The 72,089-nt window shown below is 43.9% G+C and overlaps 2 protein-coding genes across 3 annotated transcripts; one reads left to right on the top strand and one right to left on the bottom strand.

The window, feature by feature from the left end:
• Nucleotides 1-18,839: 18,839 nt before the first annotated feature.
• Nucleotides 18,840-40,560, bottom strand: LOC119387040 (threonine--tRNA ligase 1, cytoplasmic). Of its 2 annotated transcripts, none has more exons than XM_037654342.2 (17): nt 40,457-40,560; nt 40,044-40,082; nt 39,225-39,406; nt 35,289-35,404; nt 34,859-35,106; nt 33,389-33,532; nt 31,385-31,531; nt 31,189-31,287; nt 30,930-31,025; nt 30,777-30,847; nt 29,231-29,393; nt 26,186-26,323; nt 26,009-26,086; nt 25,782-25,882; nt 24,968-25,069; nt 19,802-19,989; nt 18,840-19,049 (listed from the first exon to the last, which is right to left on the bottom strand). In XM_037654342.2, the coding sequence occupies exons 1-17, from the start codon at nt 40,511-40,513 to the stop codon at nt 18,907-18,909; spliced, it is 2,112 nt and encodes a 703-aa protein (XP_037510270.1). In that variant the 5' UTR covers nt 40,514-40,560; the 3' UTR covers nt 18,840-18,906. The 2 variants fall into 2 exon arrangements, with proteins under 2 accessions (XP_037510270.1, XP_037510269.1); XM_037654341.2 differs by having other exon boundaries at nt 40,335-40,540.
• Nucleotides 40,561-40,803: 243 nt separating this feature from the next.
• LOC119387039 (cytosolic carboxypeptidase 1) lies at nt 40,804-71,243 on the top strand. The gene is made up of 19 exons (XM_049414112.1): nt 40,804-40,859; nt 42,498-42,559; nt 43,323-43,441; nt 46,771-46,838; nt 48,317-48,386; nt 50,317-50,454; nt 50,898-51,029; nt 52,580-52,708; nt 53,055-53,228; nt 53,962-54,174; nt 58,233-58,336; nt 59,037-59,144; nt 59,217-59,302; nt 59,520-59,654; nt 63,517-63,736; nt 64,287-64,443; nt 67,335-67,543; nt 70,029-70,155; nt 71,161-71,243. Exons 2-19 carry the CDS (start codon nt 42,546-42,548, stop codon nt 71,241-71,243), a joined length of 2,286 nt encoding a protein of 761 aa, XP_049270069.1. The 5' UTR covers nt 40,804-40,859; nt 42,498-42,545.
• The last annotated feature ends 846 nt before the right edge of the window (nt 71,244-72,089 follow it).

Here is a 72,089-nt window from a genome sequence, read left to right as displayed (position 1 = left end):
CGTAGTACACAGAACACAAGCTAAACACGTACAGAGAAAACAACAAAAAACGTCATATAGTGCGTAAGCGCAGACTGTCATCCAGGGCGAGCATCCCTTTCATCGGCAGATTACGCTTCTCTCACTAGCAATAGGAACGTTGGATGATCTTCGTGCATCGATTCAGCAATGAGGATTATATTACCAGTAAGCAGCAATCAACGCATTTTATTCGCCGACAATCGGCTGAAACTGCTGACAACGAAGCGCCGCTGTGTGCATTTGTATACGCGCCTCCGACCGCCTCTCCACACTAACGTGGCGACGCTGCTGCCACCTATAGGTCGATCTCGCGGCCAATAGAGCACAGTATAATTTTATGCTAGCGAAAGTATATTCAATAAAAGTTTTTGCTTGCACGGACACATTACTTATTAAATGCGAAGCATTTCTTAGCGAACCTCTGCGACTTTGAGCGTATCTATCTATCTATCTATCTATCTATCTATCTATCTATCTATCTATCTATCTATCTATCTATCTATCTATCTATCTATCTATCTATCTATCTATCTATCTATCTATCTATCTATCTATCTATCTATCTATCTAATCTATCTATCTATCTATCTATCTATCTATCTATCTATCTATCTATCTATCTATCTATCTATCTATCTATCTATCTATCTATCTATCTATCTATCTATCTATCTATCTATCTATCTATCTATCTATCTATCTATCTATCTATCTATCTATCTATCTATCTATCTATCTATCTATCTACGAGGGCGGTCCGACAAGTACTTAGCCTAAAAAAGAAAAACGAAAATTTTGGAATGGTGTCAATTTATTTCTCAACATAGTCCCCTTTCAACTCTATACACATGACCCAGTGATCCTTCAACGTCTTGATCCCGTCAGAAAAATACGTTTTCCCCTGAGCTGCAAAGTAGGCTTCTGTGGCGGAGATAACTTCTTCATTCGACTCAATTTTTTGTCCGGCGAGTGACTCTTTCAAGTTGCGAAACAAGAAGACATCACTCGGGGCCAAATCTGGAGAATACGCTGGATGGGGCACCACTTCGTAGCCCAGTTTGACCAACTTGGCCGTGACGACGGCGCAGGTGTGAGCTGGCGCGTTGTCATGCTGGAAGAGCACCTTTTTCTTCACCAAATGTCGCCGTTTTTTTCGCAATTCGGCGTCGAATCGGCCCAGTAATTTGGCGTAGTAGGGTCCTGTCACCGTTTTGCCCTTCTCAAGGTAGTCGACGAAGATCACACTTGAGAATCCCAGAAAATGGTGGCCATCACCTTTCCGGCCGATTGGACAGTCTTCGCCTTCTCCGGAGCACGTTCTCCAGATGCAGTCCACTGTTTCGACTGTTCTTTGGTCTCTGGTGTGTTCCAGTGGATCGATGTTTCGTCGACGGTCACAAAATGACGCAGGAACTCCTTCGGATTACGCTTAAACAGCTTCAAACACTGCTCTGAAGTGGTCTCACGGACGCGCTTGTTGTCCGGAGTGAGCAAACGCGGCACCCATCGCGCCGACAGCTTTCTCATGCCCAAAATTTTATGCAGGATATGACCCACGCGGTCTTTTGAGATGCCTACTGTCTCAGCTATCTCACGCACCTTCAGTCGGCGGTCTGCCAATACGAGGTCATGGATTTTTGCCACGTTATCGGTCGTGGTAGCCTTTTGCGGGGCCTCTGGGCGAGGCTCATCAAAAACTGACGTGCGACCACGTTTAAACTCGTTGAACCAATTTTTGACGGTTGCCATCGAAGGAGAAGGCTCACCGTAGCCGGCATCCAGTCGCTCTTTGATTTCGCTGCGCGATTTCCCTTCCAAAAACAAGAATCGAATCACCGACCGATATTGCTCTTTTTCCATTTTTAACGGACTCACGAAAATCACCTGCTTCCTCAAGCGGCCAAAACAAAACCGCGAGCCCGATTCGACTGGACCTTTGCATGTGTCCCTCTAAGAGAGCGTACTCAACGTCAGTATATGTCTCATGCGATAGCGTCGCGCTCTCGCGGTGAGGCTAAGTACTTATCGGACCGCCCTCGTATCTATCTATCTATCTATCTATCTATCTATCTATCTATCTATCTATCTATCTATCTATCTATCTATCTATCTATCTATCTATCTATCTATCTATCTATCTATCTATCTATCTATCTATCTATCTATCTATCTATCTATCTATCTATCTATCTATCTAGCCGCCTACGACTTTGTGCTCTCCTGGTCGCTTGGTTAATCGAATGTACACCAAAATTGGTATGGCGTAACATGACTGTATGACGAAGATAAATGACAAGTCATAACATGAAAATCATGACACGCATGTCATGTACGGCATGATTTACATGCCACGCTCATGATGCGCTGGCGGCCGTTTCGCTAGCTTGATCTACCCCGAAATTGGTATTGCGTGACGTGACTGTGTGACGAACATAAATAACACACGAGTTAACATGAAAATCATGACACGCATGTCATGTGCAGCATGACTTACGTGCCACGCTCATGTGGCGCTGGCGGCCGTTTCGCTAGCTTGATCTACCCCGCAATTGGTATTGCGCGACGTGAATGTGTGACGAACATAAAAACACGAGTTAACATGAAAATGATGACACGCATGTCATGTACAGCATGACTTACGTGCCACGCTCATGGTGCGCTGGCGCGGCCGTTTCGCTAGCTTGATCTACCCCGAAATTGGTATTGCGCGACTTGACTGTGTGACGAACATAAAAACACGAGTTAACATGAAAATCATGACACGCATGTCATGTACAGCATGACTTACGCGCCACGCTCATGGTGCGCTGGAGGCCGTTTCGCTAGCTTGACACTTCGAAATTGGTATTGGGCGACGTTACTGTGTGACGAACATAAATAATAGGAGTTAACATGAAAACCATGACACGCACTTCCTCAATGACATACGATGTATGCAGCTCTTTGCTCGCTGCTTCGCATTACATCGATTCCCACAGTGCGTGGAATCTGCCGGCTTTTTTTTGTTAGTTTGACAGTCGTCTCAGATAACACCGGGAACCGAGTTTTTAAGTTTTCGGTGTATTTTGAATTGTTTTAGATTGTTGTATGCAACGAAATAAAGAAAAAAAAGGGCACGTATCTGTTGACCGAGCTTGAGCAGTTATCTATAGAAAAGATAGCAAAATTTATCACTGCTTTTCCTGGAACACGACGAACATCAGTAGATTATTCCGAAGCTTCGCCAGCGAATCCTTAAATTTCAACAGAGTAACGAGACATCAGGCGACAGCTCGTAAAAAAAGATCACGGTTTACGTGACGCCAGCTGGCAAAAAGAAAGAAAAAACTGCTTCGCACTTGCCGTCATGGCTACGAGCAGCGCTAACACTCCCAGGCTTACATGCGCAGAAATACGCGACAACGTGACATCGGACGCGTTATCCGAAGGCTGCAGGTTCGGTCCCTGCCGGCGGCAAGTTGTCTTTTCGTCCACTTTAGTTTCTTCACATTTATATCATAGTTGCTACGTAACAGTTAAAAGACCCCAAATAACGTCACCTATATTGTGTCACCCACCATGCAGTGGTGAAAACTTAAACATGGTGTGTTCGCCATGTTCACTCCCCGTAGTCATTCACTGCCCAGTCATGTTTGTATGCCATGGCCAGTGATTGAGGTTCCTTATCATTTTTGATAAGGAGCCACACAAACACATCATCATTGCAGCGTCTTAGCGAGGAATTTTACGCAAACACGCCGCGCCATCTTGTGCAGAACAATTCCGACGCGATGCATACAACGTAAACCTCGCCCTGTACACGTGTTTTGTTTTGGCCTACGACGTGCATGTATAGGCGCCACGAATTTTAGAATCTATGCGCTTCACACTGCCCTACAGCAGAAGCCCAGTAGTGCTGCTGAGTGATAGCTCCGTGAGTGGAGCGATCTGCACCCAAATGCACATCGTCCCAAAAGCATAGGTTCAAACCCCAGAGGAGCCGTGGAGAAAGTCTATTCCTTCGTCCACTTTAATTTCTTCACATTTATGTCATAATTACAACATTACAGTTAAAAGACGACAAATAACGTCTCCTATGCCCTCCTTGGCTTCATTATCTGTTGGCTTTCATTAAGACGTACTGATAAATCAGCAGCTGTAACAACACTGCTCAAGTTATCGTCCTGCAGACGCCGACAAACCAAAGCCAGCGGCAGCATCCAATGCAGGGACGTCGCCATCGGGAGGTCCTGCAGCTGCGCCACCACCCGCCGCGCCACCACCGCCGCCACCGATGCCCGAGATCGTGGAATCCCCAGGTGAAGTGCGCGCGCGCGGCACGTTTGCTTATGCGGCGTCTCGTCGAGAGTAGGCGGTACAATACGTGGCCTCCGCGATCGTACGGCGAGCCGGCATAAGCGGATGATATCGGAGGACACGCACAGAGGCTTTCACGAAAGAACTTACACGGCGCATTTCCCTAAAGGCAGCTAGCTGTCTGCTAATCATTCAGGGGACTGAGGCAGAGGCACAGTAGTATACATGTATTTTAGGGGCGAAGCTCCTTATAGCATCACCTGGTCGGTCGTCGCTCCGTGCGGCGTCCCCCAGCCGTCGCGTCTCCCGTATCATTCAATAGATGGCGCTGTCCCATAGAGATACATGAAGCCTTGGGTTTTAGGGACAACAATGGAAAGCTGAACACGCCCGCGATAGAAATAAGTAAGAGACGGTTAGAGCATTGGTGGCAGAAAAGTAGAGATAAAGTACAAAAATAAATAATTGGGGGGAAAAAAAAGGTCATTCTGCCTTAAGAGGCAGAGAGATGGACCGTGAATTTATATTTTTGGTATAATAACATAGATTTAATCAATGTAGATAAGGCATTAGGACAACATGAAACAAGGAAGTTTTTTTTTTCCTTTTTTTTTCTCCTTCGAGCCTGGTGGCAGACATGTCACCGCCCCGTTATAAAGGGGACGCTCATAGCATTCATCCATCCATCCACATGCAAACTGCAGTTGGGTGACGATATACTAGATGGCGCTGTCCCATAGAGATGTGTGCAATATGTGTGCAAAAAAAAAAAAAAAAGAAAAAGAAAAGAAAGAAAAAGGGAAAGAAAAAAGAAAAAAAGGAAAAAAGAAAAAAAAAAGCTGCGGCACCCTGCACGCTAGATGGCGTGCAGTAATCAAAGCGCCGTATCGCTTTGATTACTGCTGGGCGAAACAACTGAACATTTCACGGTGTAACTATGATTGCTTCAGGAGCTTCGCCCAAGCTCTTCATGATTCACCCGTGGATATGCTGTAATTTTTTTGATAAGCGCGGATAGCAAACAATATCTATCACATTGGCCATCAGTCAGCCAACATTAGTGAGCGCTGCTGTTATGCGAGTAAATTCGATAGGCTACAAACTGCACACTGCTTTTTTTTTTTAATATTAGCGTATGTAGCGCATTGATTACAGTTCTATCTGTCAGTTAGTATGCCCTATTTTAAATGCACTAGTAGATTTCTTGCCCGATTTTTAGCTTTTTACATTTAGATTTTGATTTTTGCATACTGAGCGCTCACAGCATGCTGGGTTCGTGGCAGCTAGCCTTTGCAAAAACACACAAAAAAATCGAGAATCTTCAAGGACTTTCAAGACCATGACAAAGTATTTTCGAGGACTGAAGCATACCGTGATGCTTGGCAGCTCGAAAACAAAACAGTCTTGAACAGCGTTCATTGAACCAATGGTTGTAGTTCAGCAAACCAATTAATTAAACTACACACGAAAATTTCACTTCTTTGTGTTCTATAAGCGCGCTCCTCATGGCCAGATAAATGGGCCAGCAAGCTGTTCCAAGTTTTTCTTCATCTGAGATCGTGTTTTAGCGTTACAGGGTTGTAACAAAGTACCGGCACACCTTGTGTCCTTGTGTTATCAGCTATTGCCTTACAGCCTGCATAGTAATAAGGCGTTGTCGTCTACAGTAAAGAAGCAGCCGTCGCGCGCTGCGTCTCACCGCCGATGCAGAGGTCTTCGGCTCGCGAGTTCCTCCGCCTCCTGGGGGAGGTTCGACTTGGGACCCGACCAAACAACCACGACGGCCCAGCATCGCCGTCAACAAGCCCGACGCCGTCGACGACGCCCTCCAAGGATTCAGTGAGCGTGCCCCTCTGCGAAATTAGCACTATTCGGTTCGACCCGGGAAGGTTTATATACATACGAAGTATGTCTACAAAAGCTCGAGCAGGTACAATAACTCACAGGGTCCCTTATGCACTCGCCTAAAACGACTCGAAGGAGAAAGCCATCTTCTTTTTATTCTCAGTCGAACCGGACTCAGGCTCACCAAAATATTACTCGGCCGGACTCGCTCAGACTCAAGACTCACGGTCCGATCTGAGTCTGAGTGAGTCGACTCAGGAGTCTGTTAGGGTATAATGAGCTTTTTCGACCATAGTGTCATTGCTCTTTAACGCCAATGTCTCGCATATTCGGTACTCTACGCGGCGCCTTTTCATATGGTAATCTCAAATACGAGTTATCAGTGGTTGCTATTCAGTAAGGACACATTTATTGGTCAAGCCTCAAGGTACCCCCCCCCCCCCTCTTTTCTGTTACTCACGCCTCTGATAAAAAAAGTATTGATCTGACGTACGAACGCTAGCGTGTTGAAGTATGTGTGAGCAGATGTGAGTATAAACGTGAACCGACATAAGGCTGATATTAATGATATTCATTAATGATATTCAGTAGATAGGTCGGCAAAAAATGTGGAGCTCACTCAGACTCGGTCAAGAAATATACTGAGCGCTGAGCGCTCACTCGGACTCAAACTCACCAAAATTTTCCTCAACTGGACTCACTCGAGCTCAGACTCACTGAAACTTTTTTCTCAACCGGACTCACTTAATTAGACTCAGGCTCACAGCTAGATCTGAGTGAGTCAACTCACGAGTGCGTATGCCGGCTTATGCCTGTTGTACGTAAGAAACACCGTTGTTTCGAAAGTACAAAAATGCCACGATGTTCGTTACTTATGCAAGCGGTCTCGTTAAACAACCGTTCACGTCATTCTGCCATGTCGGCGAAATCATACACATTTTATGCCTACATTTACGCCATGTTCATTTTTTTCGACGCAAGAACGCTGGATTAGTCGAGTTAATTGGTTGGCCGAAAATTGTTGTTCTACGCGTCTTTTTTCCGCGGACGCGATCCGCCAGAACTGGGCCATATCCAGTTTCGCGGTAAAAGAAGACGTTCATTTCACGAGCTTTTAGATCCCTCAAAGTGCTGAACATTAAGTGCAGTACACTGGTTGCACCACCTCTATTGTTACTGTGGGACAAAAGTATCTCCTTTCTGCTATATGTCCGACTACATCATCGCTATCCGTTTAGTTGAAATTGTTGTCACCGCCGCTGGACGCTGCTATAATTAACTGGTATCTCTCTCGATGCATCAGCGTCGTAATCATGACAAATATTGTTCCTGAATTTCAGAGGCGAAAAAGCAGCAAAGACGTGTGTAAGTTGGAATTTTTAAATACATATTTCCTACTAACTCTATGTAGCGCATGCAATGACTGGTTTTCAAGATTAAAAAAAAAAGCCAGACAATTCGAAAAAGCATTTGCCAAAGACGACTTGAAGGAGAAAGCCATCTCTTTCTTCTCAGTCATCCCGTCCCCGTAAGCTTTCAGCCCCCAACGTGGTTTTCCATGGCCTCCCAGATCCTTTGAGCAAGCATGTCGTGTGATGACGTCGCAAATTTTGGCGACATATGTGACTTCCTGATGAAGTCATCATGCGATGATTTTTTTCATCGTATATATATATATATATATATATATATATATATATATATATATATATATATATATATATATATATATATATATATATATATATATATATATATATATATATATATATATAAGCGCCACGCATGAAACCAACACATAACACAGTGATAGAGCAGAGCACGCGTGAGAAAGGCAGCGTGGTGCTGTAGGCTGATCATCCGTCCTCAATATTTGTCTCAGTGTAGCGTTGTAACTTGTAACATTAAAAAAAAGGCGACTATTTAGGGTACTATGTAGTCTGCTATGGTAGAGCATTTTGTATACTGAAGTTATTTGTGCCGCCGATGTTCTTCGCAGCCACTTCGATGTGACGCCCGGCGAGTTGGGCATGAACCCGCCGTCCATCGCGTGGTTCGTCTGCCTCACCTTCACCATGTTCTCGCTCACGCTAGCCGTGCTCTTCATCGCCTACTACGTCAACAGGCCAGGTAAGATTTGCCACCATATTATTCAATCTGCGCGTTTGAGTAACTCCTTTACCCACTGCGGTGGCTCAGTTGACTCAGTAGTTGTGGTGTTGCGACGGTTGTGCTGTTGTTGCCGTTGTGCTGCTGGGCAGGGCAGAGTGAGGTGCTGAAGAACACCGCTGTGTGCAGTGCCACATCCTCCGAGATCAGGTGGCGCGCGGTGCACACAAGCCGCTCCGAAGCTCGGAGGCCATGATATAACTAAACAAATAAGCTTGCGAGACAAGGGTTGCAATACGGGATTGTTGGTGAATCACCTGAACAGCTTTGATGCTGTGCGAAACGACACACGTACGGACACGAGAATGCACGTGGTGATGTCTTTATGTGCCTTCTTGTGTACGCGTGTCATTTCGCGCTTCATAAAAGCTGTTCTCGTGTGGGCGTCACTGCACGAGCTGGCCCAGATACGCATTACTTCGCGAACAGCCACGTAAAGCTATTCATACGAAAAGGTTCTTGTGTGTGGTAAGATAATAAGCCTGTTGTAATGCACTTCATCCATTTCACATCTTTGTGATCCTGTTTACGCCGCTCTTGAATAAAATGTCTTAAAACTTATAGTCTTCTGCGCGGAAACGAACCCGCATGCATCACACGGGTTTCTCAAGCGTGTGAGCACGATGCCTTAGCAGACAGGGAGGGACCTCTCAGCGTCAGCACATACCCGTGCTCTAGCGCTTCACGAATATCAAATCAAAGGCTTCTTGGGCTAGGGCACATTATCTACGGACCATACAGTCGCGCTCAATATGACCGGCAACCAGTGCTGGGCAGTATCGAAGATACATGTATCTTAGATACTATCTTAGATACTCTATGGGTATCTTGTATCTGTATCGCGATACGTCTCGAAAAACCAGTATCTGTATCTGTATTTCCGATACATTCGATAATGTATCGTGTATCTTAAGATACAAGATACTTCTATCGCTACACAACCGTGCGAAATAATAATCGCTGGCCAAGCTCCGCTTCTCAAGCTGGTACTGGTGCCACTAGGCCATCTGAATAAGTCTAAGGGCAGTGACGTTATTTTATTTTTACGCCAGAGTCATCCAGTGAGGGCAGAATATGAAGAAGACAAGCGCGCGGACGTGTACGCCGAGCCCACGTACCTTTTGTTTTGTCGATTTTTTTTTCTTCTTCGTTGCGCCGATGCCGCGACACTTGCTCTTAGTCACTGTCCTGCGCCGCGTACTCCACAGCGTGCGGCGTCTACAGCGCAAATTCTGATGTCGCTACAGTGTCGTTATTGAAGATTCCCTTGCGTCTTCATTCGTAACGAAATGTGATGCGTGTGAGAATTGGGTTGCTTTGCGTTTCGTGGATTTTACATATCAGCGATTTGAAGAATCTCGTGGATGTAAGTTTGACTGCATGCAATGAATTAACTTATATGCAAATAAGATTCTAACAACTTTAGCACCACTGGTACTGATACTAGATCTAGATATACTAGATAGAGGAAAGCAAGCGTTTACCTAAGAGAAAATGTCATGGAGTATCGTGTTTTTCAATTCCTGATACATTTATTCAAAGAATTTATGAAATCGTAATTTGATTATTTGCACAAATGCTTTCTTGGCTGTCATTTCGCATCCCATACATTACCTAGGTCTCTGTACTGTTTTTCGGTCAGGTCACTGAAGTATGTCTTTTGTAACGCGCTACCAAAATAAGATCTCTGCTTTATTCTTCTGTCTGCTTTATTTGTACTACTGCTTACGCATTTACACGTTGCCAAGCCGATTTTGAAAACAAATATATAGTTATGTGGGCGTGCCTTGAGTATACAGTACAAAATATTCTGCTTACCGCTTAGAAAAATAGCGAAATTGAGTTTGCATTATAACGATGGAAAGTATTAGCAGCCAGCTTAGAAATGTTAGGAATGGTATTCAAGAAACCTTATTTTACTGAATGCTCCGTTTTACTCGTGAGCGTCCCAACGAGCCGTTTCAGGCAATTTTCCATAGGCACTGAATTTTCTATTGTCTCAACAGGTAAGTTGACGATACTTCATGCTCATAGCTATTAAGGGCGCCCTCTGTATTGTGTTTCTGCACTCGTTCAATGTGAATGTTTGATACAGAACCACCTCTCTATTTTACTTATATTTGTTTTCCTGTTTTAGGCCTTGTTAAATATTTTTGTATCACTAAGCGCCACGTAATGGGAGCTGTAAGCGGCAATAGCGCGAATAGCAGCGGTGTCCTACGACGTTTTGTGCAACTATACAAAGACTTTTGAGACGTTTCTGTGTCGCACATGTTCTCTCGTTGAAGAAAAATTGCTAAAAAATTGCACGTTAGTGAGTATATCAACAAAGAATCCTTTACGCCAGCAGATATGTAGAATATGAAAATTCATTGCAGTTTTACGTCATCTACGTATGCATCAGGGGTCTCAAACTCAGCTTATAGCCAGTGGGCCGCTGTCGCGAAATTTAGTTCCAATGGCCGGGACAGTGAAGACGGTGGGATCGGGGGTCGGAGAGAGCTTGAACAAAATGACGTCGCCATTTGAAAGGAAGTCTTTCCCATATCTCGTATATAGGTCATTTCTGAAGGGAATTCGGAGTCAACATTTGGGAAACATCGACACCGATGTACACAATAATGAAATCTGGACGTGGATTTTAAAATATGGAGTTTTTGTTCCACGGTTGTTTCAGCACATGATGACCACCGCTCCTCACGAAAGGAATGCTTAAGACCTGTCTTGTCTGTGTAGCTCACGAACATACTTATTAAGAAAATAAAAACAAATGGGACGAAGACGGTGATGTGTGTGGGACGGGCCGCTAGCGAAAGGTCTCAAACCCCTAGAATACACCATGCCCCCCCCCCCCCCCTAAAAAAAAATGTTGCTACCAGCGTTGTTGCAGTTGTACACCTGTCCGGATATACCGTATTGCGCAAACTGTCTTTTACGGAGAAGGTAAAAGTCCACACTGGTATTTGCGCCGTCGTGCGAAGGCTTGTTATTGAATTTATTGTGATTTTATGGCAACCCGCTAGTTGGTCGGCAAGCTGAGCAGCGACTCCCACCAATTGCAAAAATGACAAGCAAGAACCACTGTCAGCGAAGTGTATAAAGAGTTGTCCTGTGAAGAAGCTAAAACAAACCGCGATAACTTGTTTTGGAGAAGGAAACTAATGTACTTTGAGCAAGAAGGGCAAAACTTTTGAGATACTAACAGACATTTCATTCAAATGAAACAAAATAGGTCACAGTTAAGAAATTTTCACGCAGACATTTCGTACATAGGCGTTTGCTGCTACAATATATGGATCTATAACAACAAATTTGAGAATGTATCGAAGTATCTTAAGATACAATTCCCGAGTATCGTATCGGATACTATTATTGCAGCAGTATCTTGTATCTGTATCTCCAATACTTCTTGCCTGAGTATCTTGTATCGTATCGCGATACAATTTTAAAGTATCTTTGCCCAGCCCTGCCGGCAACATAGGAGCGCGTGGTCTCATGAGTTCAAAGATTGCGCATATCTTCAACCTGTTTTCATTTCAGCAACTAAATGATATTTTCTTACTTGGAATCATCCCAGAGTGCGAGATTAGCGTTTAGTTATGGAAATAAGGGCTAGTGGAAACCATGGGCAGTCCTTGAACTCGTGAGGCCACGTGCTCCCGTGGTGCAAGTCATATTGAGCGCGACTGCACATTATCTTATTGCAGAGCTAGGGTGAACTATAACCTTCGAGTACACTGTAGCAGAGCTCAGCCACAGAACACCATCATGCGTTACTTCGGCTGTAGAGCTGTCTGGAGTTGTCGTAACCAACGCTAAGAGCGTGGGAACTTGATCGTAACCGTCCGTCCGTTTCAAATCATCAAGCGCGAGAGAGGAGCCTGGTTCCAGAACACGGCAGATACAAGACGCGTCGCTCGACTGCTGTGACACGAGATTGATGCTGCCGATTCCCCCCCCCCCCCCCCCCGAGCTTTTCTTCTTTCTTGTAGAAACATGCTGTTTGGGCGCCCATCCGTGCTGCGGTCGGCGTGTTGTTTCCACTTGACACTGCTAGCCCTTGTATCATACAGTTTGTACGTTAGTTCTTTATAACAAGACTTTCGGATAACAAACCCTTATAGATGTACAAAGATATTTACAGTCAACTGCCGATTTCAACTGCCGAGTCAACTACCGAACCCTAGATATACAGTAAAGGCTCATTCACACCGAAGGCGGGGCGGCCAAAGCGGCAAAGCGGTGAGGCGGAAAGCAGGAAAACCTCCTCTCCAGGCGGCGAAAGCGGGGCGGAAAACGAGGCGGCAGGTCCGATCGCTCTCGGACCAATTTTTTGCCGCTCGCCGCTACTCGCCGCTTTGCCGCACCCAATCAGAACGCGCTGCGGCGGTGGCGCGGCGGTGGTGCGAGTGTCTCTTTGGGAGAAGCCGTACCACGTGATAGCGACACGTGCGCTAACGCGCGAGAGGCCCCGCCTCCTCGGCCGCGCGGGCAGCCAAGAGAGCCATGCGGTCTGAACAGGTACGCGCGCTCGCCGCCTCGCCGCCTTGAAAAGCCCGCTTGGCCGCTTTGCCGCCCCGCCATTCATGCTGCCTCTTTGTGCGAGACCATCAAGTGCGCCGCACAGTCTCGTTGCCTTCACGAACTAAGCCAGCTCGCTAGTGCCGCGCCCGTGTGCGGTCAATAACAAAGTGGGCATCACGAACCCTTTCATGACAAATGCGTGCGTGCGATACAGCAACAATACAGTGACGGTGTCAGCTTAGTTGGCGATGTGCTGCACACAACTAGAAACGATCGGCTTCACACGGCAGCAAATGCTGCGTATTGGCATCGGCGGAGATTCGGCGATGTGTGTGCGCGCATCGTTTACATGCGCACACGCATCAGGGAAAGCCGGGCGAGTCCGCTCTTCCGCCACAGTCTTTGTGTTCCGCGTCATCGTTTCCAAACGCTCCATGCGAGAGAGCCGTAATCTGTTCCGCGATTTGCTGGTATCAGCGGCGCTCATCACGAGATGCAAACATGCAAGTGGCGGTTGGCACGTAGCTAAGCGGGGTTTGCTGCAGGTGCCGAAGGTACTTGCGAGGGCATGGGCGCGCACCAAAATGCCTGATAGTGTACTGGGAGGAATTAAAGCTATTTCGGACGTGGTTGTGTCGATTTGATCGCTTGAGCGGAATAAAAAAGCATGAATTCGTTTTTTCGGACTGCCAGATTTTGCGGACGATTTCGCGGTCCCTAGGGAGTCCGTAAAATCGGACGTTGAAAGGGAAGGTGCTCTGTATGCTCTAGTAATAATAAATTGGTCTTGGCAGGTTCCTACGTGCCGCCTGTCACAAACATCACGAAGAAGCCCGTACAAGGTGCGTACAAGATGTCGTGCACGCTGGAAACATCAACGTTCAATACCTGCATTATACTTTCTTGAACTTTTTAGTTTTACTAGAACGCTCTAGCCATTATATAAACTGTTCCTTCCACCTAATGTTGTATAACGATAAGGCCCACATCAGTATAAGAACACAAATAACCGAAGTAGCCGTACGTTATCCAACTGGCCTTTCAAGTTTCAATGAAGAGTCTATAAAAAGAATCTGCTTTCAATGACCAAAACAAGACATTTTGATCATATTGCAACAGTTAAAGGCAATGATAACCACAGCCTAATCTATTTGTAGAGCTTTTAATGAGCTTTAATGAACATACGTAGCAAAGAATTGTTCTCAATGTGATTCATTTCACTGGAGGCGTTAACTGAAGGCACTGACAGAAGCATGACTTCCGCAACAGCTCACATGAAAGTGGCCATTTGGCGCAATCGATGAAATAAGTTAACAAGCCACAAGTAAAAATTACTTCACAATTAAGCCCAAGGCTGATTGAAAGAGAGCAAAAAGAATATGGGATAATTTGCATATAATTTGCAGTACCTCATGCAGCTTCTAAATGCAAAACAAAAAGAAGCAAGACACAATTTAAACGTCTATTTTGAAGCACATATTTTAAAGGGACACTAAAGGCAAATATTAAGTCGACGTTGATTGTTGAAATAGCGGTCCAGAAACCTCGTAGTGCTACTTTTGTGCCAACAAAGTGCTTATTTTGAAGTAAAATCACATTTTAGAGGTTATCATCGCGTTATATAGCGCACTTCAAATCACCCGCCTGAAAGCGGTCTTTTTGTTGTCACTGTTGCCGTGCCCAATGTTGCCTGCCTTTACTGCGCGGGGTCGTGCACCATTTGGGCATCCGGCAACATCACATGCATGCAGCATTTTGTCGAACTTTCTGTCAGAGCGACTTTCACGAGCGTGCGCCAGTACGCGATACCGAAACTACCAGTGAGACGCGACCGCGTGAGCGAAGCCGGGCGAAGCGCAGTTCGGCGAAAACGGAACCTTTGAACCACGCGCGCCGCTCCCCATGGCAACGCCAAAGAGGTTCTTTTTTCCATGAATCAAACAGAAACGAACAAGCAGCATTTTATTACGTCTCTTGATGCACGGAAGGTTCTTTCTTTATTGCAGCTAGTTTGATCACTAGTGATTAATTGTAGTCGGATGCTCTCACTTCATCGGGATCATTTCCAAAATGTCCCACTCGTGGCGCACGTCGTGTGATACATTTAGCCTAATTTCTCGGTTAAGTAGGGTACTGCTGTTGATAATATTGCCGTTTTAGACATTGTCATACATTGAGCTTTCACTCTGACATAAATTGTTATTTGCCTTTAGTGTCCCTTTAAGATAGCCTACTCTGTTAATATGCCGCACATCTCATCTGGTTTCAAACAGTGGCAATGGCAAGAACACACTAATAAAAAATATATGTAAAGCAAAGCAGCATATGCTGAGACTTTTTTCATTTAGTTTGCTTCTTGCATAACCTGCCAACATGTGAATTATGCCTGTAAAAATCCCATGAACATGACACCAGGAAGAGTATGGAGGAGAAGCAGGCATTTTTTTTGTTCTTGACCTCACGCATTTTCTAGTATACACATGCATTTTAATAATGATTATTTACCTTCAGATGCAGCAAAAGCAACAGGAAACCTGGATCAGCATAGTGACAAGCAACAGATTATTTCTAGATCATAGTTATTCTTTCAGTGATTTTTACGCTTTCAAATAATGCCTACGATAAGAAATTGACTGAGTAAACTTGCTTGAAGCAAATACCCATCTGGCTCTATCAAATCAGAAGAATTTCCAGGCATGGTCATGGGATCAATGAGCAAAACTTTTTTCATGAACAGAACTTTCTATAAAGTTTACACAACATTTGCAAAATTACAAAACAAGCTCAAATTCGTAAACTTTACATAAAATTTGGGAAAGTTGGCATGTGTATTTTTACCTCTTAGGTGACGCTGGTTTACAGCACTGTTATAATTTTACAGACCTGTTAACAATGACACAGCTCTGTCCCTGTGGCCAATCCCCGTGTGTGTACTTTTTTCAGAACCACTGTTTCCAAGTAGTGTATTTATTTGACTCTTTCCTTTTATAGCACCAAAAAATGAAACTGTAAAGCATCAGGTAAGTCCACATGCAGTAATTACTTATCTCAAATTATGTTTAACAGCTTCTACATCTGATATTACTGTAAAGAAGGAGCAGTGATGCCTTTCAGCCCAGGTACCTCACATTTCTGACAAAGCTCTTTTGTATGCAGGCCCGGATTGAAGCTGGTCTTCCCGAAGATTACAGGACAGATGAAACAGTTGACATTGATGTCCTTTACAAATTAAAGTAAAACTCATCACTCCATCTTCATCAACAACTGGTATTCATCTACCTTCTTGCTCTCATTGCAAATGTGACTTTAGGAACCATTTCTAATGACTGCACAAAGGTGATAGTGAAAGAAAGGAAGGAGAACAACATTAACCATGGCCAAAAAGTGCACGACCACATGCTCAAGCTGAATAGGATACATTGCTTTCAGGACATCCACGTTTCATATTCTTTGATGGCTACATTTATGAATGACAGCCATGATATATATATATATATATATATATATATATATATATATATAGCTTATGTGGTCCTGTTAGAAGAGGGCAAGAGAAAAATCAATGCATAGTTGAAAAGAAAGTGTGTGTTACGTGTATGTTTACTTATTCTTGCTTCGAGGAAAAGCAATACAGGGGATGTGGATGGCAGCTGCATAAGTATATAGTAACCTGCACATGGCAACCTTTTCACAATTTCACCACAAGGTTTTAAACATCTTTAAGAGGGCATGACTGTTCTAGCCAAAGGATAGAAAAAAAAGAAAGCCACTGTGCAACAATGAAAAGTATTTTCAAATACAGTGAAACTTCGGTGATACGATCACAGCTCATACGAATTTCGGGGTGATACGATTTTTTCGTTGGTCCCGCCCAAGGCCCATTGGCCTGCAATGTAATGGAGTACGGTTGTTGCGAACAGATTTTCACCCAGTGACGTTTGATACGAACGTACGCTACCACCCAGATTCGAAGAGGTGCTGTACGCCCTGTCGCGGAAACGCGCCAAGCACGTGTGAGCGCGGGAACGCAAGCGTGGGTACGCGCGCCACACCGCCATATCGTCAGAATCACGGTGTAAAAAAAAAAAAAAAAACACTTTTCTTACGCTCAGAATAAACATTGAAAGACGCGTCACGGCCTCCGAGATTGGATGCGCGAATCTTTGAGGCTCCTATGTGCCTCCGTGTGCCTTGGCGTTGAGATTACAGAGGACATTAGCGCCATGCTTTATTTTCTAACGCGTCGACGCGGGCTGCTGTCGTTGTACTGTGTACACGTGCCTACCTCGTTCATCAGACATCCTATGAAAGGTGGACGAGGACCGAAAGAAGGCGAGGACGGTCGTGGCGAAGGAGTCAGGCCTCACAACGTCGACATGCGCGGCCATTAAGGTCGCACTTGTGCGGGAACGGCCGTAAATCTCCCAAAAAACATTCCCAACACCTCCGCGATAACAAAATCATAACACAGGACCGTGGTTCTGTAATTTTGCGGCCTTAATCCATCGCGTCAAAGCACTTCTTTTGTTACTTTCGCTGCAGTACTAAAGTGTCATGCAAAAAAGCATATACTAAAATTTGGAAAAGGCTACTGCTGTCGCGGGTCACAACGCACCTGGTTCATTAATTAAATACGCTCGGACGGGCCGTACATTTACGAGTGCTGGTATGACTGCTGACATCTAAAAACTTAACTGACAATCATTCAGGGTTCTTCCTGACGTTGCTGCGGCCCTGAAAAACAATAAATGAAAATGTACGCCAGCGTTCTTTTGCCGCATGCTAATTTTCCATGCTTTCTGGTGATACGAATTTCGGATGATACGAATATTTTTGGTGGTCCCGTGAGATTCGTATCACCGAGGTTTCACTGTAGTTCATCATAGCAATCAACTGTTTTGTCCCCTCCAGTAGAAATCAGCGGCACTAGATCATGCCATCCGCACTGCTGATCATGCCATCAGCACTGCTGCTCATGTCTACATCTTCAGCATTTCGTGAGCATTTCTACGTGCACTGAGGGGGTAAAACAAACTCAGATCTTCAGGGTGTGAACACCTTTAACATTTTATTAAAAACGTCAAGTCATTGCGTGCCTTTACTCAGTTATAATCCGACAGCACAGAATCAGCGTACTATGGCGCTGTAGTCTATGCTTTTCTTCGCCCTTTCGTTTTGAGCCGACCAGAACAACAGAAGTTGCTTTTCGTGCACTGTATTTATTACAGTGCAGTGAAGGGGCTTTATAAAAGCTCTAACCTTATAAGTACTAAGCAGGTGCTTTTGCTAAAAGCATGTGGTAGCATGCATAAAGCAGTACTTTTATCTGACATAATTTGTTTTTTTGTGGCACCAGTTTTTTCTTTCCAACAATATGTGAACTGCACAATAAAAGGATTTAAATGCCACTTCTTTGTTTCTGCAAATGAACAGTGCATGCTGCTCTGAGACTGCTGCTAGTCTGCAACCTTTTAGGTTTATGAATGGCTGTCATTGCTTGAAAAGTCAAGAAGTCTGCAAGAATCTGCTGCTTTGTTCACAGCAAAATACGCATTTAATGCCACTGATAAGAGTTATTCAAAACTTGTCATCAGGGAGAAATTCCGCGTACTATGGCGCTGTAGTCTATGCTTTTCTTCGCCCTTTCGTTTTGAGCCGACCAGAACAACAGAAGTTGCTTTTCGTGCACTGTATTATTACAGTGCAGTGAAGGGGCTTTATAAAAGCTCTAACCTTATAAGTACTAAGCAGGTGCTTTTGCTAAAAGCATGTGGTAGCATGCATAAAGCAGTACTTTTATCTGACATAATTTGTTTTTTTGTGGCACCAGTTTTTTCTTTCCAACAATATGTGAACTGCACAATAAAAGGATTTAAATGCCACTTCTTTGTTTCTGCAAATGAACAGTGCATGCTGCTCTGAGACTGCTGCTAGTCTGCAACCTTTTAGGTTTATGAATGGCTGTCATTGCTTGAAAAGTCAAGAAGTCTGCAAGGATCTGCTGCTTTGTTCACAGCAAAATACGCATTTAATGCCACTGATAAGAGTTATTCAAAACTTGTCATCAGGGAGAAATTCCCTCTTGAGACGGTTCAGGCGTTCCACAAGGTTGTCCAAGGAGAATTCCCCGTGCACCTTGTTATCACGTGTGCGGACATTCACAGTTCCAGATGTCTTCTCTTTTTCACCAACAACTGTGAATATGACAGGTACGTTACATAAGCTCCAACAGGTGAAAGCTTTCCAGTTAGCTCGCGTCAACCAAGAGCACAAGGCAAAGGTAGGTACAAAGAAAAAAAGGCGGGGTAGGGACAATCTCTGCAAGAGTTTCTACATTGTACTACATCAGAGAAGCATATCTAGAAGTAAATAAGAAAGCATGAATTTGAAGAATTTCAATCCAAGTGCAGCTGAAATATGACATCCCACTGCGTGTTTAAAAAGCCCTTGAAGTTTAACTGATACTAATGCAGTAGAGCTCTAATATAATGAAAAGGCCAGGATCAAGTTCTTCATTGAACCATTCTGTTAAATTTTGTTCTCACACAAGGTACAGCTACATATCTCTATACAGTACACAATTCTTATCCCACTAGTATTATGTAACGTGTGTAATCTGTCAAAGTTATCTAGAACTGAAGTAGCATTAGAATGGAGTTTACCGGTCAACTTTTAGACAAGCCAGAATATCTGATTACCTAAGATGTACTGCAAAACTTTCATTTTCTGCACAGATCCTTTTCTGCAGACAAGTGTTTGCTTTAGGTAGAAAAAAAAATTAAACTAGAAAGTGAAAAAAAGGCATTTGAAATGTAATTCCTGCTGTTAAGGGTGAAGCAATAGTTGAATGTGGCAAAAGTAGGCACTGAAACAATTTAATGTCCCTTTTCTCTCATTCTCACAACATGCAAGCACCGAGACCATGAACCGCACAACTAAAGCTTACCTAGGATGAAGTTGTATTGATCAAGTTGGGCATTGCGTATCTTCTTGTTGAGTGTACAGCCAGGATCAAGGTCAGCGTCACAACGGAAACCAGCCTCGCGCAGCTGGTCTCTGACTTTAAGTGCGTAGTCGTCGTAAGTCGAGCCTACTGGCACCAAGTTGACCTGGCGTGGTGAGAGCCAGAAAGGCCTGTGCACAGGGCGTAAAATTTCGTATGAACACAGTTCTCTTCTTCCTCCTACTGTTGCTTGCTTCACATCAATCGCATGAATGCAATTGTAATAGAGTGACTACCTATTATTTGGCACACCAAAACATGTCTAACCTTCACATGCTCATTTCCTTCCAGCATAGTTGCTTATAACAGTAGAATGTGCCAGTGTAGAACTTGAATGATACTAAATGATGCAACACCAAGAGCTGCATTTTACAACACATATACGTACAAGATGTTTTTGACATAGTTGTTTCTTTCACATCAGCTCTGCCCATTGTCATTTTCTAAAAGAAGTGTCTCAATTACTCAACTTATGCTATATAAGAGAATTTTAGAACCATAGGCCAAAACCACAGAAAAGAAGCACACAGAAGCTGCAAGTTTCAAAGGCCACTAGCAGCCGTAATTGCAAGAAATGCATTTTGCTTGAATGCACAGCTTTGCTCACACTTATCCAAAGGTGCAGTTATAAAAATTCGTCATTTAAAAATCCAATAATTTAAGTTGCTGCATTTGCTTTTATTTACATTTTCTCATTGCCATCTGCTTCGTTACCAAAGCGGAGTATGTTTAGTTGCATGGTTAACGCCTTTATCAGACACATGTGCTGTAGCTAGAGGCCTCTAGAATACGCATAACTGCAAATGCAAGTTATTTGATGAACTTATCCATACAAATTTTTAACAACTTTACTACACTCTTAATACAAGCTACATAAGTAAAGATCAGAACACAATTTGCAACCTCTTATTTACATTGTCAGCTGCAATTCTGTTAATTGAGAAAAAGGCACATGTACTAGTGCTAACGGGCATGCTTCTCAGGAGGTGTGATGCTTTTCCTTATCTTACAAACCCCAATAGATGTATAAATTATCATTTCAATTTCAAACACTTCTCTTTCCACTGAAGCCCCTTCTGGCCTTTCGTCCTTGGCACCATGTTTTACTGCTTCATGCCATACACCCTTGCAGCAAAATTCGCTCCAAACAGAATACCAACTAACCCAATCTATCACGCTTCTTTAGTTGTACAGTAAAAGCTCGTTAAGTCGACTCTCGTTAATTCGGACACGTCATATGGTCCCTGTAAATATATGCATCACTCTATGAGACTGGGCGCTCGTTATTTCGGACAGATTTGACCACAAATCGGATAATTCGGCGACTTTCGGGCCGCTGGCAAGGCTCGAAAACGAAAAAACGACAATTCGGAACAAAAGTGAAGCTCAAACGCAGCATCGCCATGGACATCAATTATCGACTTGGCTTGACTTGAGACTGTTTGAACGCCTTTTCTTCGCGTGTGGGTTTGGCGGTGCCATGTAGTTGCTTTGTTCCCGTTGGTGTGCTGCATCTTTGAGCGCCGTTTTATCGACGAACGATTCAGTACGGCTCCTTTAGCTTGATCGTTGCTGGTGCTCTTGCGCTGACTTCTCGTCTGAACGCACTCTCTGCCGATGGCAACGCCGGCGAAGCGGCCCAAGTACGAGGCCAAGGACTTCACCACCAAAGTAGAAATTTTGCGTGCCCTGAAAAATGGGCTCTCCTGACAAGAAGTTGCTCCTGTGCCATGACGTCGGCAAATACAACGTGAGTCTCCTGAGCGCAGTTAGCATTCTTGCGTATGTGTGGTAAAACACGCCTGCGCACGCCATTGCCAACTGTTTCAGGCACAGTGGCTTTGTTGCACTTGACTCCAGAGATGCCGCAGTGGCCGAAGTGTCGCCGGACGACGGTGCCGATGACAGGAAGGATTTCGGAAGTGTCATGCCTGATGCAGTGACACTCTACGATTATATTGGCACTGATGATGGCGTTGCCACTGCCGGCTCTCTCACTGATGAGCAAATCATCAAGGAAGTGATGCATGGCAACGAATCCGAGAACGAAGAGCCTGAAGAGGAGCAGCCACACCATGAGCCACACAGGCCCCCTCGTACTGTGAAGGAAGCCGCGGAGGCCCTCGTCGTCCTTGAAAAATTTTATTTTGGCACTGCAGACAGCATGCGAGTTGCTGAGCACCTTGAAGGGCTCAGAAAAATTGTGTCCGCGCGAATTTCTGCTCGAAAACAGACACGCATCCGCGATTAATTTGTAAAGTAAAGGTATGTTGAAAAAACTCTTGCATTTATTGTGTTTATTTCGACCATTTGATAATTTGGACATTCGGTTAATTCGGACATTTTTCCCTGTCCCTAGAAATCCGAATTAACGAGCTTTTACTGTAGTACGTTATCAGTAGTCGGTAAAACGTGCTTTGGATGTCCCGACCACTACAGTCAAACCCGCTTATAACGAACTCGAAAGTGTCGCGAAAAGTGGTCGCTATATCAGTAGTTCGTTGTATATGGACTTGCCTTTAAAAACGTGCGTTTAGTGGCCAAGCCATTTTTTTTTTCTGTGCACGTTTATTAAAGCGCACTCAACCCCTCCGGTGACAAGCTAAGCCTTTTCGCGTCGTGAAGCGACGCCCGCTACGTGCTCACGAGTGAATTACCCGCCTTTGCTGTCACTTGACACCGTTTCACCGAAGCGCGGTACTGCCACGTGGAGCCGATCATCCCTGGCTAGTTGCGTGCAGCGCGTCCCCTACTCGGCTCGCGGAGTCACTGCCGGGCCGCTTGCTGTATGCCATATGCGCGCGCTTGTAAGTTCTTCGTGCCTGCTTCACTCCGGACCGTGCACGGGTGCGGCGAGTAGCCTGTTCGTTCAACACGGCGAAAACAAGCATTTTGCAAGCAACGCGCATTCTACGTCTCCGCGATGCTCTCGCGGCCCTGCACGACGATGCGCGGCGCACTTGAGTTCTCACCTAGTCAAACACGCAGTATACGCTCGCTGTCAGTGCATCGACGTTTCTCGGTGCCCGCGCCGCTCAACAGCTAGCTACTTTCGTTTCTACAAAGCGAGGCGCACTTTAAAGCGGTTTCGCACGACACGGCGGCGGCGAACTTGCGAACGGCAGCATGGCGCGCTCGTACCGCCGTCAATCCGTGCAGTGTACGGCGTACTACGCCACACTCGCAGCCGAGCAGATATCTAGAGATGACTGTGATATAAGGTTGTCGGCTGTAAGTCATAACTGCACGTTCACCGACGGCCGCCACCTCGCCTTCGCTCTTTTCTGGTGCTTATCCGCGAAGGCATCACCGCAATCACGCGGAAATCGTTATCACCGATCGATCGACCGGTCTCTGCCGTTATCGAAAAGACGCACGACCTTTTGCGGCACATTGTGGCGTCGACGAGTTTAGGGACGCCGTGAACCTTTATGCGATGAAAGCTATCGCGGTTATCACATCTTGCATTTATGCCTTCTTGCGTTCCAAGGCATTGTTTGGTTCATCGTAGGCGGTCGTAGCTGCAGAGAACGGCGTCAGGAAAGGTTACCGTGCGAAAGCTGACCGCAAGGCTTCATGCTGCCTCCTTTTTTTTTTTCCCCTCACTGCCATCCTGCCACTGAATAAAAGGCTCGAAAGTGAGCGACCTCGCTCGCAGCGTCCGAAATCTGCGTGCGGTGCTCGCCGATCAGGGATATCGCGAGTAAAGTGGAGCGGGGCACGCGCGCCCCTCTCACGCTTTAGAAGGCCTGTTTTAACTTTTTTTCGCTTCGTATGCGCCATATTTTTACCGCGACCGTGTCTGAAGTGTTCGTTGTAAAAGTAGGAGGCTTTGAATAATGTTCCCTATATGTGGACGCAGCTTCAATGTTTAGCATTGGAAAATCATAAGTGCACCCAAATATGGTCGTTATAACCGATAGATCGTTATACGTGGGATCGTTATAAGTGGGTTCGACTGTATTCACAATGCAGAGCAACATCACCACTGCAATTGTTATATAGTGAAGTACCACCTTTCAGACATGTTTGTCAGGCTGAAACTGTGACATTATGCATCTTTGTTGTACTGAAGTAAATGAACATTCTAAATGGGCAACGAGCTTTTGCTCACTGAAGGTATGAGACCACTGAATACAGTTAACGCTGTTACAAAAGACAACAACTTAATGAGAAATGTTCATTATGTCTTAACCCTTTGCGGTCCGTTGTCGGGCAGCGCCCGACAACGCAACACGGCCGTAGCGGTCCGCTGTCGGGCCCTGCCCGACAAGGGTGTTCGTGGTTTAAATTTTGCTGTTTTCTCACCGCGAGTCGCGCGCATTTTTTGTATACATGAAGGGCCATCTCTTGAGGAATAAGTGAGCTTTGTTTGTTGAGGTTTTACTTTTTTGACACTAGGGTGCAGCACTATGATCAGCACGGGGCCTAGAGCGTACCCACTCGCGCGCGCGGTTCGCTGAGAAGCATGGCCACGTTTTCACCGCGTGCGTTTTACGGCGGTGCTTTTAGCGAAAGCGAGGATGACTTTAGTGAGGAAGAGAATTACGTGCCTCCATCAGACAGTGATGACAGTGATTCGACAGAAGTGAGTGACGAAGACGACGACGGCGGCGGTGGAAACCTGCAGTAATAACCCTGGCCTGCACACAGGGGAATGCTTTGAGCGGTATCATACGTTGCCCAAATATCACTAAAAGAGTTGCCTGCAGAATGCAGGAGCAAAAATAAATATCCTGTGCGTTTCTCTTCCACAGCTTGTGTTTTTATTCGCGGCGCCAGAAACTGGCGAAATAGTTTCGGACCGCTAGAGCCGGAAAGTGGGTAAAGGTTTTGGACCGCAAAGGGTTAAGTCCACTCTATCCAAATTTAAGGTAGCCCAATGCCGTGCAAAAACAGTACATGCAATACCCTTCCAGGAATGCACTAACATGGGGTAATGCACTAGCCATTGGGCTGTGCAGTATATTCTATACTAAAACGGGTTCTCTTTACTTTGAACTCAGTTTTATTACAACAAATTTCTGGTTCACCCCTAGAATTAGAATTAATGATGCTCCAATATGCTGGCATTTTAACGGCTAACAACTGACAGACAAGATAACTCACCATTTTCCAGCAAAGTTCTCAGTGAGTATAGCGATCATGCGCTCTACGGAGCCCAGGATGGCCCGATGAATGATGACTGGGCGCATCTTCTCTCCACTTTCACTGCAGGGTTGGCAAACAACAAAGCACCAGTTAGCTTATCTTCAATCATTCAGATAGCCCAGCCATGCCAGCATGGTTAAAAAGTACAGCAATGTAATGCCCTCATGCATTACATCAGAGTTTGACACACAAATATGTATACTTCCTGTGTATGACATAGCTTAATGCACATAAAACAGTGGCTCATATGTTTGAATGACAATTCACATTAACATAAACTGCATGTAAAACCAGCTTATACTCAACAGACACTGCAACACCATGAAGCATTAACTTATAAAGTGCTTCACACAAAAATTCCCCTGCTGCAGTCGCTAGCCTTTGGGACATTAGACCACATACTATATCTGAAATTGATTTGTGTATGTTGAGCTTATATTAATAAATTAAACTGACACTGAAAAGACAATACCGCTGAATCACACCGTGTTCCTAGTGCTGCTGCTGTAGTGCACTAAGAAAACTCATGACAAACACTTTATACCTTTCTTTGTCTGAGCCTTCCCGCTCCCTCCTTATTTTCTCAGTTATGCCAACGACAGAAGCTCAAAGATCAAACCAGTGAACTGTGGTCAACATCTAACCACTGTTACTTAAAGCCCATGTGAGCTTACCATGCAGTGCAATGAAGCTCTAAGGCTACAAAAGTTGCCAATGTAATGCTAGCCACTACGCAGAGATTACAGCTGGAGGCAATTCGATGATGTCCTACCTAATGTAGCTCAGGTTAAACCGGATGGGCAACTGGAAATCAAGCTGGATGGTGGCACACTGGTGCTGCCGTCGCAAAGCATCCATGATCGTGATGTCAATCTACAGAGAAATAAAAAGCACCAATTTGGTAGGACTCAGAATAAAGCAGCTTCCAGAAAAAAAAAAGATGTAATCGGCAACTTAACATTTCGTACAGAAGAAGGAATTCTGTATCGCGTGGCCTACCTTGGGACCATAAAATGCTCCATCGCCAGGGTTTAGCGTCCAAGGATAACCAAACTCATCGAGGGACTGCTCTAGTTGCTGTAACACAAGATGAAAAAAAAAGGCATGTAAATATGAGCAAATTAGCTACACACAGAGCAGTAACAAAATACATTCACAGCAATGCCAGAAACCTGCCTTTTCAGCATCGTTCCACACTTCGATGTCTCCCAAGTACTTCTCTGGCCTTGTGGAGAGCTTGAGCTCAAAAGTGAAGCCAAAGATAGAGTAAATGTGCTTGAGGAAGTCCAGTGCCCCCTTCATCTCTGTAACAATCTGCATGACAAAGAAACAATAAAATGTTATTGCATATTGCTGCCATGTTTTATGTTGCTGAAAAAGTGTATTATGAAACACGCTTGTGGATCATTTGGTGCACACTATAAATACCAAGTACGTACAACAAATATGCACACTAGGAGGGTAATTACATCTCTTGCAGTAATCTTGCACGAACATAACACAATTAACAAATAGAAATGTCCTAATTATTCTTTATGACTGGTACAATTGAAATGCCAAATTTTCATCTTGATGCACATGATTGTTCTGCATTTGTTAAATAATACTACAGCATGTTAATTTATTACACTTGTCCTCTGTTGAATCCTTTTATATACAGTTAAACCTAGATATAACGAAATTGACAAATTCCTGAAAAAATTTGTTACAAACACGTTTTCGTTATATGCAGCTTCAGCACGAAAATTAGGAAAAGAAAACTGAATTATTTTACTGTACTGTTTGTTCGTGAGGGATGGCAATACTGAATGTTTGTAGGACATTCAATACAACGCTGCTCAATACAATACAGTTCGTAGGACATCAATACAACGCTGCATAAGTGCAGTTCAGAGACTACTGCAGCAACTGAAGAGTTGCACTGCCAACACAAAAGCAGATTTTATTATTTCTTTTTATGTAAGAAAGCTGGCGCGGTTAGCGTGATGGCACCCGCGAGCGGCTGGATGAGGTTTGAAGGGAGGGGGAGAAGGGCATGCCCACGCATGCACCCGCGCCAAGAACGCCGGCTTGAGGGGTGTAGGCCCGCCTAAAGTCTATAGATTTTTTCCTTCTACATAAGTACCGACAACTGCCTCCTTTCCCGGCCCTCTCTCATGCGCAGCCGGCGTCTTCCGCCATTTCCTTCCTAACTTGGAAGATTTACAGAGCCAGGTACGTCTAAGTACATTAGCCACGCATCTTTCAGCGGACAATATGCTAGCGTGACGCGCCTTCCTCCTCCCGTCAACCCCCCGTCATTAGTGAGCGGGGAACTCGTTTCACCGATGCTTGAAAAGAGTTAGGAAGAACATGGCTACCGAAAAGGAGCGCTAGCCAATGAGATTTGTCTTAGAAACCATCTTCAGCGCTAGCAGACAAGGACGAAGGAGAGACGACACCACAATGTCCTTGTCTGCTAGCGCTGAAGATGGTTTCTAATTCAGTATACCAACAAGCCCAAAAGATGGCAATCCTGAGATTTGTCTGCGGCGCTTCAATGGTTGTCGGTACTTAAGAGAGAACAGGGAAAAATCTAGGGACTTTAGGCCCGCTTGCCCGCCTCATGCACACCCGCACGCACAAATTGTGGGGATTGAGGCTTGCCCATCGCCATTGCGCGGGTTTTCGCCTATTTCTGCCATCCCCACGTCCGATCATATGACGCTCCCCTCCTCCGCCGTCTTACGGCGCTGGGCGAGCGGGGGAGTGACATTAACCTCCCTCTCCCGGCGTCGGACCTCGACGGGGGCGCTGCGCTCGAGTTTCGCGTCTCGTGAGACGTTTCGCGCGGCAGAAGGGGGAGACTCTCTCTGGACCTCATAGGGTAAGCACGTATTTTCTCTCCCGTCCATCGGCTCCTCTTTTGGGCTCGCTCGGACGGAACTCGCTAACGGTGCCTTGCGCCAGCGGCGAGCGCTTACCTTACGTTGTCCTTTTCCGAACGCTAGGCTGAAGAGCGGTGCGGTGCATTCGCGCGTGGTCATGCTGCGCCGAAACCGTACTTATCGAAGCCAACGCGAGCGGAGTTTGCCCTCACTCGAGCGATCGGGCCTTGTGGTTGCGGATCGTAAGAGTACGCAGCATAGTCGCGAGGGACCCGTTTTCCCTCAGCGGCGTGTCGCCGTGAGCCCTTTGCCCGCGGAGACGTGCTAGCGGCACCCTTTGTGTTGTGTTTTCGCCCATGGCGTGGTGAAGCCTGTCTTGCTTCTCCCGCCGCCTATGGGAGCGGGCGTTGTACTGCGTTTTGTGGTGTTGCCGCAGGCAATAAACTGTTGCGGATCTCGAGAGCAGTACTGTGTACTTGCCCATGTTGCGCTCGGCGCCTTTACGCTCGAACGTACGTGTGCAGCGGCGCGCTAGTTCACGAGAGGCGACGGCAAACGCGGCCCTGTGGCTCGCTAAGTCCAAACCCACGCTAGTGGCCGTACTCCTGTGAGGTACGTGTACACTAAAAAATGAACGCTTGCTCTTGCCTCACAGTCGCCGTCGCTTTGGGCTCCGTCGTCGGCAGGGCAGTTGCAGAAGATGCATGCAGCTCCTGCTCGTGCCAAAATGACAAAATTCGGGGCAAAATCCCTAGGTTGCTGGTGGCAAAAATTCGTTATATCAAGGGTGTCTCCCACTGCCACTCTGTTACATAGAGGTTGCAAATACATGTGCTTCTATGGAGTAACGGCGGGGAATAGAAAAACTTCGTAATATGAAGAAATTGGTTGTATGGAGGTTCGTTATAGGCAGGTTTAACTGTACTTAGATGTTTCACCTACAGCATCATTTCTTGGCAAGTGCATTGCGATTAAATAATCAATTGAATGTTTTCTGAATTTTGCAACAAAAGTGACAGAATTATCGAGGTAGACAGAAGGACGTACTGACGCCCACCTTACTTGATGTTAGTTTAGCCTACACAAACTTGATCCATACTCTCAAATCTGGTTTCTTTCAGGCTCACAAAACAACTGTATATGGATGTCATTTGACATACATGACACTTGTACCCTGGGAAAGTACCTAGAATAAGTGGGGCAAACTTGATGCCTATTTTTATCTGCCCATAAAATTTAAACTAGCTTCATTGTTTTCTGCTCATTTCTTATGACAGAACAACAAACAGCATTAATGAGGGAGGAGCAGTTTTGACTACATCACATGGCGATGCCAGATGCCGCTGGAACGCACCTGCTGGGGTGCACAGAATATGTGCGCATCGTCTTGTTGAAAACGCCGCACTCTTATGAGACCTGTCAGGGCACCTGAAAGTTCGTTGCGATGCAGCACACCAAAGTCGGCCATTCGCAGTGGCAACTCCCGCCACGAACGAGGACGTACATCGAACATAAGGCTAAAAGAAAGAGAGATAAAAAAATTCTAGAATGAAGAGTCACTGTTATGTTTCAATGCATGTGAGAATGTGAAAATGGACAAATTTCTGCAAGCATGAAAATTTTCAGATAATGAACATTACTTATGTGCAGCAGAGGGAACTCTGTTGTGTGCTTGTAGTTTAACAATTCAATTTAGTGATACAATACAAATTGCACGCATTTTCTTTTGAAAGGAAAGAGTGAATTGAGATGTGTTTTATGCTGTGCAGATTGCTTGAAGCATGAGCATGTGCAAGAGCTTTCAGCACCATTTAAGAATAACAAAGTCAGGTAGGACAGCAGTAAGAATGATGGCGTGCGTATGTGGACTGTGCCATATTTATAACCGAAACTTTTGGATAATCCAACCGCGTAAGACGCATACCATTACAAGCTGCAGGTACCGGTTGCAAACATACATTTTTGACACTATACACGATCAGAGCCCAATACTTGTAGGAAAGCCTCACACATTTCCTTCAGGCTTGTGCAAATATTCGAGCACTTCGAATATTCGGACGAATAATACAGTATTCGAATTCGCTTCGATCGAATTTAGATTCTTGAAGATTTCGAAGTATTCGAAATGAACGAATAGGCATGCATTAGTCCGCGTGTAACCCCCCCCCCTGTAAAGGTGGTTTCACTGCAGTGGACCGATGCTATACCGTGAATACACCTTGCCAGGGAAAATCCGCACTGCCGTGAAGCCCCACTTTAAGGTTAAAAGAACATATTACATTGATTCATCATTTTTTTAGTTTAAAAGCTTGTTATACCGGCTTATATGTTCCAAGTATAGTAAATTTTAAAACGTAACATATTTTACAGGTTATCACTTGCATTCTACCAAAAGCCAAATCCTGCTACTATTCAAAGTTGCTTCCACTTCCTTTGAACCAGTAAGGATGACATTTACAGAAAAGACATTTTGCAGGTTGGTTGGGTCATGACAAATATACTCATTTTTCTTTACAATATGTGATATATACTATTTGAATTCGATTTGAAATTATTCGACTAAAATCACTATTTGCTTCGAACCTAAAATTTACTATTCGCACAAGCCCGATTTCCTTGTAAATGTTCACACCCTGACCTACAGTCTTTGATGGACGCCAAAAATTATCAGTCATTTCATGGCCTCGAAAGAACGCCACGACATCCTGTGCTCCCAACTCCTGTATAACAACATCAGAGCCTGCCCTATCACACCATTATTAACATCTGCTAACTAACTGGCCCTATTCCGTCATTTGATAAAAGAAGCTTGCACAGTTCTAATTCTTTCATTACGATAACATAGAAGTAAACTTTTTTAAAACTACAATTACATAAAAATGGAAAGCAAGGATTCTTACCAGTGTCCTGGGCAGTTCATTGGTTTCAGGGCAAATTTCTCCTTCTCAACGTCAAAAGAGAACATGTTGTCCTAAACAAAAATATGACACCATAATTAACAAGAGGCACACGAGAGACAAGCGTCACAGGCACCAGCAGTGCAACAACATTACCTGATAGTGCTGCCAGTGTCCAGACGTCTGCCAGAGCTTGCTGTTATAGATATTTGGACTGACAACTTCTTGAAATCCTCGCTTTCGGTACTCGCACTGCAAGGCAGAAGTTGAAATGTATTTAATTGTCAAAGCATTCATTGTCCAGTTCATCATAAGCGGCCATTTAGGCTGGTGCAGAGTGATAAACTGCGGCAATGCTTTTGTAGATAAATTTACACGCACATATTCAAGATTTACAGGAAGGCACTGGACTTACCTTGATCAGATCAACGAGGGTATTGTAGATGTGTGCGCCATTGGGCAAGAAGAAGCAACTACCAGGGCTTAGCTCATGGAAAAAGAAGAGCTCTTGTTCCTACGTGGGAAAACAATGGGCACACAATTAAGGCCACCAAGCACCACAGAAAAACATCAATGTAGACCCAATCGGGCTTTCTGAAACGTCCACGAACCCGGCCAATCTTGCGATGGTCCCGCTTGGCAGCCTCCTCCTGGAAACGCTGCCACTCCTTGAGCTGCTTGGTGTCGGGAAACGAAATGCCATACACTCGCTGTAGGCATTCCGCGTCTGCCTTGCCTTCCCAGTACGCTGAAGAATTCTGGGCAAAATAAGAGAGCATCTTCTTTCACTACATGCAACCACAAAGTCACACTAACGTGGCAGACATTATAGAAATCATACTGCGCACGACAAGCAAGATCTAACATTTGAAGAGTCACCAGGATGTATGAATGATGTAACAATTCGGCTATGCTTATGAGGTGCCAGTTACGATGTTAATGGTAGCGTACAGAAAAAAATGTTCTTTGATACATCAACAGTATGTAATACTTTTGCTCCAGCTTTACAATTATTGCACACTGCTGACAATATGAAATATCTGAAAAATATTTTTAATTAAGTCTTATGAATGGCCACTAGCTGATTTGAAGATTGGATTAAATATGACTAATAGAGTCAATTCATTTGATCAGTTGTTTTAATTAATCGATAGATTACTTGCACACCTCTACCTGCGACAGATGAAAACTGAGCATTTGCATTAATTAAAGTTGCAATTGTTAATAACAAAACAAGTGACAATGCTTGTTTTGATAATTAACAAAGTTTAGTTACTTAAAATTATTGCTTTACAGTATACGTTGCATTTGGTGAAATAAAGCTGGATCATAGGTGAGTTATATATGCTAAGCAAAAGCCTTGATACCATGAGACTGACATGAGAAAAATTTGGCAGATTTCGGGGATTAATAAATCAACAGACATGCTCCCCCAAAATGCACCACATTTTGCATTGTCATCCTAGCAGTTTTTTTCTCACAGCGAGTCAAGGATACTTTAAAAAAACTATTTACTAGAACTTCAATGTACCATTTCACGGCACATTCTGAACAAAATACAGTGCAGACCACTTATAACGTAACCGCTTTTAGCGCGGGACCGGTTATAACGTGGGTTTTTTTTGACCACCAATATGTCACCCATAGAATTCAATGTATAGGCCAACCGTTTATTGCGTAGGCGCGCAAAGAAGAATACCGGTTATAGCGCGGACTTTTTAGGCGGACGATCATAAAATCGGCGAACGGAGCACGGCTTCCGGCGCGCCGGCACGTTGGGAGAGGGAGCGGGAGTGCGCACATGGAGTGGGGAGCTATTTCGTAAGCGTTCTGTCAAAGAACGGAGGCTATCCGTTCTATCGAGCCGCACGCGATTGGTGGAGGTTCGTTTGACGGTCAAGACGTGAGAATAGCCACAGAATGGCCATAGAACGAACGGAGGCCCCGCTCTGTCAATAGAACAGATACAAAACGGTCTCCAAACGACTTAGACTGGATCGAAACATAAGTGCTGGGGCCCGAGAATCAAATTTCGATCTAATCCAAGTCGTCCGGAGACCGTTTTGTATCCGTTCTATCGACAGAGCGGGGCCTCTGTTCGTTCTGTGGCCGTTCTGTGGCTATTTTCACGTCTTAACCGTCAAACGAGCCTCCACCGTTTGTACTGTGGCTTTTCTCACGTCTTGACCATCAAACGAGCTGATGATCCCGGACTTGAGAACTTTGTTTCCGTGCTGTGTTGTGATTGTGTTGAATGTGTCTGCGAGTGCAAAGTGTAATAAATTGCCTTTGAAAGGTGGGTTGCCCTTTTGGCATAGGCAAAGGCCGAAAAAAGGATGCTTTGGTTATAACGTGGCACCACTTATATCGCGGATTTTTACAACTCCCGTGACTTATGTTATAAGCGGTTTACACTGTATCTCGCAGCTGGTGACACTACCTAAATTTATGCAAGGTGGAGATATATACATACAAACCACCATTACTTCTGAATGTGTATTACAGGGAAACTTTACTTCACACACACAAACATGCATGTGCCCACATAACACCGACAGTTTAGGCTATTTCCAGCAAAATGAATGTAATTTAAAATGACAATTCTGGGCTTTCACCTTTGTGACCTGAAGTGCCTTGACTTTGCCTGTGTGGCGCACATGAGGTCCTCTGCAGAGATCAATCAGGGGGCCACACCTGTACACAGTTGTGGTGGGCGTCTGCACCTTCTCCTTCAGGATGCGCACCTTGAATGGGTTGTACTGCATGCCAACAGAAACAGATTTATAAAACAGTGCCATACACTCACAACATTTCTGTACTTAACCCTTATCAGGGCACTGCAAAAGTAATCACTTGTAAATACAGTAAAAGCTCGTTAATTTGACATTCGTTAATTTGGAAGATCGGATACTTCGGATGTGTTCACTGGTCCCGGCAGCGTACACATTGTTTAACGGCATCAAACGCTCGTTAATTTGGTCATATTTGGCCGCCACCCGGTTAATCGGACGATCCTCGGAGCACGCTGAGCACGAAACGTCGCAAATGTGCGAGGCAAAGGAACGAAAATGGCATTCGTGGACAGCCGCAGCGGCCACGGGCTTTCAGAAAGGCGTGGTCGCCACCCACAACCGCGTTGTTGTTCTGTGATAAGGTATGGGTTCAAAGCACATTTTGGATTAAGACGCGGGGGTCCTGAGCCGCGTTCATGTCGTAAGTCTCAAATTACAAAAATTGTGGCTTTTGCACTGCTCTTATGCAAAATAATTACTGTATTTACATATTCCTCAAGGAAATGAAAGTGCATTGATGGGACAGACACTTATTTATTGTTTTCTTGACACTTTTGATAATTAGGCATTCGGTTAATTCGGCCAGTTTTTCCGGTCCCGTGAAATCTGAATTAACGAGCTTTTACTGTATTCTTTGAAGTCATACAACAGGGACTTATTGGTGGCATAAAATTCTTTGCTTAAGAATGCTACTAGAACTGCTTCTGCTTGGGCAAAACCTTAAAGCAACCTTTGAACACCTTGAATGATTACAAATGACTATAAAGGCATGTATGAGTAGTCTCCACCTCATTTTCATAAGCACCTTCTCCATGACAAAAGCTAGGCTACAGTAATGACATTTCACATGATCAATTTCCTTACAAGATAGCCTTTCAATTAAAGGAAAAAGAGCCTGAACATCAAAAACCATTCATTTTCAGGCTATGGTAGAACATTAGCAACGAATATTACAGATGACTAAAGCACAAACAAACTTCAAGGAATGTCATTATACAGCAAAAAATGTTTAAGTAATGCTCATAGATAGTTTGTCACCAGCCCTATCAAGGGTTGACAAAGAGTTGATAACATTTATGTGCCTAATGATGGGTAACGACACCAAATCAAGCTATGTATAATAAGCTTAAAAAATTATGAAGGCTATAAATAGAAAGACAACCTCTCATGCCAGAATTGTGTTGCTTTGGTAGTCAGCAGTGACTTGCTGGGCAGTCAGTGAAGAAAGAGCACCATGGTATCTAGAGGCACATGCACGGACATAAGAAGCACAACACTGTGGTGCTGCCTGACCTCAAACATGCGCAGCAGATCCTCCTTGGCCAGCTCCAGCCGCTCGAAGGGCTGACGCTCCTTGACAATGTTGCGCATGAGCGTCTCGATCGAAGGGTGGTCAACAGCCGACACACCCCCTTCGTCCAGGTGCATGTCATAGTAGAAGCCTCCCTCGATGGGCGGTCCATAACAGAGGCAGCCTCCGTAGAGCCTTTCCAATGCTTCACCGAGAATGTGTGCACTGGAGTGCCAGAACACCTGTTCACCTGCCCAAACATTTGCAGCAAAGAGACAATAGGTGCTTCTGAACATACTCTATACATCATTTTAAAGCAGCGGTCCCACAAAACATTTTTATGTGTACATGTTCTGGCTGCCTACTACATCATGACGAGTGCACATGCAATTTTATGCAATTGTATTATTTGTAATGTTAGGGTTCACTCACCCTCTTTGTCATCAAACTTTAACAGCTCCAAAGTGCAGTCCTCTTCAAGGGGACGATCTAGATCCCAAAGAACCTTGTTTACCTTCGCAATGACTACATTGTCAGCGAGTCCCTTGCTGCAGTTCAAAAGTCAGAAAGAAAAAATAATGAATGGCACCTCTTTGTAAAACTAATAATTTGCATGCCTCACTAGGATGACACATATGATGGCATACCCTATCAGGACAAGCAAATGATGAAATACACTGCAAATGAGATATCTATAAACATTAATGATTATCCCTTGCTATTTTTTATCAAATCATATCATGGGTGTAATACATAGAGCTCTGCCCAGTGAGAATATACTGTCCAGTGCTATGCAAAAACAAAATGGAATGCATGAAGGCATCAGCGACTGTTCATGTCTAATGTATATCATCACTAAACATATTCAAAGTAAGTCACAGGAATGCTATGTGATCTTGGTTAAGTAATGACTGACTTTTAAAGAAAGGCTACTAAGTAACATGTTTTCCCTATTACCCTATAACTGAAATTTCTTTGCAGGAGGCTTGTATACAGTGGGTGTAATGCACTACAGCAGTACAAAAATCAATGGTAACACAGAGTGAACATCAGCATCTTCAAAAGTAACCCAAATCTTTATATTATCCCAGTTACTCAAAAAATTTTCAGACATGGAATAAGACGAGAAGAAAAGCCACCTGAATTTCGAAATGTGTGGGCACACAGCACGCAACTAAGTGCTGCCCCCAAGCCAGCTTGCTAAAACATACCCCTTTCTTTTAAATGATTATCCTTTGGGTTGAAAATTCAGAAAAGTGTGTGTTATGTTTTGACACAACAAACACAAAAATGCATATGTATACATAACCTCAGAAATAATTAATGACTTAGACAGCAGCAGAAAAACAGTGCCTTGCATGTCGCAAGAAAGTCATTGAGGGGCATACTGTGGCACAGGAGACATATATGGAGCTAGTATTGAGAACGAATAAAGGAAAAAATAAAAACTGAAGAAGCACAAGAGGTTTTCTTCAGAATTGCTGATAGAAAAACGCTTTTTTGTTTAGCAGCGCAACACACAACAAAGGACAGCGAACAAAACGCTAATTGCTGACTTCCAGCTGACATTTGTTTTTCAAAAAAACACATATAAAGAAAACACGTTACTGTAACGTTAAAGCAGTACTGATACAAAAGTTTCGTACCTAGTTTTTTTTCGTTATGATAAGTAGAGATCAAGCTATCATGGCTGGAAATGTTGTTTGCTTGAGTGTGCGATGAATCGCAATTTGGAGACATGTTTTAAGTACTTAAAGTTTTAGGAAGCGCCGAGAGAGGCAAGACCAGGTTGGTTTTTCTGCAAACATAGCTGGCTATGTGACAACACAAAACAGTGGTGCATACTGCATGCGGCAGCACCTGCACGTGAGCAACGTGTTGACAACTGCGGCAGAAAGTACACACAAGGAGCGCGGGAGCCAATGAAAACTCGTGATGTAGGTTGTTTACATTAAAACCAAGTTCATGTCAATGTCATGACGTGCTAAGTTTCACACTCATAAGAAGCCACATACACTTGAAAATTTTAAATATGTTCCAGACTATATTTGCCGTTGATATGCCTGTGTGTCCCCACGGATCTATCTAACAAGTTATCTTGCCTTCAAAATATTAAGTCAGTACTCCTCTAAGTGTAGGAACCCATCCGTTAGATGCACTAGAAATGAAGGGTATAATCTCCCCTTCTCCTAAGCCAAGTGTACATGCAGCAAGCTGGAAGTTTCACTATGCACCTTCAAGAGGACCACCGGAAGTTAAAAAAGGGCAGGGGTAGTCTTCTGGTGCTACACTGTTCCGAATGCAGTTGCACCACTCAGCCCCCCTCCACCCCCTAACCCCACCACAGTAATAGCTAGGCACCCAAACGACCAGACCAGCCTGATAATAGAAGCCGTGGCAACAGGAAATAAAAAAGCAGTTAACAAGCCTTTCAAAGCTGCGTCGCAAGAGCTATATTTTTGAGGGAATGCACAGGAGGAGATACACCCACAATTTGGTCTTGTGTGTTGTTGTGCTATTGCATTAAAGGAGCAATGACATCTAATTTTAAAGTCGAGATGTGCCATTCATTCGATTGCTCGGTATGCATAGGTCTTCTTGGACAAATATGAATGACGTCCGTCGCGTGGAAGTAATTTTATTTCGAGGGCAAACAGCGTACAAAAGCTCAACGGAAGATTGATCACGCTGCAACATCGACACTAGTACTACGTGTAAGGTGTGATACATTCCGCAAATACCATCCTGAGTGACGATACGTTAGTAACAGGGACGTCGCCGAGCTGAGTGTATTTATTGTGGCGCCGACGGCGACGCTCTCACTCCCAGCCAGTGGCTTTCCTTGCTGTCCCGATCCGTGCTTGCGACATCGACTAATTTGTCGTGTGCTCCACAGCGCGAGTGCGATCAATCGGAGTGACTACGTGCCAGCATGTCGGGGAACCGCTGCGTAGTGCGGACCTGCTCGTCGAGGCGCGGAAAAAGCGGAAAGTGCGTGGCATTTCATTACACGTACGGTACACGCCAACACGACCACAAGCTATCAAAGTGGAGTAGCCTATAGATAAATTTTTAACATCGCTAACAAGCAACACGCATGTAGCGTTAATAGTGAATGTTAGTTCCGTCCGTGGACTTCCTTGCGCTAGCGTAATACCGGGTTACTGCAGCCGTAACCGTGAGAGGCCGGATAGATGGGGCCGTCTGGCGGCGCAAAGAACCTGGCAGGCGCAGAATTGTTATTGTAGAAACCTATCGTATTCTATTTCTCCGCTGGTGTGCATTCGCTATGCCGATATTCCATAGACCCATTTGCGTATACCGGAATGGCGTGCACGCTAAAATTCTCTGATATAGCTAATTGAGACACACCAGCGAGTAAGGCCCAAGCGTGCGTCCGCGGGCACCTCCTCGTTGCTGCTTGGAACGGCGTCCATTTCTGAATCGCTGTTTTGCAAAGGGTCGAAGCGAAAATGATTCGCGACGTCGCATATCGTGGTGATTATAAGTTCTAGAATGTCGTCTTCAACACAAGTCGATACTTTTGACGGCAACGACGGCGACGCTGGTGACAAGGCTTGACTGAACGTGCGCGCCTGGCAGATGAAATGTTAGCTGAGCAGCTGATCCTCACATCACTCCTTTCTGTGGACAAGTGGTAAACTGGGGCGCGGTCTGGAGTTGACCGCGAGGGAGCGCTGCCAGCGCTAAAAAAATGGCGGGCTTGCAGGCCATTTTGAATAGTGCTAGATACCGGTGATATAAATCAATAAAACAGATAGCTATTCGTCCCTCAGTTGCACTTTCGGTCGCGAATCGCTACTAGGGGGTAGATAACTACTCGTGGATGCAAAAATCTTGACATGCGTAAATTTGATGTCAGTGCTCCTTTAAGCAAATGCAGTTGCAACGGCCGTGTGAGGTCATGCATGTGCTCTCATATACCAGATGGAAGTCAACATTTCTCTGTGTTTGCCTTTTTCGTTGTCCTTTGTCTTGCTTATATGGTGCTGTTAAACAAAATGGAACTACATCAACTAGCCCGATCACGTACCTTATTGGAAAAAAAAAAAAAAAAAGGTTGGAGTATCCTCATACACTTGCGAGTAAGAAACCGGACAGAAGGAAAACACTTCGAGTTATGACACCACAACGACAGAAAGTGCTTGGATGTTTCACTGACAGTAAGGCAAGGCTGATTTTCACGTATTTTTGTGGTGCCAGAGAGATCTTTCTGTTTTTCTCTAACAAATTGATATTTATTAACAAACTGGCGTGCTTTAACACACAGCAAACAGATAGCTGAGGTGGGCAAGACATCTATAGAAATGGAGTACTGCCCTGTCGTTTAGCTATCTTCCATCCTACCTGATGCCAGCAGCGACCTGGTATGGGGTAGTCTTCCACGACTCCGCAGGCACTTGCTTTCCATCGGGCAGTGTTACTGTGATGGGGACACTGGTCTTAGCTGCTAGCTCTTGTTCATAACGTGCTTTCAGTTCATCCCACAGACGGATGCGTTCCTCAATGAACGCTGGCCATGGCTTCAGCTGTCACGATGTGAAGTAACACTATAAGCAACAGTACAAGGTATATGGAGAGTGAAGCTTTATCAGAAAGCTCAACTTCATGCAAACTAACCACGATTTATGTAAACAAGGTTTGGGCAAAAGCCCACTCCGATCGCTGGTTAAAAGACAACGCTCTCAACTGGGTGTCAATGCCATAAAGACGGAAAAGACATATGTCAGCCCTTTCGCTGAAGGTATGGTTTTTTTTTATTTTCTTTTTTGCACACTATGCAACATCCACAAACATGTCCTACCTGCCATATCCCATGTCCTCTCACAGAGCAATTTCGACAGCTATTTCTCATTTTGCGATTGGCACCTTTGCACAAGCTAGCAATGCTGAAGCAACGCCTCGAGAAAAAATTAATATTTGCCTATGTAATTTTTTTACACAGCTTAAATACCAGCTAGACACAAATGCCTGTAGATGAATAACATTCAGGAGCAATCGTCAAATATATAAAGGCCTAAAAAAGTGCGCCTCAGCCCCAACAATGACGTTTCTGCCAAAGGGTGCATGTTTTAGTCGTTTTTTTTTTTTTTGCTGAAGACCTAATAACCAGGTACGTATGTCATAGCCGTGATCGCATTGATAGAAGATAACTGAACATTTTACCTCTGTGACTGGAGCCTTCGAATCTGCTTTTGCAGCCACCTGCAAAAACAAGAGCAAAGTAAACGATCAATAGCGTACGAATGCCGGCGCACTTCAATACCGGTACAAGATTGCGTCAACGCAGTAAAGAGTTTCGTGTTGCAACCAAGTAAAACTACTAGGAGGAGCCTTAAGATCTTGTAAGAAAGTCTGCTACGTTCACGCTGTTAAGAACTACCGCGGGCACATTGCCGCCTGAATGAATTAACTACTATTTTAACTAGCCGTGTGACGATAGGGAACATCACAGACCCTGCTTTTCGTACGAACCAAGGCAGGATAACCATAGCGCTTCGCTAGGCGGAAACACAAAGGCAATCGCATTGTCCAACAAAGTGCGAGAGGAATAGAGTCACTGTTTAGTTTGTTCGTGCCTTTTCATGGTCGCCTAAACTCATCGCTTCAACTTGGTCCGACACGTTGGCCGCCATGACGCAAAAGAGAAAACATCGTGCGAAACAGGATCCAAAACTTGCCTGGCGAGACCGCTAGAAGTCGACTCACAGTCGACAAAGAAACCGCGTTAGGTTTCAGTTTCGTTTTCGTGGCGCTTATCTCAGCCGTTGTAGACTTTCGCAGTATTTACAGGCGGTTCTATCCAATTTTCGTACGCTCATTGTGGTCTTACATCGTTTTGACGACCGTAAGAACTAATGTTCTATGTTACTAGCGCTCTCCGGCCTCTGCAGCTGGAAGAGAAGGAAAGGTGCACTTTCGCGAATCGCGGAGGCGGAGGGCGCAGCTAAAAGGGAGCACTGCTCGCGTGCAGGACATCGGGTGAGCCAAACAAAACATCTTCTCCGCGTTATCAGTTGCTTATGGCGTTTTCTGCTGTTATCTTCACCGCGTTTTCTGAAAAGCAGCGCGCGTATACTTTCTCCTGAGCACCAAACACGCGATTAGACGAGAAGTAGCATCCACAAAGTCTTTGTGTCGTTGCTGTTCTGAGTATCCTCATGACAATTCTCTTCGGTACATTGTGAATGCATTACAATTTTACGACCGTTTGTGCGTTGATGTAGCCGGAGTGCTTAAATGTCTTGAAGCTTTAGCTTCTCGGAGACTTCTGTTTCTCGTGGCGCACTTATTTTCACTAAACGATCGCCGTGAAGCAGGGGCGTAGCGAAGGGGGGGGGGGGGGGGGGGGGGTTCAACCCCCCCCCCCCCGAAATTTTTCGGTTTTGCTTGCGTATATAGGCACGCACACATACAAACACACGCACGAACATACATAAAGTATGGTTGGACCCCCCCCCCCCCCCCCGAAAAAAATTTCTGGCTACGCCCCTGCCGTGAAGGCCATGGCCGTGCAAAAATGCCGGGGATCAGCTGTTAGCTGGTGTTCCATTTGCAGCGCAAAGAACTGGCTGCAAGCCAAACATTCTCGTACTCCCCGAAAAAAGCAGCAGCCATTTCGCTGACAAGCATCTCTGCAGTGAAATTAGCTCGCGCTGAGATCTACCGCTGTGTTTACAAGCTTGCTAATCAAGTTCGCCCTTCGCACTAAGCTAAAGTACTACATATCCGTGATGCGTATGGTAGACTGTGAATATGCTTTGTTTCTATTTTTGTTTATAGAACGCGCGCGTGTACACGTAGAGTTATTTCGGTTGCGTTGTCGGGCAGTGTACGAAGTACGATTGTGACATAATAGATAATGTTAACTGGACCAACTTATTAATTTATAATAAAGCTGACCAATGCGGAACTTGTGTAGAAGCCTGAAGATAACGTTATGACATGATCGACAAGAGGTTTACCCGCAGAAATAATTAAAGCCGCATACAATTCCAGTGTGCCATAGATTTGCTCATGTGCATATTGAAATTGTTCTCACATCAAGCCTTCAAGGTAGCTGGCTGCCACTGTGTTAATTTCAACACTCATATCTCAAGTGAATAGTTTATTGCAGTACGGTTTCTTAGTAACTTTTGTAACATTAACATGTGTAGCGTATATTATGTTGCAACTTAAAATTATGTTTACCAAATGCTGATGAAGGGATTGTAGAACTGAAGGTGAAAACTAGCAATGAAAACACCAGACACAGAAAAAAAGGCAACAGGACAAATGACAAACGATTGTAATTTCAGAGGTGGTCAACAAAACATGACGATGCATTGGCCGTGATGAAGGGTGGCTTATTTTGCGACTGTGCAATACACTGCAGTGAATTTGCACGCGCTGAATGAAGTTTGCGGCTAGGCATAGATGACTGTAAAGCGTGTCGACCTCTGTTTGGACTCCTAAAAATTTACGTTGATTTGAAAATCACATCTTTTAATCCATATTAAGTGAGTTATTTCATGTAACATAGACAGCATACTTTCACCACTTTCATGTTCTGTTATATCTACTTGTAAATTGAACTTTCTTTAAAGCACCCTGCATCCAATTTTTTTTTTTTCTGTGCAGGACACTGGCGCAGTCTTGCAAGAAGCAGGCCCAGCCTAGGCCAGCACAATGGCAGCGCCCACGTGAGCTTGAGTGCAGAAACATTGATTGGTCTTGCACGTCTGACTGCATGTGCATGACCCTGCGTACTTTAACATTGTGCCTACATTTCGTGGCTGTCTCTTTCTCCCCAAATTAATTTGCACTTACTGCACAAGGGCTTCCCCTTTTGCTACTGAGTGCTTAGTGGCTTGTTTTCTGCACTGAGATATTTTCACTACCATATTTCTTTTAGTTTTCAGTCATGGTATTATTCAAAGCAGGGCATATAGCATCTCCCAATCCTCTGTCTATAATGACAGTAATTTTTAGCCCTGCAATCTCATGAAGTAAACTGACCATCTATAGGGACCCCAGAGTTGATGTTTCTGTAGCTTATAAAAATGTTTTAAACCGATAAATCTTCCATCCTGAAATGAGAGCTGTGGGCAGATGTTTCATTGCACGACGGCTCATTTGCATCCATAGTTATGTGGAGTTGGCCTGAACTGCCGTTGATGAAGCTGTTGTAGCTTCACAGCCCTCCCATCTTTGCAAATCTTCTCTATAATGTGCAACATCACCTGACAGGTACGGAACGAGGCTGTAGTAAATGCCACGGCTGTTCTAGACACCACCAAGAACTTTTTCATTCGTCTTCATTGGATGCGCATATCTGCTGGTATCTTTCTGGACTTCCTCTGGTGTCTGGGTTGCACAAGGACTGTGGCTTTTCTAGCTTCCAGCGATTTTTTCAATACCAGTGCACAGCAGGAGAGGTTTAGAGAAGAGCTACACTGCTTGCAGAGATACGGAGAATCTGTGGAGGTTGCGCCAAGTGTTGCCTGTGCTGGGTGGCCCCCCCGACCCTTGCGGGATGCTGGGGCCGCAGGTTACCTCACTGCTGACTGGTTTACAACACGCTGGTGAGTTTTCTCAAGGCTGATGAGGCCATCGTTTAAACTGAGCGCAGGCAGGAGAAAAAAAATAGATGAGCCTAAAAGTACACTGAGCAGAAAAATAATTTAACCTGTTTTATTTATTTAACTATTCTTATGCAATACCAAGAGCACTGCTCTTGCCATGAAAAGAACCTTGGTTGGCCAGAAAATGCTCCAAAAGAAGATGCAGGTGGCCATGCCACATTGAAGTCCTTGTACCAACTTGCTGTGATGGTATAGGTTTTGACGCCATCAGCTGTGGCCTGCATAATTCTTTAACCATAAAAGTGAATTACATTGTGTTCTAAGGGAGCCAGAGAATTGACTTCGCAAGTTTCGCTAAATTTTGTTGGACCAATGGGACCATAATATGAAAAGACACATTGAAATCTGCGACTTCGTGCTGGAAGTCAGGTGCTTGAGTTCCGGCACGAAATTCTAGAAATGAAACTTTGACCTTCACTTTCTCATTTGATAAAGAGCCTATCATTATGAAATTAATGACAATAGGTTTCTAAGAGAGTGATGAAGCAGTCTATACTGATTTATTGTTTCACTTTAGCGTCCCTTTAAGGGAATTGCTGCATTACAGGTGTTGAACAATTCTTCATTGCGAGAACTTTGTGTTCGAGTCCCGAGTTACACCATTATCACACACACGTGGTGGATCAATGTGAAAAATGCAGATGCATGTTTTCATATAGACCTGTCTACATTTGCACTGTTACTGGTTGTTCACGTATCACTGCACTTGACATGGTATCCTCCAATCAAGCCCTGTGAGATAAGAAAATTCTACATTAAAAAAAAAAGAAATTTTGATGTAAAATGTGATCGTTCCAAACTTACTACTGCCATATTTTCTTTTGGCTGTGACGGCTGTGATACTACCAACAGCTGTGATATATGAAGTCAGCGTGCAGTGAGACACATTGTCCGTCTTTCTTTGCAAAATAAACAAACAGCAAAAAATAAGATAGTTTTGAAAAAAAATTGTGTTATGATACTTTAGTCACAATTTAACAGATTGATAACATCAACTAAGAAAGAAATCTATCTTTCTCGTTCACTCAGCATTCCATGCAGGTTGAAATGCAAACTTTGCTTGTATGTAGAAGAAAAAAATTTTTTCAGATGGAAAAAATTTTCTGTCAGGAAAAATAAGAGGCAACCTCCTTGTGCATGCGTTTAGACATTCCCTGCACTCAGTGTCTCGACGCTATTTTCTTCAAGTAGGATGCCCTGCCAAGCAGTTTCTTACTTTTTATGTTGCTCAGTTTCATTGACCCTCACAAAAGCTTCTGACGCAGTGTCACTTTGTAGAGTCACTTCATCGAACAAAATGTGCAATAGCAGCTGGGGCAACCTCTGCTGGCTTATTATTTTCTCGTCCGGAAGTGCGGGGGAGGCATTCGATGAATGGTTCTGGTTTTCATTGAACTGTTTTTTTCTTCTTCTAGAACTCTTTTTTTTTTGTTTCTCATAGAATGCACACATGGCAACTTGCACAGTTGTTTTGTCTCGTGCTCTTTACTGTTTCAGAATCACTGCACGCCCTTCATTCTGTTGATTCTTTAGAAAGGAAGGGGAGCAGTGCCAAAAATAGCGCAACTAAGGGTTGCTCTCTCTTCTTTTTTTTAAATCTTTGTTTTTGACCCACTGCGGTGGCCCCTCAGTGTCAGTGCCAAATGTTGCTGCCGTCATAGCATGGTCCTTAATCTAAATGAGAGTTGTTTCGTAACGAGGCAGGGCTCCAAAGTGGGGTGATTGCTTAAGGAGAAAAAAATAAAATAAACTGTTTCCCACGTTTGCACTGCTGTCAAGACCTTGGATCTCAGTTTATGTTCGGACGTCAGGCTCATCCTCTTCGGAGACACCGTTTGCGATGGACGCTGGTAGGACGCTTTCTCAGTGTGCTGCTCTCGATTCGCATCCCTCTGTTCAACCTAACGCCTCCTTCAACCTGCACTTGAGCTGCAACATCAAGTTTTGTGCAGCGTTTCGAATCGTGTACGCATGTCTGTAGTCGTCTGTGTGCTGGTTGTGAACGGAGAAAAACTGCGCGTCCGAAAGTAGTGCGTGTGTGCTGATTTTGTGTAGATGTCACAGTAACTGCTAATGTTTCATGTAAACATTTAAGGTTGTAATGTTTGCATTGTTGTGTAGCGATACTAATGTTTCTTTTTTTTATGTTTGTGCCCCGTGATAGACTGCATGAGGAAGAAAATAACAGCACTGGTAGAGTTATTTTCGTTGGCCTCTTGCTATTTAACATTATATAGACTTGTAAAAGCACAACCAGGATATCGGAGATCATTGTACATGAATTTCTTGTCCAGCTACATTGAAGACTGCTTAATGTTCAGACAATAACAATGTATCTCATCATTCAAGACTGTAGGATCTGTTAAAATATTGGTTGAATTTGACATAAATACTAAAACGTACATTGGTTTAACACGTTTGCGATGCATAATTTGATAAAGCAGTTCGCATAGCTTTCTGCTGTTTACAGTTTAATTAAATAATCAACTCTGTGTAATCAGTGCATATTGTGCAACCCTATGGTATCTGTGTACAGAGTTCTGTAATTTTTGTGAAAAGGAACTTAATATCATTGTAGAACCAGATTACGATTTCTGTGTATGCTCATCTATCTGTTGTTGCAAACAGCATACCTACAATCGTCACTGCCTTAAATTTTGAAGCTTGTTTGGTATTCGTTGATGTTAACCATGTGTCATAATAACAAGATTTGCCATGTTCAGTTAAATGTTGCCATTTCAGCAAGTGTGCTTTTTGACTTGTGACAGATCTTTGACCAGTGTTAAATACTTGATGTCACTGTTAAATAACCTCCATAAGTTATGCAAAATGCTGGAGGAAAGAACATAATTGTAAACTTATGTTCCTTAAGTATGTATTAAGTATGTATTTAAACTATTTATTATTTTTACCCCTCTCACATAAAAATCCTCATGAAAATCTATGGGGATGTCATAAACTTTTCAGTTATTGCCAAATAAGGAATGTGTGATTGCGCACTATAGAATCGAAGCACATGGGAAAATTAACCTGTGGCAGTGCTTGATCTGCACTGACCTGAGCCTGTATTGGCTGAAGCATGCTCAAAAATGCCTATTTGTCAGGGGTTCTTATTTATTTTTGAAAAACAAATAGATGATAGTGCTCTCTTCCTCATTTCCCTTTTCTTTCAAATTTTAATATGGTCGTTTTTCTTGAACTGCTTGGACAAACTCACTCTTGATTTGTGTGCAAAAGTGTGATGTATTTTGTGCTGTTTCTGTCTGCAGAGAAAAGGAAGCAGCTGACGCCAGCACAGATTGATGAGTGTATCCCGATGCTCCTTGCACTATTGGAAGTATGTCCTTGGCACAATTTTAAGCGTGCATTAGTGCGGCTGCACACAAGAGCTGTCGTAGTATAGAAGCCACAAAGCTAGCTAAATATTTCCACAGCCTAAGCACATAGTCGGGAACTATCGCAGATACTATCTTCAGCCTAAGACAGATGCACACTCAGCGTCAAAAGTTTATAGACACAAGAAAAACCTGAATATTCCCTCTGTTTCGGCAGGCAGCCTTGAATTCAGAATTCTAGCCTGTTCAAAAATGCACAAAAACATGTACTGCGCAGTTAGACAAAATACAGTCACAAATTGCATTGAAATTCAAACTTCTTATCCGACCTAGTGGTCTCTAAACCTTTGACACTGACCGTACAGTCAGCAGATCTGCATGGAACTTATAAAGCCCCAAAAAGAAAAAGCCCCTCAAAAATTTAGTAAGGATTCATGGTTTGAATGATAAAGTGCTGAAAATGCGGGCACATTAAGAACAAAAAGGTGTGCGTCCTTTCTATGTCTCGCATCTGTGTCTCTTATGTCTACTCCTTAAAACTATGAACTGCATGGAACTAAAGAAACATTACAATGGGACCAACTCTTATTCAAATGGTACATGTAGAATACATAAATTCTCCAATGAAACAAGTACTGTATTGATTTGAATGAAATTTAGTACATTTAAGAGATGACAAGGGGGACGATACGATTTGTTCAAGAACTGTTTGCATCTGTCTGCAAGTTATGCTTACTTATGCATGAACATATGTCTTAGCCGTCATGTGATTCTGTATTTTGGAAACCGTCGCACATCATTTAAGTGTGTCATTGGGAACTCTGTTTACACGAGGTCTGCGATGTGTGCTTGCTGGTTTTCTTTTTTTTTTTTTTAAACACATCTTCCGTAGGTTTCCTTGCTACTGTGCGTCCGTGTGGGCCTACATTTGTCCTCACTTTTTTTTTTGCGCTACAAGGAAACCTACTGAAGCTCTGCTTACAGCTCTGTTACTGCAGGCCACAAATTGCTCGTGACATAAAAATTGCCTGCAAGCTGTGTTTCTTTCTTCTCTAATTGCGTATGATAATTGTAAGCAGAAATCTGCCATAACCAGAGTTAGATGACATGTGCGATTAGGTTCAAAGCACACAATTAAAGAGGAAAATTGACATATTAACGGTAGTCCTTAGAATATTTGGTGTGGCAGTGACTACTGGTTAACTTCTCTGGATATCAATATAAATGCACTGCATATGAGGTAGCTTGACACTGCACTCATAGCCATCGTATTGAAGTCCCAATGTCGGGTGTGTAGAGGTACATGGAAAGGCCACTATCACTGCCTCAGAGAATTGTGTACATAGGAAAGAAAAAGATAATAAAAACATATTGTGGGCCGGTTTCCTTGACTGTTTAACGTGGTGCATTTGTAGATCATTGACTAGACGTGTTTTTGCGTATCTTTGTTCCAGTCTTAGGCTTATTCCTCTATTTTCAGCAACCTAAAAATTCTTCCGTAGTTCGAGATGTGGTCATGGCCTTAAAAGAAATAGTGAGTGAACAGAAAGGTAAGCGCACTTTTGGGGCTGGTCATGATTGTCTGTGTGGCATGATTCTTACACATTTGCTGTTGCTGAGATGTGATGTGAGAGCTAGCTTATATATAGTTGCCCATTGGCAAAACTTGTTTTGCTGCAGGGCACGCTTCTTTCAAATGGCGATGACTCACTTGCTCACGAAAACAGAGAGAAATATTGGCTTAGCAGAGAAATTTAGCAGAGGTTTTAGAAATAGTGGCATTATTTAAGTCATTGGCTTAGGTTTCACACCATTCAGCTCATTTTTTGTGCCAAGTGTGCCAGGCTTTTTTATATGGTGTGATAATCACAATACTTTTTCGAGCCTACAAACATAGAAAGAAAGGTTTTATATGCACTTTTGCACTCATTAAACGTTTATCTACACCATATATTTAATGAATGTATAAATCAATATATTTATGACACTTAGAGGTCAGAAGTGACAAATTTGCAAATTTATAGAAATTTTGTACTGGTCACTTGGCAATGTTTGTTTTTCTTGGGCCAGCTGTACATGCAAACCTTACATCAATTCATATAACAGAACAAAGTTACCCTTGACTAGGGAAGAATATAAATTTACCAATATGCATAACAAATTTCAGGTATACAATATTTATACGATATATATACAAAAATGTTACACCTGGAAAATGTTGCACTTGGAATGAACAGATGACAATAGAATTGCATAACACAGGCATTGTACAGTCCAATTTACATCCCCTGTTTACATTGTTGTTTTCAAAAATGCTAACCAACTTATCAAACGGGCCATGTTGACCCATAGTGTTACATTTTTAGAAATGCAGATCAATAAATGAGGGAGGAGGGGCACCATTATGAGCATTGTTGTGTTTGTGCTGCGCCTGCACTTGCAGCGGGAAGCCTACAGTTTTGTTCAGAGGATTCTTTCTTTCAACTTTCTGAAATCACTGCCCCATTTGTCACACATATTTCTGCACACTTAGAAACATGGTGGCCATTGTACAGATTGCTCTAGACACACATCACAACTGAGCAGTTTTTCTGGCTGTGTTCTACATCTGGTGGAAAACAATAATGTCACGATCTTACGGCTGTGGGTATTTGACAGCCACCTAATCTGGAGAGGTTACCAGCCGAAATGCGTGGGGGTGCAGTGGCAAACAGAGCATAGCAGGCTCTGCTGGGGCACGGCAGCACAGCTTTGAGAGAATGTATCAGGGACTGCAAAAAGAAAAGAATCATAGTAGTGGAGGGCAAGGCAGATGATAAATATTTAGCAAATACTTGTGGCGGAATGCCTTTGAGTGCTAAATGCACTCAGCGCCTACTGGGTGACGTGTTGCTTATTGGTGCTTGTAATGACAGGTCTGCGACATGAATTATGATTGACTGTCCATAAATACATGAAATTTGTACAATTTGATGCCAAAGTTCTAGACTCAATTTAAAGTGAGTGGAAATGTTTGAATAAACTATACTGCATTTGATAGCAACTTATTGCAATTTCAATGTAATTTATTATGTATTTACTTTGCAGCTATTCATGCCATACTTCTTCATAAAACAAATTCAATTATCCATTCAAACTACATCCAGTAGTTATCTGCTAACGGCAATCATTCCCAAAAAGTATTGTAAAAATATTTAGAAATTCCTGCGGATATGCCTCATGTCAAGCGTCTCGTTAAACACGTTATTGCCGTCACCAAAGTGATGGCGTGTAACAAAATATTTCACCCAGAAGTAATATATAAGAACTTTAGGTAACAAGAATGTTTAATTTACCATTAGCTCAGTGTTCATTGTCTCTTTTTGCCACCAGAGCACAGAAATGGCAAAAGTAAGTTGGATGTACACGTTCACAACGTGTCGCAAAGGGATAATGTGTATAGTGTCATTCCTGCACACTTCTGGCGATGTGTGTATGCAGGTCGGACTCGCCTCCTGGTTGAGCAAAGTGCAACTCAGGTGCTGTTACCGGTGCTTCTGAGGCATCGTGACATGGGCCTGTCTGAGCCAGCATTTCTGGTGGCCCTCTGCAACCTGCTCTCTCGTCTAGCTGCTCAAGGTGACGGAACTACAAACAAGTAGAAAAAGACATGGTGCATTGAAAGCACCCAGAATTGAAAAATATGTTTAATATGCAGCCCATGCTTGATGCTTGCCCATAGTGACTTTTGTTTCCTATCTAGGTAACTATCTGAAGCAATGAAGAACTCAAGTAGTACTTCTTGTTACTGTCAATATCAGTCATAAAGTATTTAACCTGACTGCATACGTTGAACATTGTTATTTTCAACTCTGTGGTACTCCATCCTACAGTTAGCTGGCTTGTGTTAAAAAAAAGATACTTGTTTGGTTATCCTATGTCCATCCTTTACTGCACGATTGGTAACTCATCCTAATGCGTAACTCATCCTGTGAAACTCATCCTAATGTCTATATTGGTTAAACTGTGGTACAGTGAATGTCATTGACTTTTCACCTGATGTTCATTACGTTACCTTCCAGATCAGAAGTTCTGCTTGAGGGCTCGTGTCCTGGGTGCATACAAAGTTCCCTTGGAAGAGCTTCGGAAATTCAAAGTCAAAATCAAGGTTAAGGTTGCCATCTTGCTGCTGCTGAAAAGACTGCTTGGCAACAGTTGAGTACTTTAGCATGAGTGCCTGTGAAAGTTCAATCTCATAATACTGCTTATCAAACAACTCACGCCTTGCAGGCATTTGACATGACTTATTGCTCGCATGACTCCTTAAGTATTCAAAAGTTGATATAACAGCTAGTTTATGATTGTCCCCACACATCCGTGCTGTCGGCAATACTCTTATTATATTTGAAATCACCTTACCAGCCTTTTAATGTCATTATTTCAGCCCAGATGTGAAGCATTTTCAGTATTAATTATCACTTATTACGTCAGGATAGACATGGAGCATTTCATGAAGTATCAGCTGCAGTAACTGTTCACTGTGGTGGTCTAGTGGTTACGACGTGGTTGCTGGCCCAAAAAACACGGATTCGATCCCGGTCCCGGCAGTCGCATTTTGATGACTTGCACTGTGCGTATCTAGTGCACGTTAAAGAACACCAGGTGGTAGAAATTATCCTAAGCCCTCCACTGTAGTGTCTGTCATAGCCTGAGTCACTTTGGAACATTAAACCGCATAAACGAAACCAACCAACCATCAGTGCACTAAAAGCTTGCAGCAGTACATGTTGCATTTGCAGTTGTTCATGTTGCACCCTATGTGAAAGCTATCCGGTTGTGTTTTTATCTACAATAATATGTCCACAACAGCAGTAACTTATGGTACAGTGGACTTACATTAACTTAGCTTCGTTGAACTTAGCTTTTTGGTTAATTTGATCTCAGCCGAATGTATGGCTGGTGCCACATACATTTCCGTGGTACCAAACTTTTTAATTTCAATTCTAAAATTAGCCTTCACTGGATGATTCGAACTTCTCTGGTCATTTTATGCCCACCTGATTGCAATAGTGGCCACAGTAATAGTTTCAGTAGCAGCAGCATCCGATCTTGCAGTGTTTGAACAGTAAATGCATCAAAAACTTATCATCTCCTGTCAAAATCACCAATTTTTTAATTGCCCCAGGAATATCTTAATGCAAAAACGATAGATCACAATGAATCATTAGAGCATTATCGAATCCTAACACCCGCCGCAGTAGCTTATCAGATAGGGTGTCATACTACTAAGCTCGAGAACATGGGTTTGGTACCCGGCCACGAGAGCCACATTTCGATGGGTGGAAAATTCCACCCGTGTACTTCAGGTTAGGTGCACATAAAAGGCCACAGGTGGTCAAAGTTAATTCGGAACCCCCTACTATGTTGTGGCTTATAATCATATCTTTGTTTTGGCATCTAAATCACTCCAGATTGCCAGAAGTTAATTCTTAATCACTCTAAATCGCCAGAAGTTAATTAAGTAATCCAATTCTAACGAATGCTGCATCCCCTTAAAATATTGTTACCACCTGATTTTTTTACTTTCACGATGCTTTATAGAATGTCGAGGATTTTCTGGAAAGTGCCCTGTTTACCATGTCAGATTAACAGCTTATCAATTTATTATGACTCAATCTCGCACTTGTAATTGGTATGCAGTATTTACCATGGGGAATAGCTGCTAATACTTGGGTTTGTCCACTACCGCCTCTCGTTTCCACAGAGCAGAATGCAACTCTTCTGGGTAACGAAGGCCTGTTGGCGGAGTTATTCTACTTGCTTGAGGGCAACAGCACTGTTTGCCTCCAGACTACCCTGACCTTGGAGTGCTTGTCCCTGGCTACCTGCTCCAGTGAGTGCACCACTGTTGCAGTAGTCAGCGCCTGGTATGTACCACCGTGGGCAAGTGAAACTCAAACAGGAAAGCTTAAGCAAGAACTACGTACATGTTGCAGTCCTGTTAGTCTGCTTGATCAGAACGCCAATGTGCGACTTGTAGAAGACAACAAAAAGGACCTTCATGCAAAGTTTTGTTAGTGAAATTGTGGCATTTCTTGTATTGTGTGTTTTGTTAGTCCTGTTTGTGTTTCATTTGTCCATGCTAGTGAGTATTAGGGGGCAGTGTTAACGTACCTGTCTTTTACTGTGCATTAGTGAGCAATGGTTCTCTGTACAGTGTCACTGGGCATTTTGTGCAGAGCGCAATGTGCTTGAGCTGGTTCAGAGGGGCCACCTGAAGCATCTGCTGGCCATCGTAGAGACGTGCAACGTGAAGGCTCTTCGAGGAGATGCGGGCCTCAATCGCAAAGAGAGGCTTCTCTGTCGCATCATGCGGGCAGACCTGGAGTGTCTTATCAACATTGCCAGGCATAGTATGTGCACGCCACACCTTACATGAAGTTTTTGTATTCTGTCTAGTATTGAATATCGAAGGTTTGTTCTGCTTGTTTCCACGAGATGTCACAGTGTGCTTCTCACTTAATGATGCATTCACATGAAGGAGAAGTCAAATCTGTCACGTCAACAAACACTTGCGTTGCACTCCTACGAGAATGGATCGCTCCTAGCAGTTCTAACCGTGTGATGAAATCATCCAGCTATAATGAGGTGCCATGAATAATGTAAACGTAGTGTTAAGATGTATTGTTTGGTTGCTACAAGCCCTCCAAGCATGCACAGTAGTGGAAGTTTTGTAGCTGTTTAGTGACTGATGACACACGCCACTGATTGTAATGCCTACCATTGAACAATGTGCCACTTGACAGAATGCCAGCAAGCATCGCCTGTGGTGGGTGGGCCCCAACACAGGCAACACAGTGTTGCAAGGCCCCTTTAAGTTTTGGGATACATAGGAAACAGCCTGGAATGGAATGCTTTCTGTTTTATTTTCTGCTCGTGCTCTTTTTGTCTTCTCTCTAATTTTTTATATCTTCATAAAGGTTGGGGAAACAAGAAGAAATTGTTGCTAAGGCCAGTGGTTTTTGCTGGACCAAAATTGACTTGCCCAAAACATTTAATTGAAAGATTAATTGTAAATGCAGTTGAAAATGAGACCAGTTCATCGTGGACTCTTTAAGGGTTAGATCCTCATGTACCATTGCACAGAGGCCGGCCGAAGGGAGTTGCGAAAGCAAGAGGTGCCACACCTGCTGTGGCGTTGGGCCTCATCTCTAGGCCCTGGTGAGCAGGGTGACCGCCTGACGAGGGGAGTGTGCCAGGTGGTTCACAGGTGTCTACCACCTTGGCCATTACCGATCGCCAGGACCCATGGGCCCCTGCAATGGCCCCTTGGTGCAGGCAGCAATGAAGCCCTACCAGGTACACCAATCCTGATGAACATTTATGGCTTAGACTGTTCTAACAAGAAATGCTGTTGATGATGATAGGCAAGCTCAGTGGGGATATTGGGACGAGTTTCACGATGCAGTTAAACAGCAAGGAGTCATGTTTTAGTTGGGGCAAGTGTAGTTGAAGACTTACTGTTGTGAGGGCTAGGCGTGATGGCTGAGGCGTGAAGGCTGGGGCGAGAGTAACAGGGTAACGAACTATTTATTAGAGAGCATAGTGGAGCGCACCAAAACCGTGACCGTCCGTTGCGGCGGCGGTAGCGAACCTTACCCCTCCCTTGCTTGGGCTTGGTGTTGAGTCGGCGTAACAGCGCTGTAGGTGGCGCTAGTGTTGAGATAGGCGGCACATGCGGGCGCTCACATCCCACCCCAATCTGACTGACCAAGTCCCGTGGTCAATTGCTTCTGCACACTGTCACACGCACGATAACACACTCACACACATGTGCGGAAACGCTGCAACTTCACTCGAGCACAAAGTCGTCGAGGTGGCTCGGTAGACATCGAGTGCGTTGGGGCCGTAGAGGCTGTTGCTGCTCTGTAGAGGCGACAACATTTGCTCCTGAGGCAGGCGTGGGCTCTGCATTGACGGCGGGCTGTTGCTTGATCACTGGAGAAACTGGTGGTACATAACACGTGCACCGTTCGTGGTTGATTAACCAAACAAGATGTCAAGCATGACACACATAAAGCCCTAAATGTGGATGGTGTAAGCTGCTCGGTGAGGTGGTAAACTAGCAGTTGTGCCTTGCGTTGTTGCTGGCGTGGTAGCAGTGGGTGTCGGCGTCGTGGCCATTGTCGTAGTGGGCTTTGGCGTAGTTTGTGTTGGCGTTGTGGGCTTCGGGTGTGGTGGGCGCTGGCATGGTGGGCTTTGGTGTAGTTGGCGATGGCGTTGTGGGCTTTGGCATAGTGATAGTTGGTGTGGTGGGAGTTGGCGTGGTTGCCATTGGCGTGGTGGGAATTGATGTCGTGGGCGTTGGCGTGGTCGGCGTTTGCGTGGTGGGCTTTAGTGTTGTGGGGGTTGGCGTGGTGGGCGTTTGCATGGTGGGCTTTGGTGTCGTGGACGTTGGCGTAGTGGTCTTTGGCGTAGTTGGCGTTGACGTTGTAGGCAGGTCTTTGGAACTGGGCCTGGTTTCAGGAAAAAGGACGGACCTTGTTGGGATCACAGCATTTGCCATTCTTGGGACTAGCTTTTGGTTTGCAGTAATGGTGATATTCGTGGCTGTATGCTGCAACCGGGCTGGCTTCGGCGGCTCGAATATAAGGCATGCTTGTGCTGCTGAGAACCAGTCCTCACCTATAATGAGGGGGACTACATTATCTTCCAAAACAGCAGCTTCAACAACTCCTGTGGCTGGGCCAATGGATATCTTCAAAAATGCAGCACCAACAGGTAACACTGTGCTTCCTCCTACCACCGCGAGTGGAGGCCCAGTCCATGGGATGGTCATGCTTGCAGGCACACGAGCTTTAGAGATTAATGTCACCTTGGACCCAGAGTCAGGAAACTAGGCTTGTGCGAATAGTAAATTTTAGGTTCGAAGCGAATAGTGATTTTGGTCGAATAATTTCGAATCGAATTCTAATAGTATGTATCACATATTATAAAGAAAAATGAGTATATTTGTCATGACCCAACCAACCTGCACAACATTTTTTTTTAAATTGTAACAAGGTATGTGCAAATGTCATTCTTTTTAGTTCAAAGGAAGTGGAAGCAATTTTGAATAGTAGCAGGATTTGGCTTTCAGTAGAATGCAAATGATAACCTATAAATTTTGTTACGTTTTAAAATTTACTATACTTAGAGCATATAAGCCGGTATAACAAGTTTTTAAACTTAAAAAGTCATGAATCGATGTGAGGGTATAATATGTTGATTTAACCTTGAAGTGGGGCTTCGCGCCAGTGCGGATTTTCCCTGGAAAGGTGTATTCACGGTATAGCACCCCTCCGCTGCAGTGAAACCACCTTTACAGAAGGTTACAAGCGGACAGTGCGAATTTTTTTTGTAAAGGTGTATTCACGGCATAGCACCCCTCCACTGCAGTGAAATCACCTTTACAGGGCGTTATAAGCGGATTCAAACACACATATTCGTTCATTTCGAATACTTCGAAATTTTCAATAATTTAAATTCAAATCGAAGCGAATTCGAATACTGTATTATTCGTTCGAATATTCTAATTGCTCGAATATTCGCACAAGCCTACAGGAAACGCTTCACACTCACCGACTCCACTGAGAGTTGCGTTGAAGAAGGGGCATTGCTGCTGTGAGCCATCAAGCGTAACGGGTGCACTGTGCAGTGCTGGAGGCTGCTGTGTCTTGGGCATGGTTGGAGGCGCTGATGATGATAAGCGGCTGGTGCGTGTAGGGCACTTGGATGCCAGATGACCCAAGGCACGACATTGGTAACAGACAGCTTGAGACAGGTCTTGACCGCTACGAAAAGCTGCAGCGCCGTACTGTGCCGAAATAGCTGCATAAGTAGCTTCTTGTTGCTCGGCAGGCAGCTCTGAAATGCTCGTTTTTGGTGTGGCCCCTCGGGAAGACTGTGGTGTCGATTGTTCTGAGCTAGGCTGCTGTCACTCTGTGGGCTTAGCGGCATGAAAGGGTTGCGACGGCGGCAACACAGAACCAGCAAATGTTGACGGGCTTGCTTTGTCATGCAGATGTTGCGCACTCTTGTCGAGGCTAGTGCAGGTAGAAATAAACTCAGCTAGTGTGGGCGGCCGGTTGGTTGCTATGGTGGCGAGGATGTGTTGTTCCTGTAAACTATGCAGCAGGTAGTCAATCTTTTGGGCCTCCGAGAGGTTAACGGGGCAACGCACAATGATCTTCAACTTGGCAAAGGCATATTGGTGCAAGCTTTCGGATGGGGCCTGGGTTACCCTCATGACCTGCTCTTGCCACTCGTTGAGGGACAATTCTGTACCAAATGTGTCCTTCAGGGCAGCACTCCACGTGGCCCAGGTGCTGTACTGGTTGCCGAACGCGAGATGCCAGTCTCGCTCCGTGCCTTTCAGCTTGCTAGCTGCGATCAGGCGTGTGGTGGCGTCGTCCCACGAGGCGAGCTGCTGTACTCGTCGCACGTCGTCAAGCCATGTATTGACACTGTGGCTGCGCAAACCTGCGAATTGCGGGATGGACGATGACAGGCCTAGCAGTGTCGTCACCGTTGTTGCAGGGCGAGGTAGCTGCTGGAACAGCATGGCGAGGCTCTGTAGAGTCGCTGGGTCCAGCGTCAAAAGCACCGCAGCGGTCGAGGTGGATTCATTCGTTTCAACCGAGGGGGTAGCTTCACGCTGCTGCTGAATGTCGGCTTGCAAACGCTGAAAGAGCTTCTCTTTCGAACCTGTGATGTCCAGCTGTCGACGGGCCAATTCTTCGCATATGAGGTCGATGCCGAGGCGCGACATGGTCACCGGGTCGAGATTCTGCCACACAATTCCCGGCATGGCGTTGCGCCGAGCCGGCTACACACTGACGTTTACACACGAAACACACTCTTACTCAGTGAGTCCACCAGCAAGCGCACACAGGCGCGCACATGGAAGCGAGCGGACGGCGGGAAATATTCTGGCGGTGACAAAGACAGGAATGGCGGAACGTCTGTCGCGGGGCGAAGGTGAAAGCTGGCTTGCTTACTGATGCGCTGGTATTCTTGCTTAGCTGAGTGGCTGCACAAAGGCTCGGGCGTCGACTGCGCCAGATGTGAGGGCTGGGCATGATGGCTGAGGCGTGAAGGTTGAGGCGAGATTAACAGGGTAACGAACTATTTATTAGAGAGCATAGTGGAGCGCGCCAAAACCGTGACCGTCCGTCGCGGCGGCGGTAGCGAACCTTACCCCTCCCTCGCTAGGGCTTGGCGTTGAGTCGGCGTAACAGCGCTGTAGGTGGCGCTAGTGATGAGACAGGCGGCACATGCGGCCGCTCGCACTGTATATGACAGATATTGAGTGCAACATATATTGACATTTATGGTTGCATATAGGCCCGGATTTATTTCCTTTGTCACTGTCGCAGTAGCTGAGGAGGCCCCAGTGACCCATGCTTCCAGTGATTACGATGAGCTGCAGTCTTCCCAGTCAGCCACTTCATCAGAACATGAGGCCGAGCTAGATGAACCAGTGAGTCCAGTGAGCCTTCCTGAACACTTGTGTGCTCATTGCAACCAATACACTACTTGTAGATTGTGGCTATCTAACAAAACTGTAAAATGGAGCTGTTGCGCTGGTTTTTCAATGCTCCACGGAAATTCTTTTGCGTATAAGCATATGCAAGACTAAAGAAAGTTTTGTTCAGTATTTATGGCAAATCTGCACTACCAAGGCCTCATTAAAGTGCTATTACTAGTCTTTTCAAAGGGGCCATAAATACTAGCTCTTTGATTATGCTACACAGAACGAAAACAGATTGTGAAAAACAGAAATGGCATTTGCAATGTGTATCGCATGCCTTGGTTATCTTTGATTTGATCTTAAAACATGCTGGACAAAGGACAACTATGTCAAATGTAAATCATAGCCACTGAAATTGAGCTTTAGAAGTGGAATGCAGTTATTTTTATGAATTGAAACAAATGCATTTGGGATAATAACAGTGCAAATATATGGCACTGTTTGCTTTCTGCTGTTTTTATTTATGTTCACATTCCCTGATGCTGAAGCAGTGTACTTTGAGGAAGCCCGGCAAAGTACACTGAATGCACCCCGCAATGAGTTTCGTTAAACACCCTTTAAATCACAATGTATTGCAAAGCGGCACATGTGCGGCGTGACACTGCGTTTCCCCACATGACAGCATGAGACATTAATTTTTCATTTGCAGCCTGACATATCGAAATGTGAACCTTTGCCCGAAAAATACAATTTGGATGTGGACTTGGAGTCGTACTCTAAATTTTTCCCAGAATTGAAGGTCCACGAGGAAGCTGCGGTGAGTAACCACTTTCTATCCTTTCTGTTCACGCTTTATTGCGACATTGTGTAATAAAAGCCGTTGTTTTAGGATGTCAGCCCCGCTGCTACTTCAGAGGTGTCCTTGACTGCAACTATGAAGAGCCCTGAAGCTGGAGATCCTTTAGAAAAGCTCAAGTGAGAATTATTGCACCTCCTGAAGCATTGGTAAAAGCGTGCCAAGTCAAAAAATCAGAATTACCTCTAATTTTGACTTGCATTGAAGACACGTAAAAATTTGATCATCTGCTCAGCTGGATTAATTATTCTTATCTGCAATATGTTTTGTGCATGACCTTACTTTTGCTATTTTTCTTATTCCATTACTGCATGGTATTTCCTCTTGTTGTTACAGGTGTAGCTATGAGGTTATGGTGCAAAGCACCCAGGGTCTTGTGCCTTTGGTGAAGATTGCCTTTCCAGAAATGATGGGCCACTTGCATACTGAGCCGCTGGAGCGGCTGCACTCATGCCAAAATTCAGGTGCCAGGTGCGTGACAAGAAGATTTTCATGCATGCAGCTTTAGTGAAATTCGGTCGTTCCCTGTTATAATGACCTCCTTTATAATTAATGTCTGGTAAACGCAGTAGATGGTATACTGTTGCTAATGCAGTGAATCCAGTTTTGGGTTCACAGCCTGTTGTCACATGTGGTTACTTGTACGCCCAAATTTTTTTTTAAGGCACACATTAGCATCAACTATAAATACAGTAAAAGCTCATTAATTCGGATTTCACGGGACCGGAAAAAATGTCCGAATTAACCGAATGCCGAATTAACGAATGAACAGGAAAAACAACATTAAAATCAAGTTGGAGAAGCATACCTTTATTTGCTGAAGTATTTTGTAATGGTCGTCTGCGTTTTCACGCAGATTCCGGCTTACATTACAATTTTTCTTAACTTTTCCAAATGGCCAACAGCACGCAAACTGTCGGAAGTGCTCAGGCAAACGCCCTCTAATATCAAAAGCGCCTCCGAGACTTCCCGTGAGGTGCGATGAGGTCGCGACATCATTAATAATTTCTTGATCGAGCAGGAGACCAGTCGTGGCAACACAATCATCAATCGCGATGTAGTCCTGAAGGGTCATATCTGTGGGAAGGACAGCATCGAAGGTCGGGCAGTCACCGTCGGTGGTCTCGGCTGACACCTCGTCGATACCACCGTCGGCTACTGCGGCATGCTCGGGCCTCACATGTAAACACGGTCACAACGGGAAAAAACTCCGCAAGAAGAGACGGTGCCGACACAACACAAGGGAAAATGGCGTCGCAGTGGAGCGAAGAAAGAAGACGCCCCCACTAGTTGATGACGATGGCGATGTCACTCAAGTTTCGGTTTCGCCCCAGTGGTGCCAGCTCTGCTTTACCACACATTTGTGTAGCGGCAGCCGTCAGAATTTGTCCGAATTAAGCGGTGCGGAGCCCAATTCTGACGAATTAACGAAGGTTTGGTCCCATAGATTAACATGCACTTTGGCCGGGACCAATAGAGCCGTCCGAATTTCCGAATTAACGGTTGTCGAATTAACAAGCTTTTACTGTACAATACATTCATTGTGAGTGAATACACTGTTACCTAGCATTGCCAAGACAGATGCTTCTGTCATGTGCTCCATAAAAGGATAAAAGGACACCTGCTGAAAGCAAATTAAATGAAAAATTGAATTTGCTGGATTTGAAAGGAAGTTTAGTGCACCGAGAAAATAGAAAGCAAAAAAGCCACATTTATGAAAGTGGTATCAATCACAGCAGCAAGTGCTGGCCAAATGGCAACAACAGTGACATGCAGAAAGACAGCAAGTGAATTTCACCCAAGTTTTTCATACAGCAGTCTCTGGTGATGCACAGCATAGCTTCCGGTACTTTACTAGAATATTTCACTGTATTACTTTAGTACAGTACATTCCGCTACATACTCTAATATCATCTTCTGCCAATATGAGGATGATAGTGACTATGGCACAATGACTGCACTTTTTGAATGACAGCCTACAACATTCCAGTACACACTGTAGTACTGCTGTAATCATTCCAATTCCTCCTACCTTGACAACATTATGCTTACTTTCTGATAAGGCTTGCTAATGGGCTAGTTGGTCTTGCATATTCGAGTAAGTTGCACTGCGTGGGTTATTAGCGAATGCATTAAAAGAGAGGGACAGGACAAAACGTGAGACATATTGTGTAATTGCTTGCTGACTGGCTATCTTAGGAGATGTGCGCAGAGAATTTCACAGCATTCCTGTGCATGCTGTAGTGACTTCCACGACTGCATGTGAATGTGAGCAGCTGATACAAATGAGACTTTACATCATATTCAACGGACGAGAAAACATTTATTTTACTGCAGTGAGCCGTTGGTGTGATCTGTCACTGCTCTGGTGGGGTTTAACAGCACGCCGAATGAACAAACTTCCTTTAGCATGAAGTTTATTAAGGTGATCTTTGTTAAGGTGAACCAAACAGTACAGTGACCATTTACTAGTTTCCTATAGATTAGGCTTGTGCGAATATTCGAGCACTTCGAATATTCGAACGAATATTACAGTATTCGAATTCGCTTCGAAACGAATTTAAATTCTAGGAAATTTCGAAGTATTCGAAATGAACGAATATACATATATAAACCGCATGTAACCCCCTGCAAAGGTGGTTTCACTGCAGTGGAGGTATGCTATACCGTGAACACACCTTTCCAGGAGAAATCTGCCCTGCCGCGAAGCCGCACTTCAAGTTTAAATGAACATACAGTAAAACCTCGTTAATTCAAAGTCACTGGGACTGTGAGAAATCAAATTAAGCGGGTTTTCGAATTAACCAAACATACAAAAAGCGGGATGCAAGGAACTTTGAATTACTGGAACTAATCAGAGGTGGTCGTTTGCTGTTCCTGCTAGTTTGTGGCTACAAGGGTTTTGTCTTCCAGCAATACCTGGTCCCAATTTTGCCGCTAAACGGGGAAACGGCGGGCCTCGCTGCTGCCAGAGCGAGGAAAAAAAATAATGAGGGAAAAAAACGGTCTCGTGGTCAACTGAAAGGCACGCCTGCTTAAAGGACGTGCTTCGCTGCAACACAGTGGTGACACGCGGGCAGCATGTCACCTGCTCCTCACAGCGTCAGCGCGTCATGATGCGACCATTCGCCCATTCTTTCTGGTAAAAATAAAGAATTTAATAATGACCAGTGTGACGGAATTCGCGATGTGTTCTGGGTAGAAAAGATGATCATTGAAGTTTTCGAACTGAGTTTTCGAAGTAGGCGTTGCAGGCAAGTACTCCGCCAGCAGTGCAAGTGCGCAAATTGCCGGACCAGCGCCATTCGGAGGTTCTCATACATCGCGAATTCCGTCAGACCGCCCTTTATTAATTTCTCTATTTTCCCAGAAAGAATGAATAAATCGTGACGCGCTGACGTTGAGAAAAGCATGCGTCATGCTGCCCTCGTGTCACTGCTGTGTTGCAGTGAAGCATGTCTTTTCCGCAGGCGCACATTTCAGCTGATCACGAGACCGCCTTTTGTTTATAGTTTTTTTCTTGCACTGGCAGCAGCGAGGCTGGGATGCTTCACTTGTCACTCATTAGTATCGCTATATTGCATTGCCTTGTGGCTCTTAAGGACCATCGTTTCTGCGGATTTGCGGCTAAATCGGGATCGGGGAATTGGCACATGGCACCCAAAGTTTTCGAAATAACCGGGCTGGTACTGACCGCCGCTTCAAGTTGTCCACTCAAATTTACATTTCAAAATACGGGGCCAAGGAAATCCTTCTAATTATGCAGGATTTCGAAATAACAGAGTTTGAATTAATGATGTTTTACTGTATTACCCTCACATCAATTCATCATTTTTTAAGTTTAAAAGCTTGTTAACCGGCTTATATGCTCTAAGGATAGTAAATTTTAAAACGTAACATATTATAAAACGTAACATATACCGAAAGTCAAATCCTGCTATTACTCAAATTTGCTTCCACTTCCCTTTGAACCAAAAAGAATGACATATGCATATGCCTTGTTTCAACTTTAAAATTATTGCGCTGGTTAGTTGGGTCATGACAAATATGCTCATTTTTCTTTATGATATGTGATATAAGCTATTCGAATTCGCTTCGAAATTCGCTTCGACTAAACCACTGTTTGCTTCGAATTTGCTTCGGACCTAAAATTTACTATTCGCACAAGCCTACTATAGATTGGTGACACTTTCGTTGTTCTTGACACCTGAAAATTCATATAGGTTCTCACTGCACCTTCACGTTATTATTAGAATGTATTGTGACAAAAACGAATATGATTCGAAGTGACGCAATCACATCTCCAGCCAACATTTATGGTTCCACTTTGCAGAAACAAGATACTTAAAGAAGTACGGATACGGCTGGAGAATGTTAGGGATCCTAGCAGTTTTCCCGTTTTATACGACTACGACACTCTAGCCCTACACAGCCTGCCTCCATCAAGACCTCTGATGAACAGTGACGCACCACGATCTCTTCAGGAAGTAGTCACCGAGCGGCTGTGGTTCGAGTCCCGTTTTGAAGGTGGAAACCTTCGCAAGGCCATTCAGGTGGTTACTACAGTGTTTCCTTGTTGTGAATTGTGCATGACTGTCACAAGAGTTTCAGCAATGGAAAACAGTCTTTTAACTTTGAAATGTGTGAAGTATGCCGTTAAATAAATTTTGATGAGAACTGAAGTAATATCATCAATAGAAGACAGTATAGAGTCTAATGGTGTCCAAAAACAAAATGCAAGAGACAGTGGTGGCTTCGAACAAACGCTGGTAAAACTGGTTCACTTAGCTGAGCAAACTCTTTCATTTGAATGCTAAATTAATATGTCCAGCACTGTTCCTACTTTGTTATAAACTATTAATGATATTGCAAGCACCGTACACATTCTCGTACAAAGCAAACCATTAAATGCAATTTCTGAGCAAGATATAAGCCTTGTTCAAAGCATTTTGGTAAAGCCAGTAATACAACTACATGCAGCTAAAATCATAGCTCGAAGGTCTTCCAGCCTGTTTCAAACCTTTTACAAAGGAAATTGTTTATAAATTCATAATGTGTGTGTGTGTGCGTGCATGTGTGTAACCAAATATCCTTTTTTTACAGGTTGGGCCATATGAGTACAACCTGCTGATGAGTCCAGACATCAACACAGGCCTACACCATCGCTGGTTTTACTTTGAAGTGGCAGGCATGCGCAGTGATGTGGACTACACATTTAACATTGTAAACTTTGACCGCAGTGGAAGCCTGTACAAAGAAGGTAAGCCACTCATGACCAGGCTCCGTGTTTTCGGATAAATCCGAAAAAATCCGATAAACACTCGGCGATAATATTTTTGACAATTCGGATTTATCCGATAAACTCCGATTTTAACGGCCAAATATGACCGTTAAAATCGTAAATTTCCCTGTGGCTTTGGGCTGCAAATGGGTGGTTGTCAATTTCCCTCTCCTAACTCTTCCGCCACCTTGTGGGATTCTGCAGAACCAATTTGCAACCCTGTTTCGTTCTTTATCGAGAGGCCATGTTCTAAGTGGTCATTGATACATCAGCCGGTTTGGCCGATATTCGCTTTACTTCACGTCAACGGTATCTTGTAGACCGCATTCATCGCTCATTTAACAAAGGGCTTGTCACGCATGGGGTGAGAGATGTCAACGTACGTAAGGCCCTGGCAGCGTGATACATCTTGAAATGCAGTCCCCTGGCGGCGCTGGCCAGGGCGCGCCAAACAACATCGAATATACGGACCTCGTAAGGTATGTTAGCATCTATTGCGGATAAGCTTCGAGGTTGTAATATGCACAAACATAGGTGTTTTGTATTCGAGTATATTTGTGTTTATGCGTTCAAACGTTCCAGATATCTAAAATACGCTTTGTGTGTTTTGAAGTTTTCTTGTTGAGATATCATTTCATGTAAGATGTTGAAGTATTGAGCATAGTGAAAAATTAGACTTCGAATTTCAGAGAATTTGGGATTTGCTAAAAATAAGCTCCGATAGACGCTGAATTTCCACCAAAAAAAATAAACTCCGAAAAACACCCTCCGAATTTCAAGAAAGATAAACTCCGAAAACACGGAGCCCTACTCATGACCAATGCCCCAATAGCCTTTGCTCCTATAGCCAGGCACACACAGTGAATTCTCCATATTTGTGATGCTGTAACAAACCTTTTTCATATTCATTTTTGCTGTTCTCTTGAGTACCATGTATTTATTGCCGCAATTTAGTGAAGTAATTTTGCTTTGCACTTCCAGTGTTAGAAATGGTTACAGCCATTTCACATACATGGATCCTGTATGGTGTGTAAAAAAAAAGAAATAGAAGAGCGTTGCCAGACAGTGAAGGCACCATTTTCATGCATGCTTTCACATGTAAATGTTACCAGTGAGTGGAAAGAACAGTGGCCATCGACTGGCACATTACTTTTATAATCTTTTGCACCAGCATAGAAACCATACTTGGCATGCCCAATTTGCGATCACAGTCCCACACACATTTTTTAGTTGCATGCTGCGCCACTGAAATCAAGACAGGAGACACACAGACACACACGAACATTGACTAACAACTGAGTCACTTCAACGTGCCTTTTTATGCGCAGAACCTAGCCATATTACACACAGATATGCTCCCTAAACACAGCAGGCAGTTGTAACTGTAAAAAAATGCCATTTGGAATGTGCTCACATGGTTGAAGTGTGGAAACATGGTGGTGGTGATGAAAGCAGTGTATATTGTCTCAATGTCATTGCAATGTGTTAATATTGTGAATTAATATTACCACTTGCAACTTGCCACAATATTTATGTTGGTGGTGTGTGATTGATAATGGCATGTAAACATGGTACCACATTGCCACGAGAGCCAGTAGTAGCATATTTTTATGCTTTACCCTCGTCTGCAGTGTTTCAGAACTTTTGATTCCATAATTAGCTGTGATATTTCTGCAGGATTATTCTTATAGAGCTTTCTGAAGAGGTAGTACTATCAACCAGTGCTGTTCTAAAACTTGTGAAGCGAATGTTGCTGCTGAAACACCGAAACCTCTAACATAGTGAAGGAAAAACAGCGCTAAAAACCGACGGGGACCAAGGAAGACAATGATGAACCACCAACTAGCCCAAGTTTCTCTTCTAGTGCTCTAACATAGTGACATTTTTTAATCATGGAAGTTTTTTGGGACAAATACGGCTTGACTTTGTTACATTTTGACTGCATCTACTTTGTTATTCTGTTAACCCTCTGTTGAGGGTCATTACAGGGATGATGCGATCAATTAAGGGTACACATGAAAAAAGAAGTAATGCCCAAACAAAAAATGAGACCACAATCAGTAAAAAAAAATTTGTCTAGGTAGCAGTTTAATTGTGCCTGCAAGCTTATCTAACCAGACACATTGCATCATAATTAAATGTTTTTATAGAGTGAAGGAAAAAAAGAAAATGTGCTTCATTCATTGCACCTAAACAATAATAAACACTGTGACGCATGTATTCTAATATAGTAGTGCTAGTTACTGCTGTAGTGACTGTGGCATCATGATGCTCGATGCGAGCTTATGCATTTGATTCTCTGCTAGGACAATCTCATTTCACTGGGAACAGGAAGCAAAAGAGCTCGTGAAATGGGGTCTTAGAGTACACCGAAGAAACTCTGAGTGGTCGATAGTAAACCAGAATCTACAGTTACACTGTCGTGTATCTTCAGTGTTTGTACATACGAATGACAGTGAAAATTTACAGCATTTATGTAAAACACAACAGTCATATTTGTGAAACACACCTGAATGTGGTGTAGAGTGCTAAAGATGACTTGTCTTTAGTCCCAGTTCCAAAATGGTTGACCGACTGCAGGATTCTGCTATCGAGCATGAGGTTTAGTTCAATTCCCAGATGATGCAGCTGCCTTCAACGGGCCAGAATACAAGAACACCTGGCGTAATTTGTATATTAAAAATTTTTCAGATGGGTAAGGTTAGCCTTACTGTTGGGTGTATCCTGTGGCTCGACACTAACTTGCAGGCACGACTACCTATGAATTCACTATCTTCACTGTTGGTTGCTAGAATGTAGACTAGCATAATATGGTGAACGCTGTAGAAGGAAAGCTCGAAATTGAGTTAGTACTAAATATGCCGGTGCAGGCCAGTGCCCGCTGCTCTTCTCGGTCCGAGATGCGGCCAATGGCCGTGGCTGGCGTCGTATTGGTGGTGGCATCAGCTACCAGCGCAACCTGCACTGGCGAGCTGACAAGGGACCCCTCTTCACACTGAGCTTCACTGTCCGCTTTCCCCATGCTGGAGATGTGTGCTACATTGCCAACAGCTTCCCCTACGGTTTTTCCCTCCTTAAGGTAAGTTACCATTATTGTTCCAATACTAGTCAGTGAAACCCAGATATACTGAACACTTGTAACATTCCTTGCAAATCTTATGCAAAAGTATAGCTTATTACGGCGCACATATATGAAACTCCAGTTCACGTTCATATTCAATACAGTGAATGCCATTCTGCGCTCTTGCAAGTACATTTTTCATAACTGGCCTGTGGTAACTTGCGGCATCAGGAATGTTCATATGTGCCGACAACCTGGCACTGTTTTTGTAGATGGTGTTAAATGGCACACTGAAACCAAGGAACAGTGCAAGCAATTGAGGGAAAATTGAGTGAGGTTTGCGTATGAAAATATGGATGGCTCGTACAGCAGTGATCTCATTTGTACTCCATATACAGTAATACCTTGTTAAATCGAAGTAGTAAAAACCAGAAAAAATGTCAAGATAAGCAGATTTTAGAGATAAGCAAAGTTGCGCAAATTCTATTGATTAGTCCAGTTCTATCTAAAAACGCTACTACTACACTGACCAGTTTCCTAACAGGAGCGCCTAACTCGCTGTTTGTAAATGTTTTAAAGAAAAATGATGACATAACAGCTCTCAACCAGCTGTGTTTTTTGGCACTGCCTTTTATTTAGTGCTGAAAGACTGACTAAGGCTGGTCTGCCTCTCAGTAACACTTGCACCTAGCAAAGCTTTCTCGAGTTCCTTAACACTTCGCATGTGGCAATCGTCCCCGCCACTGCACTCAACTTTATTTCGCGTCAAGCGAAGCTTGTTGTTTCGGCTGATGTCGTCACCCCTTGAGTAGCTGCGTTGACACTGCTGCGATCGCCGTGTGTGACGCCACATTGTTTCGCTCAAGAAAATGGTCAAACCAGCTGATGTTGCAGGTGAGATCAGTGTAGCCCATCGCGAAGTCCAAAGAATCGGCCTTCTCCGTCAATGTTGTGACTGGAAGGCTGCCTCCTGTCGCACGATGCAGCCACACAATTAGCACCGTTTTGACGTCCGTAAACTTCAAGCCTTGAATCCGCTTCTTTGACTAGGGCTACCTTTCTTTGCAGTATCAGTGACTTGCTTTGCTTTGGCGGTGTTATCCTCACCACATCGCACGGCTGACGAAAAAATTCACGCGACGTGCCTTGTGTAAATAAAACAATACTGAAATCGCATCTCTGGCAGTAAACAAAACGAAGTTTACGAACCGTGCTATTTTGCAGGGCCTGCCTCTGTGCATGTCTATAGCATCACATGATGTGACACAGGTTGCTTGACAAAGTTGGTATGCCGCTTGGTTCCGACTTCACATCTGGCAACAGTGTCCGCTTTGTCATAAGTGCGGCATCGCGCAAACCTCGTGAAATGGTTCGGCGACGAAGTTTTTGTTCCACTCTCAGTCAAGATTTCGAGATAACCGAAAAGGGGCACAGAAATACTTCATGATAAAGGGCAATAAATACATTGCACCTATGGGAAATCGTTCGGTGCCGCAGAAAATTTCGACTTAGCCGTTTTTTCGAGATATGCGAGTTCGAGTTAACGAGGTATTACTGTAATGATGAAGTTTCTTCAGTAGCTTCACTGCAACACAGCATTGTGATGCGGTAAAGGCTACTATTACCAGAGATGACTAACTGTTGTTGGAAAGAGGACCGCCACGCTGCGTCAGTAACGTGAAAGCGTGTATTCCGCAAGATAGTGTGAATGAATAAGGAGTGAGGGACTCAAGCACCATGCCTTCGATGCAGCTTTAAAGAACAACTTGGTAAATTGCCACGTTTCACATTGAGAGGCTGGCCTACATGTGCAGAGATTTTAGATAAGCTTCAGATAGACATATTTTTTATTTCATATTACGGATATATTGATCTACATTGCAGTAGCCTTTCTAAGTTTAACTGGGTTAGCACATTAGCAGAAGCTCTAGCTTTGGATACATGGAGTGATGTCATCTTTCAGTCACTCTTGCCAGATGGCTAACATTGTTTTATGATAATAGATGAAGATAATCCACAGTCTTAACATGAGTACTCCACAATTACCGACTTCTAGCAGCATGGGATAGTGATGCTTTTAGACTGGGTGATCATTTTCATGTGGTTGTATGGAGAAAACTGGAATGCAGCTTACATGAATGACGTGAAAGCATCACAAAGAAAGCTAGTATGGATAAGATTTACAAAGCATAACAGTGTTAACCTATGGTCATGGGATTTAATGCTAAGTTTAAAGTGCCATATCTAATTGTGACATTCAATACTAAAATTACTGAAAAAGAGGAGAGGGGAGAGGGTATATTGTCACATGGAACCACGCTGTGTGCTGCATGGAACAAAGTTCTTTATCTTTAGTAGCTTTTGTGAATTAACAACACGAGAATGAGTGTACTATGTTGTTGAAAGCATTTCTGCCTACAGATGTACTGCAATGGTGCTCATTCTTCGTGCATAAAAAGCTGCTGTCATAAGGGAAAAAATTTTCTTTTCGCTAAATGTGCAGGCACACCTTAAACTTTGGCTCAGCTCATATGACCGTGGTAACATATTCCTGGAGCGACAGGAGCTGTGCAGGACCATGGCTGGCAACCCCGTGCCTCTGCTGACCATTACAGCCCAGCCCTTGGAATGTGAGTTACTATACTTGACAAGAGTGTGGTGACTGTTAGATAAATAATGCCTGTACAACACACTTTGAAATTAAAGTCCATTACACTTGCAGGTAGACACATAAGGCTGCTTCCTTCGAAAATCCACTGCCATTTCAATGCTTTCAAACAGAGGCCTGGTCACAAGATCTTGGCACACTAATAATAGCTAAGGAAGATTAGTGAATTGCACTGATTACTCCTGTTGAGAGGTAGCATTGTGTTCCAACTGGAATTAAGGTGGACATGAGAATGGGAAAGAAAATCATATCAGCTCCTTTATTTATTTATTTATTTTATTTATTTATTCAATACTGCGGACTCATGGTCCAAGCATGATAGTTAATACAAATACAAAATACAAAAGTAACAGCAATGACAGAGCAGTATATATATATTTTTATATAGCTTTTTTTTATGCACAGAGCAGTCTCCTTTTTTTTCTTTTTTATGAACTGCTGTTGGAAAGAGGACCGCCACGCTGTGTCAATAACGTTAAAACAGAAGCATGCAGTATTAAAATTCAGAGCTAGTATATCTGTGCATACCAGCCACTATCCATGTAGTACTAGTAATACATGTGTATATTCAGTGGGCTTGTGTGAATATTCAATATTTTAGAGAGTGCAATCGAATATTATGACATGGTATACTCACTTCGGCTACTGTACACAGTTGGTCTGATGTGCCGTAAGCATCGCAAACTGAATATTACTGATTTGAGCACCTTCTAAATGTAAAATGAATGGGTGGAATGAAAGCTGGTTCACTCACCCAGCCATTCGCTCACTGATTGATTGATTGATTGATTTAGTGAGTAAGTGAGAGAGAGAGAAAGCTCGTATGTAACCACAAACTAAATTTATTCATGAAGTGAACTTCTTTTGCCGTTTCTACTTTGAATGACACTGCTAATTCTGGCACTGAAGTGGTTTTGTCTATTTAGTTGTGCACACATCTAACCAACAACTTTTATTCTGTTAACAGTATCCAGGCCATATATACTGCTAATGGCTCGAGTACACCCTGGTGAAACAAATTCTTCGTGGATAATGAAAGGTGAGCATTGATCTGAGTGCCTCCTGGTGTCGGCACTTAAATGTTTACGTAATATAAAATGACACCATTTTTATCAGGACATTCTTTTAACACTGCAGCAGTGTACATACCGTATTTTACTTGCATAATTTGCACACTTTTTTTCGCGAATTTGGAGCTCCGAAGAGGGGGTGCGCAAATTACGCGGAGATTTTGCGAACACATCCGAAATAATGCACAATATATAGTCCTAATGCACGCAGTATATACATTAAAAAAGAAAATCAATTATAGCACAAACGAGGGGTACTTGTTTATTTTAACAGAATTAGCATGTACTTTAACCAGCCATATCTGGTCATGCACAGTCTAGTCAGAATCATTGGTCGAGAAGTCCGACTGGGAATCATTGCCGCGGCCGCTGTCACCGCCCTCCCAAAGCGCATCGTCCTCGGTTCCATCGAGCGCGTTTGACAGCCCTGTCTTCTTGATGCTTCTTGACAATGCTGGGAGAAACGAGGTCCCACGGCACGGTGATACCGGTGGACCTAAGCTCTTGCACATATTTGAAAAGGTATTTTTCAACGGCAGGAAACTTTCCCTGCTTCGGTCCTCGGAACGCTCTCCTTCCCAGTCTTGTATTGACAAGCGAACTCTTCTGCTTCATCCAGTACCATACGTGACTCTCGTTCACACTGAACGAGAGTCACGAGAGTCAGTTGGCGGCGACTTGGTTCCCGTTTTCTTCGGCAAACTCTATAACAGTGAGCTTGAATTTCGCCGTATAGTTATTGTAGCCCAGCACAAGAGAACAGTGATAACGCGACCGGCTGATGGTGAAACCTAAACTTCCGAAATCAACCAAGGCTGCGCTGCAG

This window comes from Rhipicephalus sanguineus, chromosome 3 (assembly GCF_013339695.2).
Source record: "Rhipicephalus sanguineus isolate Rsan-2018 chromosome 3, BIME_Rsan_1.4, whole genome shotgun sequence".
NCBI lineage: Eukaryota > Metazoa > Arthropoda > Arachnida > Ixodida > Ixodidae > Rhipicephalus > Rhipicephalus sanguineus.
This window is presented reverse-complemented; position numbering and strand designations above follow the sequence as displayed.

Excerpts from the sequence above, each read along its gene's own strand:
- LOC119387040 (XM_037654341.2), bottom strand. The coding sequence starts at position 40,406 with ATGCGATTGCCTTTGTGTTTCCGCCTAGCGAAGCGCTATGGTTATCCT. Across the intron at positions 35,107-35,288 it reads AAAGTTTGATGACAAAGAGG|GTGAACAGGTGTTCTGGCAC; the intron begins GTGAGTGAACCC and ends ATGTTTGGGCAG. Across the intron at positions 19,050-19,801 it reads TCAATACAACTTCATCCTAG|TTGTTGGTGAAAAAGAGAAG; the intron begins GTAAGCTTTAGT and ends TCATATTCACAG.
- LOC119387039 (XM_049414112.1), top strand. Across the intron at positions 59,145-59,216 it reads AGGTCCACGAGGAAGCTGCG|GATGTCAGCCCCGCTGCTAC; the intron begins GTGAGTAACCAC and ends CCGTTGTTTTAG. Across the intron at positions 70,156-71,160 it reads TACAGCCCAGCCCTTGGAAT|TATCCAGGCCATATATACTG; the intron begins GTGAGTTACTAT and ends TTCTGTTAACAG.